The 72,089-nt window shown below is 45.4% G+C and overlaps 1 long non-coding RNA gene across 1 annotated transcript; it reads right to left on the reverse strand.

The window, feature by feature from the left end:
- Positions 1–12,417: 12,417 nt before the first annotated feature.
- On the reverse strand, positions 12,418–28,547 carry LOC141097038 (uncharacterized). The gene is made up of 3 exons (XR_012233837.1): positions 28,350–28,547; positions 15,635–15,784; positions 12,418–13,365 (listed from the first exon to the last, which is right to left on the reverse strand). It is a non-coding gene; the product is annotated as an uncharacterized lncRNA (long non-coding RNA).
- Between the last annotated feature and the right edge of the window lie 43,542 nt (positions 28,548–72,089).

Genomic DNA, 72,089 nt, shown 5'->3' on the forward strand with positions numbered 1-72,089 from the left:
CTGTGCAGGCTTCGGGGGTCTGTGCAGGCATCGTCCGATGGGACTACAAGTCCCATCGGGCGATGCCTGCTACCATGACAGTGATTGACACATTAGCCAATGATGGGACAGTAGTAGTCCCATCATCCGGCTAATGTGTTGAATGTAAAAAAAAAAAAAAAAAATTACATGCTACATACATGCTACATACATACAACATGCATACTACATACATGCTACATTCATACTACATACTACATACATGCTACATTCATACTACATAAATACTACATGCAACATACATACTACATATATACTACATACATACTACATGCATGCTACATACATACTGCATGCTACATACATACTACATGCTACATACATACCACATATATACTACATACATACTACATGCATGCTACATACATACCACATACATACTACATACATACTACATACATACTACATGCATGCTACATGCATGCTACATGCTACATACATAACACATATATACTACATGCATGCTACATACATACTACATGCTACATACATACCACATACATACTACATGCATGCTACATACATACTACATGCATGCTACATACATACTACATGCTACATACTACATATATACTACATGCATGCTACATACATACTACATGCTACATACATACTACATATATACTACATGCATGCTACATACATACTACATGCTACATACATACTACATATATACTACATGCATGCTACATACATACTACATGCTACATACATACTACATATATACTACATGCATGCTACATACATACTACATGCATGCTACATACATACTACATGCTACATACATACTACATATATACTACATGCATGCTACATACATACTACATGCTACATACATACTACATATATACTACATGCATGCTACATACATACTACATGCTACATACATACTACATATATACTACATGCATGCTACATACTACATGCTACATACATACTACATATATACTACATGCATGCTACATACATACTACATACATACTACATGCATGCTACATGCTACATACATACCACATACATACTACATATATACTACATGCATGCTACATGCATACTGCATGCTACATGCATGCTACATACATACTACATACATACTACATGCTACATACATACCACATATATACTACATACATACAATACATTCATACAATACATACATAGACATACAGTACATATAACATAGAGTAACATACTTACCAACACTTGTCACATTGTTCCCCGAAGCCATTGTCTTTTCCGGAATAAATATTAACATAACAAACCACAAAAATACTCACCCACGATCCGAAGCAGTCCACGAGTGTGTCCCACGACGATCTTGGGTAGAGAACTGCAGCATCAGCTGATGCTGCCGTTCTCTACGGGCTGTAGGAATCCAATGACGGAAGGTAGGTATCCTTCCGCACTGTATTCCTCCGCCACTTAAAAAAAAAAAAAGTCCCTAGTCTCACTTTATGCCATTGCTGTGTGGGAATTCAATGGCATAAAGTGAGACTAGGGACTTTTTTTTTTTAAGTGGCGGAGGAATACAGTGCGGAAGGATACCTACCTTCCGTCATTGGATTCCTGCAGCCCGTAGAGAACGGCAGCATCATCTGATGCTGCAGTTCTCTACCCAAGATCGTCGTGGGACACACTCGTGGACTGCTTCGGATCGTGGGTGAGTATTTTTGTGGTTTGTTATGTTAATATTTATTCCGGAAAAGACAATGGCTTCGGGGAACAATGTGACAAGTATTGGTAAGTATGTTACTCTATGTTATATGTACTGTATGTCTATGTATGTATTGTATGAATGTATTGTATGTATGTAGTATATATGTGGTATGTATGTAGCATGTAGTATGTATGTAGTATGTATGTAGCATGCATGTAGCATGCAGTATGTATGTAGCATGCATGTAGTATATATGTAGTATGTATGTAGCATGCATGTAGTATATATGTAGTATGTATGTAGCATGTAGCATGTATGTAGTATGTATGTAGTATGTATGTAGCATGTAGCATGTATGTAGTATATATGTGGTATGTATGTAGCATGTAGTATGTATGTAGTATGTATGTAGTATGCATGTAGCATGCAGTATGTATGTAGCATGCATGTAGTATATATGTAGTATGTATGTAGCATGCATGTAGTATATATGTAGTATGTATGTAGCATGTAGCATGTATGTAGTATATATGTAGTATGTATGTAGCATGTAGTATGTATGTAGCATGTATGTAGTATGTATGTAGCATGCATGTAGCATGCATGTAGTATGTATGTAGTATGTATGTAGTATGTATGTAGCATGCAGTATGTAGCATGTATGTAGCATGTATGTAGTATGTATGTAGTATATATGTAGTATGTATGTAGCATGTAGTATGTATGTAGCATGTAGTATGTATGTAGCATGTAGTATGTATGTAGCATGCATGTAGTATATATGTAGTATGTATGTAGCATGTAGTATGTATGTAGTATGCATGTAGTATGTATGTAGCATGTAGTATGTATGTAGCATGCATGTAGTATGTATGTAGTATGTATGTAGTATTTTTTTTTTTTTTTTTTAACATTTAACACATTAGCCGGATGATGGGACTACTACTGTCCCATCATTGGCTAATGTGTCAATCACTGTCATGGTAGCAGGCATCGCCAGATGGGACTTGTAGTCCCATCGGATGATGCTTGCACAGACCCCCGGACATCAGCACAGCCCCCCGGCAGGCCGGCACAGTCCCCCGGCAGGCCGGTACAGACCCCCAAAGGGTGCACAGACCACCGGCAGGCCGGCACAGCCCCCCGGCAGGCCGGTACAGACCCCGGGCAGTCCACACAGCCCCCGGCAGGCCGGCAGAGACCCCCGGAAGGCCCGAAATGACGGCGCATCATGATGCGCACACACCGCGCATCATGATGACGTCAGGCTGTCAATCAACTTTGAACTTCCGATTCCGATGCCGAATTCCGATATTGAAAAAATATCGGAAGTCGGTATCGGAATTCCGATACAGCAAGTATCGGCCGATACCCGATACTTGCGGTATCGGAATGCTCAACACTAATGATGATATAGGAGCATTTTTTAAGACCAGTCTCCCAGACCTCCTTAAAATCTTGATGAACCTTCCATGCCGGGAAGATTTGGACTCTCAGACCCCGTGGTATAAGACCCAGTCTCTTGTACTCCTCTAAGATTTTTAAATTCCACCACGTCTTGATCAACTTTCTAGGTAAATCTGTCAAGTCAGAGGTCAGAGTCTGAAAGCCCATGTCTGTGCTAGCATTAGAGATTGCACTCCCATTAGCTCCACCAAAAATCTCCTTAACCTGCTCCTGCCAAACCGCCTCCCTGGCATTTAAATCCATGGTAATCAAAACGGGATGGGCCGCCACACTAAGGAAACCTCATGAAAGATGAGAGAAAAAGACTTTGAAAAACAGAATGAGTGGGCACCATCCAAACTACTATAAGAAAAATATTACCGCGGGGATCACTACATGCAAGTGGAAAGAACCTAGAGACAATATGAGAAAAGACTATGCATATGTATAGGATCATCACGCAGGATACAACTTGATCAAAAAAAATATATATATAAGTTTATTGTTTGCACAAAAGCATCAAAAACACCACACAATAAGTTGAAAGCATTTAAAAACAGTAGTGGGGACAAAGAAAGGGTCACCACAAAATCACAAGCAAGGTGATAACTAAACATATAACCGCTGGCTGCATAACGTTTATTGCACTGAAATAGACCTTAATAAATCCTATAGTCAAGCTACTAATATAGCACAGTATAGTTTAATAAACACAGATAGAGTAGGGAGGCAACACAATAGAGTGGACTATGTTACTCAAGCCACTAATAATGATCAACAATGTATGGGATGTATGATGTTCAACAACAGGAGATGCTATTAGATGTCAGGCCCCAGTCCAGCAGTGAATCTGATGGTGGAGGGTTACGGATCATTAATCTGTCCACGCACAAATTATCTGAATTAGAGACTAAACTTTTAACAAAAGATTTGTCCTTTTCACCCATGAACTGTCTCGATAAATTTGAGTTGACAAAAGATTTATATCTCTTCTGCGCCAACTAACATTCAAAATGCTATATCAGCAGCTTATCGATCAGCTCCCGGAGCAGGACAGACAAGTGCTCCATGACCTTTTAAATCTGTTTACTGAAAATGAGACTGAACCCACGAGGAGAAGATTCACAGGTAGACTACCCTCTCAGGCCACCCCTAATTTCTCTCTATTTCCAATGATTCAAATTTTCTTTGACAAAACCTGCAGAGATATTAAGAGTCTCAATGTTGACAAACATCGCCAAAATAATTTGTGTTTGGGCTAGAGATTGGCTCTAAATAGTCTGAAAAATAATGACTCCTTTGAAATAAAGGAAGCTGACAAGGGCAGGAATATCGTTTTATGGCCAAAAAGCATGTACTCCCGGGAAGCCCAACGACAGCTTGGTAATGCCCAATATTATCAACTTCTACCTTCGGACACTACTACTATTTTTAAGGGACAAATAGACAGATTATTTTCCAGGGCTCACATGGGTGGCATCTTTAATAAGAAAGAACTTGATTTTTTAACCACCAGCCACCCGGTAACACCAACACTATATCTACTACCGAAGGTACATAAATTCATTATGGAGCCATCAGGCAGACCAATTGTCTCTGGGCTGGGGGGTCTGTATGAGAAACCGTGTACTTACTTGGATTTTTTCTTACAGCCTTTGGCTCAGCAGCTGGAGTCATATGTTCGGGACTCATCACATCTTATATTGCTGCTGAAAGATTTGGAGATACCGGATGGCGCCATCTTGGTCACCCTCGATGTAGAGGCACTGTACACCAACATTGGACACAACCTTGGTATGGAGGCAGTTTCTTATTTCTTGATTCGTCAGACCACGGGTGACAGGGGCCATGATGGCTTCGTTTTAGAATTGCTCAAATTCATCCTAGAAAAAAACTATTTTGTTTTTGATAGGTCCTATTATAAGCAAGTATCCGGGACCACTATGGGGGCCAAATGTGCGCCCTCCTACGCTAACCTATTTTTAGGGTGGTGGGAGGAGACGCACGTTTATCAACAAGCTAGTTTCTCCCAATATGTGCTCAAGTGGTACAGATACATCGACGACATTGTCATTATTTGGTCTGGGACCACTGCACAGCTGACAGAGTTTATCTTAGGACTAAATACAAACTGTTGGAATATTAAACTAACTTCTGCTTTTTCCTTTATTTCTGTGGATTTCCTGGATTTGAAATTAGGGATTTGCCAAAACCGTATGATTACGACATTGTTCCGGAAACAAACAGCAACCAATAATGTACTGCATTTTGACAGCTTTCACCCTGCACATCTGCAGAGGGGGATTCCTAAGGGACAGTTTATTCGACTCAGAAGAAACTGTAGTCGCACTGAAGACTTCATCAAGGAATCACGCCAACTTACTCACAGGTTCCATGAAAGAGGATACCCCAGGGGAACTATCTCAGGGGCTTTTGAATTCTCCAGGAATAAGTCCAGAGAGGAATTCCTGATGCCACGGGTAAGAAGGGCTCGGAATCGTGTTAGCCTAATTACGAGATTCCACAATCAGTGGAATGATGTTTTTCAAATCCTTAGTAACAACTGGGGCATTCTTTTGAGTGAACCAAAACTGCGACATGCTGTCGACGAACAACCCAGCATGGTGGCAAGGAGGGCAAAAAACCTAAAAGACGTTTTGTCTAACAGCCATTTTAGGCGCCCCGTCACCAAAATTCGTACGGGACATGATAACAGGGGAACTTTTCCTTGTGGGGAGTGTTCGATTCGTCCCCGCACTTTGTCTAACCAAGCTCTTTCTTTGCTTTGTCTGACCACACAGCTACAGCCGAAGGCGTACTTCAATTGCCCATCTCATAACCTGGTTTACACTCTGGTCTGTGGATGCAAGAAAATTTATGTGGGGCAGACAGCGCAGGAACGGCGACGCAGAACAAAGCAGCACCTTTCAACCATCATGACGGCTCAAACGGATGGGGTAAGGGCAAACCTATCACTTCAGTGGCCGCCCATTTCCTTGACCAACATGGTGGCTCTCCCGACTCCTTGCGAGTCTTGGGCTTGGAGGGGGTCCGTACCAACATTAGGGAGGGGAACGTCACAGATGAGCTTCTCCATCGAGAAGCCAGGTGGATTTATTCCTTGGATTGTCTATCACCCTTGGGTCTCAATGAGTTGCTGTACACGGGCTTCTACAGGAGGAAATAGCCTTTCGCTGTTGTCTGCTGTTGTTGCCGTCGTGCAGCACTCCCATTGGGCCACCCTTTTTGTCCTTTCTCTTTTCTTTTTATTATTCATTATTTATTTATTTTTCATTTTGTTTATACTTCTGGTTTATATACCTTGTTTAATTTTCAGATTATTAGTCCCAGCTTGTACTTCTTATTTGGTGGATGGACTCCTTCCCTCTCTGAATTATGGATGAATTCCTTCAGGATTAACTTCTTCCGGGTTTTTGATTTTGTGGACAACAGGATGAATGGACCTCCTTCGTCGTCTCATGCTACGCATACTACCTTGACAAACTCATTTTAGGCATTGACATTGAGGCTGGAAAAATGTTAGCATTCATTTGAGTGTATTTGATGCTCTCTAAGCCTTTAGTCTTGCTACTAATTTGGCTTGTTTTGTATTTATATTTGCCATCCTCTATTTGTTCTACCCAGTCAGGTTGCTATACAGAAGCCTATCACCCTTGGTGACTACTCGTCCCCCCAAAAAATCTCATAAAAATCCCAATTTTACCTGTTGTTAATATGTACGACAAATGCTTGTTTTATGATTTATCTGTTCTGTGTCATCTTGACTAGACCTAATTTGCCGTTATATTATGTGACCTTTGTATTCATGCTTCTATCCTAGTCCATTAAAATTCACTTGTGAAGTGGGACCTTATGGTAAATAGTCCCTTTTATTTAGACATATATTGTCTGACATTCTAAGGATTGCCTTACAATGAAATACAATTCTATAAGCCTTGACATTTGTTTTGGCTATATACCTGGACTAGTTTGGTCCATTTTTCATTTGTGTCAGGATGTTACAAGTTATTGTGTCATCTTGGGTGGACTATGGGGTGGTGGTGGGGCCTCTTTATGATGTGCCTCACATTACCATTAAATTACATATATTTGGTTATGTGATCTTAAGCTGGGTTTGCTCACTTTGCACCACTATATGTTGGTCAACAGTACTTGTGTATGGTGGAAGGGGGGTGTTTCTTACATTACCACTCAATTCTGTTTATTTTTCATCATATAGTGTTTTTTGTCATTTTGATGTAAAGTATGGTCATCGTATTCTGAAAGCCAGTGGAGGCGTATGAACCATCCAGGGTAGATTTCTGAATGGAGCAGGGGCCTCTTGTACTCTTTGCCTGAGAACATTGGCAGTTCACTTGGCCATGTGGAAGCGCTCTGATCTCTTGTTCTTGGACAAGGAATACTTAAATGGCAAATTATTATGTGCCCATCAGTCTATCTTATGGGATCTCTGAGGACAGTTGCCCGGATTTGACGCCTGTACTGCGTCTCATTATCACCTCACTTTGCCTATATGGTCTGCGCAGGCGCATTGCTTTTTCGATCTGGAGCAGCGTTTATAATACTCATGTTTATTTTTGCTCGCGTCATATAAATGGGCCGGCCATTTACACGCCAGCGCAATAAGTGAGCGACCGCCCTGTTGTGACGCATCTGGTTTATTCCTCTACTATGGATCATCATTTACTTTGATTGCGCATGCGCGACATTTGTAAATCTTGCGACACTCGTGTTATGCTTTTCTTTTCTGTAACGCCGCTCACTGTGACTGCTCTTGCGTTCTGCATGTTTGACCCGGCATAGGATTTACTTCCGTTTGGAATTCCCGGCGTCAACACCATGCACCTCGGTACCTGCATGCTGAAAAACCATCAGCTGGTAATGCATAGTCTTTTCTCATATTGTCTCTATTTTCAAGGGTGCCAACACTTTTGGCCATGACTAATTTTGAAGCTCATGCCACTGAGCAGCGCTCAATATTTTTTTCTATGGGAGGTCCAAAAATTGCAGAGAAATATGAACATGAACGCATCATTTTTTTCAAACATTTTATCTCATTGTTATGCAACAACAAATGTTTTACGGTAAATGTCCTGTTTAAATTTATGAGTGAAAATAGGACAATGCAGAGTTTCTAGCTCCAAGCACATTCATTGTGGCTGTATCATGCCGCTGATCTCAATAAAACATGCTCCATCTGTAGTTTATCAGCAGTTACCTTAATATTCCACACTATTCGGTTATCTCTGAAAACATTTTTCTTCTACAATTACTTTTCATACCCAATATGGAATGCTTTATCCAGTTAACTAGCAATTCTCTGTTAGCAGGGAAATTATAGATAAGCTACTGCAGCCTATTTTATGGTGTATAGTTCTCGAAGGATCGACATAAGTGAGTTCACATTTTAATCCGTCTTTACCAACAGATGGTTTGTATAAAATCTATTAGTTTCATTAGTGCAAATGTTTTTATACAGAGATGCCTGTTATTAACATATTGCCTAAGGGCCTGGAGTGAACAATTGCAAGAGTGTAGAATGTTTGCCAAACCTTTAAAACTTTAATCAGTATAATTGCGATCAAATAAAACATGGCATTGTAATGTAATTCAAATCTTCACAAACACAATTTATAGCACTCGCTTTAATTACTTAGTATTTATTTATTAAACAAGAAATGATCATTACTCTTTTACAATCCTCCTTGCCTTCTAAGCACCACATAAATAATGGGCTTCATACAGATAGACTTCTAAATGTGCACAATTCTTTTTTTTGCCTTGTTTTATCATTACATTCTTTCCTGTTTTCTTATTTTCTGCTACATAACACAAGTGGTAACAAGTACAATTTAGAACTTGTACAATTAATTTATTATTCTGAATGTATTAGATGATACAAAAAAATCTTTTTTTAAAACAGAATTTATTGCTCTATTTTTTTTTTAACCCATTACAGAAATGCTCGTTTGGATTTTTGTTTTTCCTCCTATTGTTCCAAGAATCATAACTTTTTTATTTTTTCGTCTACATCAAAGTATGAGAGCTTTCTTTTTTCAGGGTAAACTGGACATTTATAGGAATCTGTCACCCTATTTTTTGCCTATCAGCTACCGGTACCAACAACAGGGGCTTAGCTACAGCATTCCGTAATGCTGTAGATAAGCCCCCCGATGTAACCTGAAAGATAAGAAAAAGGAGTTAGCCCCGTTACACACTGCGATATCGCTAGCAATATCGCTGTAAAGTCACCGATTTTGTGACGTTGCAGCGATATTGCTAGCGATATCGCTGCATGTGATACTTACCTCCGACCGGCTCCCCCGCTGGTTATCGCTGATCGCGGGAGAAGCTGCTGGACCATTCCTCGTCGGTCACTTCCTGCGGCGCTTCCTGCTGTGACGATGAGCGATGTGTGGAGCCGGGCAGGAGGACACAGGATCGCCGCGTCTGACAGGTAAGTAGCGACCCCCGACCCCTGCGATGTCGGTGGTGAGATCTGCCTGTGTGGCAGCTCACTAGCGACCACCTAGCGATGCACCAGCGATCCTGACTGCGTCATATTGCTAGTCAGGATCGCTGGTGCATCGCTAGGTGTAATGGTACCCTTAGATTATACTCACCGGGGGGGCGGTCCAGTCTTGGTCCGATGGGTGTTGCCGTCCGGCACCTCCCTTCTTCTAACGGTGACGTCTTCTTCTTTGCTGCCTGTCGTGGCTCCTGCGCAGGTGCACTGCTCTGTCCTGTTGAGGGCAGAGCAGAATACGGCAGTGCACAGGTGCCAGACCTCTCCCTGCGCCTTCGCACTGCAGGACTCTGCTCTGCCCTCAACAGGGCAGAGAAGTGCGTCTGCGCAGGAGCCACGACAGGCAGAAAAGAAGTAGACATCACCATTAGAAGAAGGGAGGCGCTGGACTGCAACATCGATCGGACCAAGACTGGACTGCCCCCCATTGAGCATAATCTAACTCCTTTTTCTTATCTTTCAGGTTACATCGGGGGCTTATCTACAGCATTACTGAATGCTGTAGATAAGCCCCTGATGTCAGTGCCGGCAACTGATAGGCGAAAAATGAGGTGAAAGATTCCCTTTAAATGAATCCATCCATTTTACCATTCAATGTACTGGAAAATGGGAAAAAATTCCAAGTGCAGTGAAATTACACCCAAAAAGGCAATTATGCAATTATTTTTTGGACTTTGTTTTAATAGCATTCATTGGGTGGTAAAAAGTACACAGCAGTATGATTCTCCAAGTCAGTATAATTACAGCGATACCAAACTTGTATAGTTTTTTTTACATTTACATGGTGCAAAAAAAACACAGAAATTTCTAAAAAAAATTTTACTTGTGTTAACATTTTTTCAAGACCTGTAAAATTTTCATTTTTACATTGATGGAACATTGGGCTTTTTTTGTGTGTTCAAAACTAATGTTTGCATTTATACTATTTTGGAGTTGAAACGACGATGTGATTGCTTCTTATCATTTTTTGCTTTGTTGCAGTGATTAAAAAGACACAACACTAGCATTTCCATCACTGACTGATCAAGTTAATTATTTTTATACTTTGATAGATGGGATTTTCATCGACGCTGTGATACCAAATATTATTATTATTTAAAGGCCTTGGGCTCGATTTCAGGCCATGGTGACTTGATGGATGAATGATCTGTAGGAGGATCAATCTTGTGCAATCCTAGATAGGTCCAACAGGATGTTCTCCTCTGTTAACTTGATACTATGAAGCCATCAGGGTACTGGTCTTTCTTTTCACCTTGTTCATTCTATTCTCCCCACTATGATATCTTTCTCCAGTGATTGTTCTCTTCATATAATGTGTCCAAAGTAGGAAAGTCATAGCTTTCACCAGCCCACATACAATGAATGTCCTCACCCAAATCATAGAACACTGGCAGGTCATGTCAACTTTTGCTTTAGCTCATACACACACGTATCACACAGCTCACATACACATACAGCTCACACGTATCACACACGCTGTATCACAGCTCACACACACAAGTAGCTCACAAAGCTCACACACAAGCAACTCACACACACGTATCACACAGCTCACGATCACACACACACAGCTCACACGTATCACACACGCATGTATCACACAGCTCACACACAACTCACGATCACACACACAGCTCACACACATGTATCACACAACTCACACACTCAATTAGCTCACACAGCTCACGCTCACACACAGCTCACATACACACAGCTCACACATGCATGTATCACAGCTCACACACATAAGTAGCTCACACACGCATCTCACTCAGCTTACACGTATCACACACACGTATCACACAGCACACACACACGCGTGTATCACACACACACGTAGCTCACACACACACACAGCGCACGCTCACACACGCATGCATCACACAGCTCACACACACAGCTCATGTTCACACACACGCATGTATCACACAGCTCACATGTATCACACGTATCTCACACACACGTATCACACACGCACGTATCACACACGCACGTATCACACACGCATGTATCACACAGCTCACACACACGTATCACACAGCTCACGCTCACACACCGCTCACACACACAAGTAGCTCACACACAGCTCACGCACACATGCATGTATCACACACAGCTCACACACACAAAGTAACACACATGAATCACACACGTATCACACACGCATGTATCATACAGCTCACGATCACACACACAGCTCACACATGTATCACACACTCAAGTAGCTCACACAGCTCATGCTCACACACAGCTCACATACAGCTCACACACACATGTATCACAGCTCACACACACAAGTAGCTCACACTCAAACACAAGTAGCTCACACACGTATCTCACACAGCTCACACGTATCACACAGCACACACACGCCATGCATCACACACACATAGCTCACACATGCATGCATCACACAGCTCATGCTCACACACACAGCTCACATTCACACACGCATGTATCACACAGCTCACACATATCACACACGTATCACACATGCATGTATCACACAGCTCACACACGTATCACACAGCTCATGCTCACACACAGCTCACACACACAAGGAGCTCACATACAGCTCACGCACACACGCATGTATCACACACAGCTCACACACAGAAGTAGCTCACACACGTATTACACAGCTCACACACATAAGTAGCTCACACTCAGCTCACACACGTATATCACACATATGCATGCAAAGAGAAGATATGAGTAAATAGGTGAATATAATGAAAATACGTCTTTTACTAAGTAACATATGTATCACATAGTACAAAAATACAAAAGATAAAAATGGCACTACAGGATAGAAAAACAAAAACAAAAAAACCCGGGAAAAACACCCAGCCAAAAGATATCGAGTAACACAGCAGTGTATATCATATCTGTGTGAATAGACAGTATCTGCTGACTCCCCATCTCCCCATTGGGAGATCACTGCACCACATTATAGATCCATTAGGGTCACCTAGTGCGCACAAATAAATTTCACGTGGCCAGTTTGAGGAGATATCTTACCAGATATACATGAAGGCTGAGTGGACCCGGGACCAGGTGGGGAAAACGCCCGACGCGCGTTTCGCGTGACTGCAAGCACGCTTTCTCAAGGGAAGTATACCGGGAAGTGCGCACAGGACCTTCTTAAGCCCATGTGACTGGTCACGTGGTTCCCAATTGGCCAATCAGAGCGGTTTGACGCTGCGCATGCGCACTGTCCACCCGAAGGACCGGACAATGCAGGAGAGAGCGTCATACGTTGCCCCGGGCAGCAGGGGAGGAGAGATCCCCGGAAGCCCGGAGGAAGGAAAAAGACACTCCTCCGCATGTTGACCACAAACGGGGACAGTGGGCATGCGCACAACCGCTGACACCAATGAATGAAAATATACATCATATAATGCACAGGACATTGGGCAGAAATCAAAAAATGGACAAAAATACATAATCACATATAAAGGTAACTCCAAATAGAGGGTACTGAGAGATTCAAGATATAACATCACAATACATATTACTTTCTTCAGATAAAAGCGTCTCAAAGTCGTCCATAGACACCAATGTCCAGAGTTGATGAACATCCGATGTAGATATTGAGATTAAGGCCAATGGGACCACCAAATACAATTGCAACAATTAGATCCAGTTGATGGATGAAGAGAAGGTCCCGCATAAACTAAGAAAGGGAATGAGTGAGACGTATATCAAGGAAACACATACAATAACAAATGAAAAAATATGTAATAAAAGCACACCCCACAACCTGGGATATGGGGAAACAGTTGGGAAAAAAGGGGCATAAAATAAATAAATAAAAGGACCACATAAGAGCCCAATATACAACTTCCGTATTTCAGGATAGCCTACAGAAAAGAGGCAAACGACAAGGATTCATTAAGCCCTTTGGGGGCCATTGTATCAAGTGTAATAATCCATTTGGTCTCAATTTGGGCCAGCCTACGTTTATAATTCCCCCCCTTAGCCCTAGATGTACTTGATCAATCCCTCTAATTTTGAGGGAAGTTGGTTCGCCATTGTGATACTGTCGAAAATGACGGGGCAGGGTTTTAAGGAGGGACATGTCTGTCACTGTCTTGGATGCACAAATGTCCCGCACATGTTCACGCACCCTCATCTAAGCTCCCTTGATGTAAGTCCAATATAGATTTTAGGACAGTCACATGTGGCGTAATAAATCACATTCATACTGCCACAAGATATTCGATGACGTATGTTAAACTGTCTCCTTCCGTCTGAGGTATTGAAGGTGGTGCAGCGCAGCACATTTGTGCATGCAAGACAGTGACCGCAAGGTATAGAGCCAGGTATAGGGCCCCTTGAACCAAATGGATTAACCTGTACAGGTCGATAGTGACTCTGCACAAGGAGATCCTTAAGATTTTTTGATCTTCTTGGAGTCATTGAAGGATAAGATCCCAAAGCCGCTCCCAGGGAGGGTTCGGTACCCAAAACAGACCAGTGTTTCATGAGGATTTGTCTCATATCCTCCCATTGATGGTTAAAAGTAAATATAAATCTAATAGGTTCTTCCTTATTTAAATAGGGGTGCCTCTTCGAGGATTCCAGAAGACTGCCGCGTGGTGTTGCCCTTGCTCTTAGATAACCTTTTTTGATGCTTCTATTCGAGTATCCACGGTTCAGAAATCGCTCCCTTAAATCAACCGATTGGACCTCAAATTTGGCATCCGAGGAGCAGATCCGCCTTGCCCGTAGAGTCTGTCCGATCGGGACAGCCCCTATGGTGGAAGGGTTGTGGGCAGAGGACGCATGGACCAAAGAGTTAACGGATGTCGGTTTACGATAGACATCCGTCTGAATATAACCAGAGTGATCAACACTTATGGTAATATCCAGGAAACTAATTTTAGTGGTATCATAAGAATAAGTCAAATAGATATTAAATTCATTATGGTTCAGCGTCCTCATGAATTCCTCGAGCTGTTGCACCGATCCGTCCCACAAAAAGAAAATGTCATCTATATATCTGTGCCAACACAGCACATGGGAGGCGGCCTGCGCGCCTGCATCGCCAAAAATTAATCTCTCCCACGAACCGAGGAAGAGATTAGCATACGCAGGCGCACAGGCCGCGCCCATGGCCGTGCCGCGATTCTGTAGAAAAAACTTATCTTTAAAAGTAAAAAAATTGTGGGTAAGGATAAAGCGCAACAGCTCGAGGATAAGCCCACACAAGGGGCCACCCAGATCGGAAGCGCCAAGGAAAAGGCGGACCGCCTCCAAACCGTGAGAGTGTTCAATGCACGTATAGAGGCTTTCCACATCGGCAGTCACTAACAAAGTCCCTTGGTTCACAAAAACACCATCGACCCTAGCCAGGGCGTCCGGAGTGTCACGTATATATGATGGTAGAGTTTCCACCAAAGGTTTTAAGTAACAGTCAATAAATTGACAAATAGGATCACAAAGTCCATCAATACCCGACACTATAGGACGTCCTGGCGGGTCAAGGGCGTTCTTATGGACCTTGGGCAACAAGTAAAATGTTGGAATCCTCGGATACTTAGTCACAAGACCATCAAAAACCTGCCTTGAGATGACATTATTATCCAGTGCCTCCAGGAGGATGCGCTGGAGGTCGAGAGAGAAGGTCGCAAGTGGATTAGATGGTAAACGTGAGTAGGTATTAGAATCTCTTAATTGACGAAAAGCCTCACGCTCATATTTATCGTGAGGCCAGACGACAATATTCCCCCCCTTGTCCGCCGTTTTAAAGACCACATCAGTAAGCTTTTGTAGCTCTTGTATAGCAATACGCTGAGCATGCGTCAAATTATCATATCGACGCTTAGTCGATAGTTCTTTGAAGTCCTCATAAACCAGTTTAGTAAAGACCTCAATGGCCGGACATAGCGACAAGGGGGGGAATTTTGTCGACTTAGGAAGGATAGATGTTGGAAACCTACTTGTTGACGGAGGTGTTTGCTCATCCAATAACTCCTCCAGATTACGAAGAGCCTCTCTCTCGACCTCACTGATCATCTCCCTGGAGGTCCTCCTGGCATGTAATTTGCACAATAAAAGTTTGCGTGAAAATAAGTGCAGGTCCTTTATGGCTGTGAAGAAGTGAAAAGAGTTAGTTGGACAAAATGACAACCCTCTAGACAAAACTTCCAATTGTACTTTGGACAATACATGTGTAGATAGATTAAGTACCTGTACACCTCCCTGGGATTGGGACAACTTTCCTGTGTTAGACCTGTTCTTGGTAGTTTGTCTTGTCGTAATACGTTTAGTTGTAGAGACAAAACCTGAAGGGCCCGTATTGGAAGAATTTTTTGAACCATACTCATTCTCTCCAGAAGTATTTGACCTCATAGAAGCAGACCTTGATCGAGAATGTGAGAAACTCCTAAATTGCGTTCTAGAACGATCTTGAGGATTTCGCCATTTGTACATACGCTTTAATTTTTTATCCTCCACATCTCTCTGGAATTTTTTTGGCTTTGGTGGACTGAATTTCTTGAGCCCATTTCTGAGAAAGGTCATCCATCTCCTCATTAAATTTTTTTAACAGATCACTAGACATATCTCTACGAAGAATAACTTGTAGAGCTTCCATCTAAGTTTCAAGTGACACCAAGGAATCCTGATTCATTTGTTTCATATTATTTAAATAAGGAAGAACCTATTAGATTTATATCTACTTTTAACCATCAATGGGAGGATATGAGACAAATCCTCATGAAACACTGGTCGGTTTTGGGTACCGAACCCTCCCTGGGAGCGGCTTTGGGATCTTATCCTTCAATGACTCCAAGAAGATCAAAAAATCTTAAGGATCTCCTTGTGCAGAGTCACTATCGACCTGTACAGGTTAATCCATTTGGTTCGAGGGGCCCTATACCTGGCTCTATACCTTGCGGTCACTGTCTTGCATGCACAAATGTGCTGCGCTGCACCACCTTCAATACCTCAGACGGAAGGAGACAGTTTAACATACGTCATCGAATATCTTGTGGCAGTATGAATGTGATTTATTACGCCACATGTGACTGTCCTAAAATCTATATTGGAGTATATATACTCCTCATTAAATTTTTTTAACAGATCACTAGACATATCTCTCCGAAGAATAACATGTAGAGCTTCCATCTCAGTTTCAAGTGACACCAAGGAATCCTGATTCATTTGTTTCAGAAGTTCCATAAAGCCTCTGGAGCATGTATTAATCAGGGTTTCCCATTTATTCATAAAATCATCATCCTGAATAGGGAACGATGGGAAAACCTGTATACGTAGACCACGTGGTATTAAGTCTTTATGTAAGTATTTTTCTAAGAAAGCATGGTTCCACCAAATACGGGTTCGTCTACGAAGCAGATCCTTAAACTGTTTTGTGGTCTCCTGAATTGCCCCACTAGTCCCCCCTGAGCCCCCTTCTGTATCATCCTGTAATGTGTCATTAATAAGTGCACGCCATGTCTGTGTCATGTCGGACACTGTTCACACCAGGGTGTCCGGCAGACAGCGGTAATACCCTGTTGGGTATTCTGTTCCAGTCGGGATAGGGTTAACCAGGTTGTCATGCTGGCTGAGGGCTGGGCCACGCCCTTGGTCTTTAAATAGTTCGTCCTGACTATGGGCGTCGCCGACTATAGCTTTAGCCTAGTGCTAGCAATACCGGTCAGCAGTGGTGGTGTTGGAGCGTCTGATATCTGGTGCAGTATATCCCTCAGTGGTTCTTTCTCCAATCTGTTATATATATATTTGGTTGCCCTTGCACATTATTGTATTCCCTTGTGTATTAACTGTGTGGTGTTTCTTTTACCCCTGTCCATACGTATTTGTGGGGTCTGGTGTCTGGTCCCCTCACTGGGTGGAGGGTGGTGGGTTCAGCTTAGGGCTGGACAGGAGACAGGGACAGGGTGGAGGCTCAGGCAGGCACACCTTCAGTGTAAACCCTGGGTAGAGGGACAGACAGGGTTTTCCCTAGTCTGAGGGACATCGCAGGGGTCCCGGGGTTTTTGCCTAAAGTAACCTAGGCATACCATGACATTATAGTCGGCCTAAATAATAAAGTGAGAGAAAAAAAAAAAAAAAAAAGGTATAGATAGGGAATATAGTGGTTACTTACTATGGATCCTATACTTTCCCTAACCAAGCAGCTGGAGGCTCTATCCATACAGGTCACTGAACTCAGGGGGGCGGTCCAGCAACAAGGCCTGTCAGCTCCTGCAGTACCTGCTGAGGCAGCAGCCAGGGCAGCTGAGCCCAAGTTTCCCCTTCCTGAACGATTTGCTGGTGATCGTGGTAAGTTCACGGTGTTTCGTGAATCATGCAAATTGTATTTCCGTATGCGTCCACATTCCTCAGGTAATGAGGCTCAACGCGTGGGCTTGGTGATTTCTTTGCTGAGTGGTGACCCACAGGCCTGGGCCTTTTCACTCCCTTCAGACTCACAGGCATTTGAATCTGTAGATTTTTTTTTCTCTTCTCTGGGTTTGATCTATGATGATCCGGATAGATTAAACTTAGCAGAATCTAAGATACGCTCACTGCTACAGGGTGATCGAGCAGCTGAGGATTACTGCACGGAATTCCGGCGCTGGGCGGTGGACACGCAGTGGAATGACCCTGCGCTTAGAAGTCAATTTTTGCATGGGGTTTCTGGAAGGGTTAAACAGACTCTCCTAATGTACGAGACTCCCGCCTCTCTGGAGGCTGCGATGGCACTTGTAGTACGCATAGACCGACGTCTCCATCAGGGGGCGCTGGTTTCGTTGCCTCCAGGAGGTGGGGGAGTGGTCGGTGAGGTTGCCGCGGGTGAATCCGTGGAACCCATGCAGATCGCTGGTATAGCACAGTCTCCGAGTAACAAGCCTAAACGTCCTTGGCACAGAAGGCAGGGGCTCTGTTTTTTTTGTGGCAAAGGAGGACATTTTATTAACGCTTGCCCCCTGGTACCTAAGAAGGGCGCGCCGGCGGAAAACTGATAGGCTCAGAGGGTTTGGAGGAGTCTAGTCTGAGCCTTTGTGTATCCTCCGTCATGATTTCCCAGTGTATGCTCCCTGCTAGGGTGGTACTTGGGGGGCAAATGCTCTCTATTACAGTATTTATTGATAGTGGCTCAGCTGCCAATCTCATTGATGAGAGGTTCGCGCATACAGCGGGATTTCCGGTGGAGAAATTGCCGAACCCCATCCGGGTGGTTACCATCAATGCTTCCCCGTTGTCTCAAGGGGAGATCACAGAGTGTGTGTTGGATATACAACTCCACATCGGAGTATTACACTCAGAGCGGGTAACTTGTAAGGTGCTTAGTAACTTACCGGCTCAGATGGTTCTGGGCTTTCCATGGTTGTCAATGCATAATCCTGTTATTGATTGGAAGACCCAGGACATAATTCAGTGGAGCAGGGAGTGTCAGGAGAGGTGCCTGGCTACATGTATTTCCGCTTTGACCCCCAGTATCCCGGAGCCGTTGCTGGATTATGCGGATGTATTTTCTGAGAAGGGTTGTTCGGAACTACCACCGCATCGCCCCTATGACTGTGCTATTAGGTTGAAACCAGGGGCCAAGTTACCTAAAGCTAGAATGTTTAATATCTCAGGTCCCGAGAGGCTAGCTCTCAAGGAATACATTGCGGATAGCCTGAGCAAGGGTCATATTAGACCTTCCTCTTCTCCTCTGGCTGCTGGCTTCTTCTTTGTTAAAAAGAAGGATGGCGGTTTACGCCCGTGTCTGGATTTCAGAGAACTCAACCAGATTACGGTCCGTGATCCTTACCCTATGCCACTTATACCCGATTTATTCAACCAAGTGGTTGGTGCCAGGTGGTTCTCCAAACTGGACCTCAGGGGGGCGTACAATCTTATAAGAGTCCGTCAGGGGGATGAGTGGAAGACAGCGTTCAATACCCCTGAGGGTCACTTTGAGAGTTTGGTAATGCCGTTTGGGTTGACTATGGCACCGGCGGTCTTTCAACACTTCATTAATGATGTCTTCTCTCAGTTGTTGGGGAGGTTTGTTATAATTTATCTTGACGACATCCTCATTTTCTCTCGCGACCATGATACACATATAGAGCATGTTAGACAGGTTCTGCAGTTGCTCAGAGAGAACAGGCTCTATGTCAAGCTTGAAAAATGTGTGTTTTTCGTACAGGAGCTACCGTTCTTGGGTTATATAATCTCCGCCTCAGGTTTTAAGATGGACACCGCAAAGGTGCAGGCGGTACTACATTGGGATCGGCCTGATAATCTTAAGGCGCTTCAGCGATTTCTTGGCTTCTCCAATTACTATAGGAAATTTATTAAGAACTTCTCTATGATTGCCAAACCACTGACTGACATGACTAAGAAGGGTACCGACTTTTCTGACTGGTCTGAGCCTGCGGTACAGGCGTTTGAATTCCTCAAGAATAGTTTTGCCTCAGCGCCCATTCTGGTGCAGCCCGATGTCTCCTTACCGTTTGTCGTGGAGGTGGATGCGTCGGAGGTTGGAGTGGGGGCTGTACTGTCTCAGGGCCCTTCTTGGGCCAAGTTGCATCCGTGTGCCTTCTTCTCCAAGAAGCTGTCGCCTGCGGAGCGTAATTATGATATTGGCAACAGGGAACTATTGGCCATCAAATTGGCATTTGAGGAGTGGCGACACTTCTTGGAGGGGGCTGTTCATCAGATTACTGTGATAACCGACCATAAGAATTTGCTTTATTTAGAATCTGCTAAGCGCCTGTCCTCCAGACAGGCTCGCTGGGCATTATTCTTCACCCGGTTCAACTTCATTGTTACCTATCGACCTGGGTCGAAGAATGTTAAGGCAGACGCTTTATCCAGGTGTTTTCCTGGTGGAGAGTTATGTGAAGAGCCGGTGCCTATTCTCCAAAGGGGTGTGGTGGTATCTGCCATCACGACAGAGATTGAGGCAGAGATTGCGGAGGCTCAGGAGGTGGTACCGCCGGGGTTGCCTGCTAATAAATCTTTTGTGCCGCTACATCTACGCTCTAGAGTGTTGGGCGAACATCACGACACGGTACTGGCAGGTCATCCAGGGGTTAAGAGCACTCTGGAACTGGTATCGCGTCGTTTTTGGTGGCCTAAAATCCGGCAGGATGTGGCCTCATATGTGGCTGCCTGTACCACGTGCGCACGGGCCAAGACTCCTCGTTCCCGTCCCGCTGGTAGCTTGCAGCCTCTCGGGGTGCCCAGTAAGCCATGGACTGAGATTTCCATGGATTTTATTACTGACTTGCCCGCCTCGGCAGGGAACTCGGTCATTTTGGTAATTGTTGATAGGTTCTCCAAAATGTCACATTTCGTTGCTTTACCGTCTTTGCCCAATGCTAAGACTCTTGCTCAGATATTTATTCGCGAGGTGGTCAGACTTCATGGTGTCCCGTCTGACATTGTGTCTGATCGAGGTACGCAGTTTGTGGCAAAGTTTTGGAGAGCTTTTTGTTCTCGCCTTGGAATCAAATTATCTCATTCATCGGCTTTCCACCCTCAGTCGAATGGACAGACTGAGCGGATGAACCAAAACCTGGAGCAATACTTGCGCTGCTTTATTTCCGACAATCAGGAAGAGTGGTCAGCGTTTCTTCCTCTGGCAGAATTCGCAATAAACAACCATTGCCAGGAATCGTCTGGGGAATCTCCTTTTTTTTGTGTGTATGGTCAACATCCTCAATTTTGCACGTTGCGTCAGGGGTGCTCAGTTGGCGTCCCTGAAGAGGACCAGTTGGGAGCTCAATTGTCATCTGTGTGGAGGAGAGTCAAGCAGCGCTTGTTGAAGGTGGGTTCCAGGTACAAACGGGTGGCTGACTGCAGACGTGTGCCAGGTCCGGACCTGTGTGTGGGAGATTGGGTGTGGTTATCTACTAGGAACATTAAGCTCAAGATACCGTCACTTAAGTTGGGTCCCAGGTTCATTGGCCCATTTAGAATCTCCGCAGTGATCAACCCAGTGGCATTTCGTTTGGAGTTGCCGGCTGTGTATAAGATTCATAATGTATTTCACAAAGCATTGCTAAAGAAGGTCGTGGGTTTGGTGGATGGTTCCCCCGGGCCACCACCTCCCGTCTTGGTGGATGGCGCGTTGGAATTTGAGGTGTCCAAAGTGGTGGACTCTAGGGTTGTGCGTCGCACTCTACAGTACCTGGTCCACAGGCGTGGCTATGGTCCTGAGGAGAGGACATGGGTGCCGGCCTCTGACATTCATGCTGATCGACTGGTTACTATGTTCCATCGTCGCCATCCGGACAAGCCAGGTCCTCGACATGGTGAGGTTCCGGAGGTCCCTCGTAGAAGGCGGGGTACTGTCATGTCGGACACTGTTCACACCAGGGTGTCCGGCAGACAGCGGTAATACCCGTTGGGTATTCTGTTCCAGTCGGGATAGGGTTAACCAGGTTGTCATGCTGGCTGAGGGCTGGGCCACGCCCTTGGTCTTTAAATAGTTCGTCCTGACTATGGGCGTCGCCGACTATAGCTTTAGCCTAGTGCTAGCAATACCGGTCAGCAGTGGTGGTGTTGGAGCGTCTGATATCTGGTGCAGTATATCCCTCAGTGGTTCTTTCTCCAATCTGTTATATATATATTTGGTTGCCCTTGCACATTATTGTATTCCCTTGTGTATTAACTGTGTGGTGTTTCTTTTACCCCTGTCCATACGTATTTGTGGGGTCTGGTGTCTGGTCCCCTCACTGGGTGGAGGGTGGTGGGTTCAGCTTAGGGCTGGACAGGAGACAGGGACAGGGTGGAGGCTCAGGCAGGCACACCTTCAGTGTAAACCCTGGGTAGAGGGACAGACAGGGTTTTCCCTAGTCTGAGGGACATCGCAGGGGTCCCGGGGTTTTTGCCTAAAGTAACCTAGGCATACCATGACAGTCTGATCACGGGCACGAAAATCCATGTTAAGGCTGAGGTAGGCTGTGAAAAACACAGAAACAATTATTAAATGCAAAAACCTCAGTGACATTATCACTATGTCAAAAATCGGGTTATAGGCTATAAGTAGCCACCCTAATCAGGAAAACACCTGAAACACCCACTCCAATAGGTATGCATGCAAAGAGAAGATATGAGTAAATAGGTGAATATAATGAAAATACGTCTTTTATTAAGTAACATATGTATCACATAGTACAAAAATACAAAAGATAAAAATGGCACTACAGGATAGAAAAACAAAAACAAAAAAACCCGGGAAAAACACCCATCCAAAAGATATCGAGTAACACAGCAGTGTATATCATATCTGCTGACTCCCCATCTCCCCATTGGGAGATCACTGCACCACATTATAGATCCATTAGGGTCACCTAGTGCGCACAAATAAATTTCACGTGGCCAGTTTGAGGAGATATCTTACCAGATATACATGAAGGCTGAGTGGACCCGGGACAAGGTGGGGAAAACGCCCGACGCGCGTTTCGCGTGACTGCAAGCACGCTTTCTCAAGGGAAGTATACCGGGAAGTGCGCACAGGACCTTCTTAAGCCCATGTGACTGGTCACGTGGTTCCCAATTGGCCAATCAGAGCGGTTTGACACGGCGCATGCGCACTGTCCACCCGAAGGACCGGACAATGCAGGAGAGAGCGTCATACGTTGCCCCGGGCAGCAGGGGAGGAGAGATCCCCGGAAGCCCGGAGGAAGGAAAAAGACACTCCTCCGCATGTTGACCACAAACGGGGACAGTGGGCATGCGCACAACCGCTGACACCAATGAATGAAAATATACATCATATAATGCACAGGACATTGGGCAGAAATCAAAAAATGGACAAAAATACATAATCACATATAAAGGTAACTCCAAATAGAGGGTACTGAGAGATTCAAGATATAACATCACAATACATATTACTTTCTTCAGATAAAAGCGTCTCAAAGTCGTCCATAGACACCAATGTCCAGAGTTGATGAACATCCGATGTAGATATTGAGATTAAGGCCAATGGGACCACCAAATACAATTGCAACAATTAGATCCAGTTGATGGATGAAGAGAAGGTCCCGCATAAACTAAGAAAGGGAATGAGTGAGACGTATATCAAGGAAACACATACAATAACAAATGAAAAAATATGTAATAAAAGCACACCCCACAACCTGGGATATGGGGAAACAGTTGGGAAAAAAGGGGCATAAAATAAATAAATAAAAGGACCACATAAGAGCCCAATATACAACTTCCGTATTTCAGGATAGCCTACAGAAAAGAGGCAAACGACAAGGATTCATTAAGCCCTTTGGGGGCCATTGTATCAAGCGTAATAATCCATTTGGTCTCAATTTGGGCCAGCCTACGTTTATAATTCCCCCCCCTTAGCCCTAGATGTACTTGATCAATCCCTCTAATTTTGAGGGAAGTTGGTTCGCCATTGTGATACTGTCGAAAATGACGGGGCAGGGTTTTAAGGAGGGACATGTCGGTCACTGTCTTGGATGCACAAATGTCCCGCACATGTTCACGCACCCTCATCCTAAGCTCCCTTGATGTAAGTCCAATATAGATTTTAGGACAGTCACATGTGGCGTAATAAATCACATTCATACTGCCACAAGATATTCGATGACGTATGTTAAACTGTCTCCTTCCGTCTGAGGTATTGAAGGTGGTGCAGCGCAGCACATTTGTGCATGCAAGACAGTGACCGCAAGGTATAGAGCCAGGTATAGGGCCCCTCGAACCAAATGGATTAACCTGTACAGGTCGATAGTGACTCTGCACAAGGAGATCCTTAAGATTTTTTGATCTTCTTGGAGTCATTGAAGGATAAGATCCCAAAGCCGCTCCCAGGGAGGGTTCGGTACCCAAAACCGACCAGTGTTTCATGAGGATTTGTCTCATATCCTCCCATTGATGGTTAAAAGTAGATATAAATCTAATAGGTTCTTCCTTATTTAAATAATATGAAACAAATGAATCAGGATTCCTTGGTGTCACTTGAAACTTAGATGGAAGCTCTACAAGTTATTCTTCGTAGAGATATGTCTAGTGATCTGTTAAAAAAATTTAATGAGGAGATGGATGACCTTTCTCAGAAATGGGCTCAAGAAATTCAGTCCACCAAAGCCAAAAAAATTCCAGAGAGATGTGGAGGATAAAAAATTAAAGCGTATGTACAAATGGCGAAATCCTCAAGATCGTTCTAGAACGCAATTTAGGAGTTTCTCACATTCTCGATCAAGGTCTGCTTCTATGAGGTCAAATACTTCTGGAGAGAATGAGTATGGTTCAAAAAATTCTTCCAATACGGGCCCTTCAGGTTTTGTCTCTACAACTAAACGTATTACGACAAGACAAACTACCAAGAACAGGTCTAACACAGGAAAGTTGTCCCAATCCCAGGGAGGTGTACAGGTACTTAATCTATCTACACATGTATTGTCCAAAGTACAATTGGAAGTTTTGTCTAGAGGGTTGTCATTTTGTCCAACTAACTCTTTTCACTTCTTCACAGCCATAAAGGACCTGCACTTATTTTCACGCAAACTTTTATTGTGCAAATTACATGCCAGGAGGACCTCCAGGGAGATGATCAGTGAGGTCGAGAGAGAGGCTCTTCGTAATCTTCGTAATCTGGAGGAGTTATTGGATGAGCAAACACCTCCGTCAACAAGTAGGTTTCCAACATCTATCCTTCCTAAGTCGACAAAATTCCCCCCCTTGTCGCTATGTCCGGCCATTGAGGTCTTTACTAAACTGGTTTATGAGGACTTCAAAGAACTATCGACTAAGCGTCGATATGATAATTTGACGCATGCTCAGCGTATTGCTATACAAGTGCTACAAAAGCTTACTGATGTGGTCTTTAAACCGGCGGACAAGAGTCACTATCGACCTGTACAGGTTAATCCATTTGGTTCGAGGGGCCCTATACCTGGCTCTATACCTTGCGGTCACTGTCTTGCATGCACAAATGTGCTGCGCTGCACCACCTTCAATACCTCAGACGGAAGGAGACAGTTTAACATACGTCATCGAATATCTTGTGGCAGTATGAATGTGATTTATTACGCCACATGTGACTGTCCTAAAATCTATATTGGACTTACATCAAGGGAGCTTAGGATGAGGGTGCGTGAACATGTGCGGGACATTTGTGCATCCAAGACAGTGACCGACATGTCCCTCCTTAAAACCCTGCCCCGTCATTTTCGACAGTATCACAATGGCGAACCAACTTCCCTCAAAATTAGAGGGATTGATCAAGTACATCTAGGGCTAAGGGGGGGGAATTATAAACGTAGGCTGGCCCAAATTGAGACCAAATGGATTATTACACTTGATACAATGGCCCCCAAAGGGCTTAATGAATCCTTGTCGTTTGCCTCTTTTCTGTAGGCTATCCTGAAATACGGAAGTTGTATATTGGGCTCTTATGTGGTCCTTTTATTTATTTATTTTATGCCCCTTTTTTCCCAACTGTTTCCCCATATCCCAGGTTGTGGGGTGTGCTTTTATTACATATTTTTTCATTTGTTATTGTATGTGTTTCCTTGATATACGTCTCACTCATTCCCTTTCTTAGTTTATGCGGGACCTTCTCTTCATCCATCAACTGGATCTAATTGTTGCAATTGTATTTGGTGGTCCCATTGGCCTTAATCTCAATATCTACATCGGATGTTCATCAACTCTGGACATTGGTGTCTATGGACGACTTTGAGACGCTTTTATCTGAAGAAAGTAATATGTATTGTGATGTTATATCTTGAATCTCTCAGTACCCTCTATTTGGAGTTACCTTTATATGTGATTATGTATTTTTGTCCATTTTTTGATTTCTGCCCAATGTCCTGTGCATTATATGATGTATATTTTCATTCATTGGTGTCAGCGGTTGTGCGCATGCCCACTGTCCCCGTTTGTGGCCAACATGCGGAGGAGTGTCTTTTTCCTTCCTCCGGGCTTCCGGGGATCTCTCCTCCCCTGCTGCCCGGGGCAACGTATGACGCTCTCTCCTGCATTGTCCGGTCCTTCGGGTGGACAGTGCGCATGCGCCGCGTCAAACCGCTCTGATTGGCCAATTGGGAACCACGTGACCAGTCACATGGGCTTAAGAAGGTCCTGTGCGCACTTCCCGGTATACTTCCCTTGAGAAAGCGTGCTTGCAGTCACGCGAAACGCTCGTCGGGCATTTTCCCCACCTGGTCCCAGGTCCACTCAGCCTTCATGTATATCTGGTAAGATATCTCCTCAAACTGGCCACGTGAAATTTATTTGTGCGCACTAGGTGACCCTAATGGATCTATAATGTGGTGCAGTGATCTCCCAATGGGGAGATGGGGAGTCAGCAGATACTGTCTATTCACACAGATATGATATACACTGCTGTGTTACTCGATATCTTTTGGATGGGTGTTTTTCCCGGGTTTTTTTGTTTTTGTTTTTCTATCCTGTAGTGCCATTTTTATCTTTTGTATTTTTGTACTATGTGATACATATGTTACTTAATAAAAGACGTATTTTCATTATATTCACCTATTTACTCATATCTTCTCTTTGCATGCATACCTATTGGAGTGGGTGTTTCAGGTGTTTTCCTGATTAGGGTGGCTACTTATAGCCTATAACCCGATTTTTGACATAGTGATAATGTCACTGAGGTTTTTGCATTTAGTATATCACACATAGATGTATCACATGCGTATCTCACACACACATATCACACAGCTCACATACGTATGTATCACACAGCTCTCACACACACACAGCTCACACACACAAGTAGCTCACACAAGTAGCTCACATTCATGTATCACACAGCTCATGCTCACACGTATCACACAGGTCACACACGTATCACATATACACACAGCCCCACACAAAGGCTGGCGTCACACTAACCAGCGCAAAATACGGTCAGTATTTTACATGCGTAATACGGATGACAGACCCCTAAATAGTGCTCCGTATGTCATCCGTAATCAAGGTGTGGTCGCGTATTTTGCGCATGTCAGCATCCGTATGCAATCCGTATGGCATCCGTATGGCGAGATTTTCTTGCAGGCTTGCAAAATGGACATATAATGGAGCCCTATGACAGGGTTTCTAAAAGACACCGGGTGCGTATTTCTCGCAAGTCACATGTGTGGTCCGTGTGTAATCCGTATTTTTTGTGCACCCATAGACTTGCATTGGCGTACTACGGCCGTAGTACGCTGACAATCGCAGCATGCTGCGAGTGGCACAGAGCGTAGGATACTGAGGAGAAATATACGCCTGGTGCGAGTGACTCCATAGAAAATCATTTGTCCGTGTCTAATGCGTGCTTTTTGCGCCTCTCTCCCGTATTCCTCGCCAGTGTGACTCCGGCCATACACACAGCCTCACACATACACACAGCCACACACAGCCTCACACATACACATACACACAGCCTCACACATACACACACAGCCTCACACATGCACACACAGCCACACACATACACACAGCCTCACACACAGCCACACACATACACACACAGCCTCACACACTCTCCTCTGTGGTGCAGGGGAGGCTGGTGTTCACGTGCAGCTCTTCAGCTTCTCCTGCTCACAGCAGCACTGTCCGACACATCCCCCGGTCTCTCCTCTCTACCGGGATAGCAGATGAGAGCAGGGGGAGCTGTCACCTGCTGACAGGAGCTTATCTCTCCCTGGGAGCAGCCACCTATGCATTGCTGACCTTATGCTGATGTTCCATCTTGATTGCTGCACTGCCTGTCTCCCTCAGAGCTGCACAGGAGGACAACAGCCCCGGAGCTTTCATAGCGACGCCCCTGGAGGAGAGCAGAGAGGCATCCTGTGCGCGCCAAGGTGGCCTTTTCAAATTTCTGACCTTTGCCCTGTGTGCGCACACTCCCCTGCTTGCCGGCACTGACAAGGGCCACGGCCGCACTCACAGACTGATGCAGGTCGCTGCGGCCCTTATCAGTGCGTGCACCAACAGGAGCGCGAGCGCACACAGAGCCTAGTCAGGAGTTTTAAAGGGCCAGCGGCCCATTTTGTAGTTTAGAGCCGCCGGCCCACCGGGAATCTGCCCGGTTCGCCAGATTATCAATTCGGGCCTGGCTTGGGGATCCATGCTTTGAGTGACATGTCTGGCTTGATTTGTTCTAAAATTAATTCATCCACAATATTGATATTATCTCCAGCACCAAAGGTATTGATTCTTCTTCTGATACCAAATATGTTTTGATTATTACTTATTTATTCAATTTTAATGTGGGAAAAGGGGTGATTCCAAGTTTTATATTTTTTATATTTTTAAAAAGTGTAAGGTGGCTGTAGGAGGCCATAGGGCACCGAGTGGATGGGAAATAAACCTGGAGTAATACTTTAGCACACATAGGACTAAAAGGAGTTAATCGGCCATGACAGTTTGATTGTAAGCAGCTGAAGAGTTGGGAGATCCATCTGTTCACCATATCTCCACCCCTGGGTGTGGTTCACTTTGTAAATTGAGATGTTTTTGTCTAACACATGTCTGTGGGTATGGAGATGTGAAGATCTCCTGGACTGAGTGCCTGTGCTACAGGACAAAGGGTACCGTTACACATAGCGATGCTCCAGTGATCCCGACAAGATACGACCTGGTAAGGTTCGCTGGTACATCGCTACATGGTCGCTAGTAAGCTGTCAAACAGGCAGATCTAATCAACGATGCAGCAACGATACAGCGATTCGTATAACGACCTCGGCGGTCGTTGGGATCTTATCACACAGCAGCTATTCTGATGACTGCTTGCTGGTCAGAGGGACACCAATGAACAAAAAATGGCCTAGGACATTCGAGCATGATCAGCGATATCCAGCGGGAGGGCCGGCCGCCGCTAAGTCTCAAACGTAGCGAGATTGCTGGCGAGGTCGCTGTTGCATCACAAAACCTGTGACGTTTCAGCGATCTCGCTAACGATCTCGCTATGTGTAACGGGGCCTTAAGAAGCTAGACTTTAAGTCAAGCGGGCTAACCAGCACAATTGTATGGACTTGTTTCTTTATGTTTTACTTTGTGCCGGACCAAGGCTGTATTTGAGTTTCCTGTGAGGTGGTTTATGAGGACTAAAATAAACTAGCCAGACTTTAAATAGAGGCGGTTACTGTGATATCTCAAATTTCTTACAAATGAGTAGCATTGTTACAAAAGTTTTCTTTTTTAACTTTATTTTTGTAGTTCCTTATGGGACACTTGAGCTCCCATCTGCCATGGCAACCTATTGTTCCTCATGATTGTGTCCTAGAGAAAGAGTGGAAGCCGGTAACTACATGAACAGGCAATCTCCCCATTTAAATGCTGCTGTCTGAGATCAGCAGAATGTCAGTGGGTAAACTACAGTGATTGAAGTACTTAAGGCAGATACCAGCATCTGAGCCCACGCCATACTCAGGAACTCAAAATATTACGTCTTATGGAATTTATAGAAAGTATATACAGTTGCCTATTCTTTTTAAATTGCTTTTATTATATATATTTTTCGTATTGTCTGTACAGCCATCTTGCCTGAACTGCTCCAGAGATTCCTGAACATAAATAACTAAGACAGGTCCATTGAGTGGAGATGCATGGGCATGGTCTGTTAAATGTGCAGAGGTCACTGCTCAAGAAGTGTAATGGCCCCGTTACACGCTTCAATGTCCCAGCGATCCCACCAATGATCCGACGTGGATGGTATCGCTGGGACATAATTAGCTGATCGCTGGTGAGCTGTCACATAGGCAGACTCACCAGCGATCAGGACCAGCAAGCACGTGGCACTTAGTTACCCACTGTTTACCCTGGATACCAGCTCCCAGCGTCTGCTGTATGGCGCTGGGAGCCCGCTGATCGTTGGTCTCTCGCTGTCACACGCATAGAGTCATTACAGAGTGTTCTATTTCAACTGTTTATTTCTGTTAATGTTGATGATTATGGCTTACAGCCAATTAAAACCCAAAAGTCATTATCTCAATAAATTAGAATACTTTATAACAGCAATGAAAAATTATTTTAAAATCCGAAATGTTGGCCTACTGAAATGTATTTTCAGTAAATGCACTCAATGATTGGTCGGGGCTTCTTTTGCATCAATTACTGTATCAATGCGGCATGGCATGGAGGCGATCAGCCTGTGGCACTGCTGAGGTGTTATGGAAGCCCAGGTTGCTTTGATAACAGCCTTCAGCTCATATGCATTGTTGGGTCTGGTGTCTCTCTTCTACCTCTTGACAATACCTCAAGCACAGTGATACTGTTGTTTTTAAACCAGGTATGGATACTTTTGGCAGTGTGGACAGGTGTCAAGTCCTCCTGGGGAAAGACATTTCCATCTCTAAAAAGCTTGTCGGTAGAGGGAAGCATGAAAGTGCTCTAAAATTTCCTAGTAGACGGCTGCACTGACGTTTGTCTTGATAAAACACAGTGGACCTACACCAGCAGATGATATGTCTCCCCAAACCATCACTGATTGTGGAAACTTTGCACTAGACCTCAAGCAGCTTGGATTGTGTGCCTCTCCACTCTTCCTCCAGACTCTGGGACCTAGATTTCCAAATGAAATTCAAAATTTACTTTCATCTGAAGACAACACCTTGGACCACTGAGCAACAGTCCAATTGTTTTTTTCCTTGGCTTGACACAAGGAATGCAACACTTGTAGCCTGTGTCCTCGATGCATCTGTATTTGGTGGCTCTTGAAGCAATGACTCCAGCACCAGTCCACTCCTTGTGAATCTCCCCCAAATTTTTGAATGGCCTTTTCTTAACAATCCTTTCAAGGCTGCAGTTATCCTGGTTGCTTGTGCACTTTTTTCTACCACACTTTGTCCTTCCACTCAACTTTCCATTAATATGCTTGGATACAGCACTTTGAACAGCCAGCTTCTATAGCAATAATCTTTTGTGGCTTACTCTCCTTGTGGAGTGTGTCAATGACAGCCTTCTGGACATTTATCAAGTTAGCAGTCTTCCCCATGATTGTAGAGCCTACTGAAACAGACTAAGGCTAAGTGCACATGTACTTTTTTGCCCTGCGGATATTTCCGCGCAGAATTGACGAAATCTGCAGGTCAAATGACCGGCATTTTTCCTGCGGATTTCTTCCTTTTTTCTTGCGGTTTTCTTGCGGTTTTCCCCTGCGGATTTGGAGAATGGAGCAGGTGGAAATTGCACAAAAGAAGTGACATGCTGCATATTTTGAACCACAAGAAAAGCGTCTGCACAGCATTTTTTTCCTATTGATTAACATGCTACTGTACATCACAATGCGGATATGCAGCGTTTCTGCATGGTAAAATCCGCTGCGGGTCCGCTGGATATCTGCATCGTGTGCACATGGCCTAAGGGACCTTTTTAAATGCTTAAGAAGCCTTTTCATGTGTTTTTGTTAATCATTCTAATTTACTGAGATAATGACTTTTGGGTTTTCATTGGCTGTAAGCCAAAATCATCAACATTAACAGAAATAAACACTTGAAATAGATCACTCTGTTTGTGATGACTATATAATATATGAGTTTCACTTTTTGTCTTGAAGAACTGAAATAAAATAACTGTTTGATGATATTCTAATTTATTGAGAAGTACCTGTATGTAAAATACTGACCAAATACTGAAAATCAGTATTTGTAAGCCAAAACTAGGAGTGTATGAAAAACGCAAAAGTGGTGACGTATTTATAATATACTTTCCTCTGATTGTTCCACTCCTGGTTTTGGCTTACAAATTCTGAGGTAAAAAAAAATCACCAAATACTCAATGTGTTCACAAGGCCTTAGAAGCAATGTTCCATAGAGTGCCTGAAGGAAACCTGTTTAACACAGGGAGAACATGCAAACCCCATGCAAATGGTGTTACGAATCAAAATAATATTCATCAAAATAATTTAAAGCATTAATAAAATGTTAAGCAGAGGTTTTATTTTAATATATTTTTTATATAAGGCTGTGTGCCGACGTAGCGTTTTTTAAGCGTTTCTGCGGTGATTTTAAACACGTGATTCTGCCGCAGAAATGCTTAAAAAAGGCATTCCATACATTCTGAATGGAAAACGCACATATAGTGCCAATGGTGCGATTTTTACCGCTGCGGAATCGCTAAGGCTGGTTTCACATTTGCGTTTTTTTGTGCTGCGTTTTTGCGCATACGTGCGCATGCGTTTTTTTCCCCTATATGTAACATGGGTGCGCATACGTGCGCATTGGCATGCGCACGTATGTGTTTTTCGTGTGCTGCGTTTTTTTGTGGTGTGCATTTTTATATTCCAGACGCTACATGTTGCATTTTTTGGTCCGTCCAACTGCTTTAAAAAAACGCATGCGCACGTATGCGCACGTTTTGCGCAAAAAATGACCATTATGGTCTATGGGTGCGCATACGTGTGCAGTGGCATGCGCATGTATGCGTTTTTTTGCGCATGCGTTTTTTTGGTGTCCACTGGTTAGATAAGTTATAAAATTCCCAACCCCCAAAAAAATCATGTCTATATAAAGGAGGTGTCTGCCAGCACTGTACCACAACTATAGAGACAGACTGGAGAGCAGAAATTCAGCAGAAAACGAACCCATCTTCAATCCCAGCTTTAGCGTCAAGAATGTGAGTATTATTAAAACTAAAAATGTATGCCTGTCCTTTTAAATTGTATATGTACTAATGCTTTGTATTATTTTTACATGCAGTATGTCTTCGGAATCGGAATATTCCCCATCTCGGCAGGAACTGGCGCAAGCAGACCATGAGGTGATTATTTTCGTGCGTTTGGTAAGTATATCTGCTGCTTCTCCAAATCTCTTACGTTTGTTTTTTTTCAGACATCGTCATCTTCTGCGGACGTGACTAGTGAGGACGAACAGCAGGAGCAGCCAAGCCAAGTGGTGATACGGAATGTAAGTAACAAATGATTTGTAATGTTCTTTATATTTTATCTTCCATATTTCCTCTTTTCTGGATCTTTTTTGTAACTTTTTATTCACACAAAATTCGAATATTCTAAGGTTCCACAACGGGATGAAGACGTATACCAGGATAATGAGCACCTTATCCGCTTGGTCCAGAAGCGTGCCCCGTTGTGGGACAGCAGTGACCGGCTGTACAAGGACAATGTGGTGACCCGGCGGCTATGGAATGAGGTGGCCGCAGCATTGATGGATGGCTGGGACAGCGCCACTGCATCCTCCAAAAAGGCGTTTAGTAAGTATTTCCCTGCTCTGTTATGCCGCAGTGACTAATGTCCTTGATGGCACTGTTGGGTTTTGTACTAGATATATTCTAGCAGGAAACCCAACAGTGTCATCTGGCTCAACAGTGACTGCTTTGGGTATTGTATTGCTGTATTGTGCCGCAGTGACTATTGCCCTTGATGGCACTGTTGGGTTTCGTGCTAGATATATTCTAGCAGGAAACCCAACAGTGTCATCTGGCTCAACAGTGACTGCTTTGGGTATTGTATTGCTGTATTGTGCCGCAGTGACTATTGTCCTTGATGGCACTGTTGGGTTTCGTTCTAGATATATTCTAGCAGGAAACCCAACAGTGTCATCTGGCTCAACAGTGACTGCTTTGGGTATTGTATTGCTGTATTGTGCCGCAGTGACTAATGTCCTTGATGGCACTGTTGGGTTTCGTGCTAGATATATTCTAGCAGGAAACCCAACAGTGTCATCTGGCTCAACAGTGACTGCTTTGGGTATTGTATTGCTGTATTGTGCCGCAGTGACTATTGTCCTTGATGGCACTGTTGGGTTTAGTGATAGCATATGTCGTGCATCAAACACAATTGTTACATGTTGTTTGTTTTTCAACAGTGGACAAAGTCCGAACACGTTGGCACTCGATCAAGGATCGCTTCAACAGTGATATTCGTGCTGAGGGCCAGGTTCGCAGTGGTTCTGCGTCAAGGACAAGAACAAGATACCGATACTATCACGCGTTGCAGTTCCTAAGACGGGTCCTTGCCACCAGATTGTAAGTATTATAATTTTTTGGTTTTTATTTTTATTAATCTGTGTTTTTCCAATCCACAGCTGATGCTTCTTGTAAAGGCATGATAGTAATGATTTTCCTTTCTTCCACAGCACCTGGAGCAGCACCCTGCAACCTGGCCCTGGAGCGGTCCTTCATCGGACGTCCTCTGACTCGTCCCAGCCATCCGACAGCCAGGAAGCACCTTGCAGGTCAGCCACACAGACAGCTGGTGACCAGGAAACTGGTCCATCAGGTGTTCCCCTGTCCCAGGTCTCTGCCACTGGTTATACGGGCACTACCCGCCAGCGGCTGAGGGCCTTGGACAGGAATGTCTTTCCCGAGTTTATGCACTTGAGCGAGGCCTTTAATGCCAGCCTCAAGTCGCTGTCAGACAGAGTGGAAAGCGGTTTTTCACTCATGGAACGTGGTTTTAACCACATGGAACACCGCTTCCATTCTGTCGAACAGCGCCTTGACCGTCTGGAGGCCAACCTCAACAGACCAGCGCACCTTTTTTTAGTAACATTGAAAAGGGCATGGCGGAACACCTTAGTCCTGAGCAACAGCTGAATGTGCTGCAGGCCTGCAACAATGCTTTCTTGCAGGCTATGCAGCATAATTGGTACGGGCAGCAGTCAGTGGTGTTATTTCCACCTGTGCCACATTCACTCGCTTCACCTCACTACCGACTTGTGCTGCATACCACTGCATGGACACCTCTATTCAAAGCCAGGACATCCACCGTTACACCACCACAAGTCTGAGTGCTGCTGGTCACTTCACCGACACCACCATGGCAAACGCTGCTCCTGTCTGGAGCACCACCGCCACCCCCATGCATGCTTGGAGCACAGCCACCACTCCGCAAAGGTGGAACAGCCCTGCCGCAAACACTACAATATGTAGTAGCCCTGCCACCACCACTCCGCAAACCTGTACCATCACTGCCGCCACCAGTCCACCTGCAAGGACGAGCACTGCCACCAACACCACAGAGCATCAGCAGCAGCTGCAGCAGCAGCCACAGCAGCAGCAGGCACAGCAGCAGCCAGGGGACCCACATTCGTTATTTGCCCCAAGTTCAATGCGCCAACAATCAAGGCGGGCATTGGGCCCAAGTAGGTCCAGGCAGACAAGTTTACGGAGACAAGCACTTAGGACCAATGTACCTGAACCTCTTTCCTCTCCTCCTAGTGTTTCTAGTTCAATTCCCACAACTGGACTCCTTTTCCCCACAAGTTTTGTTGCCCCTTCCCCTAGAACACCTTCTTCAACTGTAATGTTATGATTGAGTCACCGCAGGAGGCAAAAACAGAAATGCAAGCTAAGTCCAGAAAACCAGAGAGGTTGGCAGCTATCGGATTGCAGACCCCTGAACCTATCAACACAACTAGCAGTAGCCGTGGGGGGTTCCTACGATGCCCTAGACCCCTCGATCACAGCTGGAGGACTAGATAGCCTAAAGACAGAAAGGGAAATCTAAACTGCCCCAGAGCAGACCCCAAAGCAAAAGGCAGCCCCCCACATATAATGACGGTGAAGCAAGAAGAAAGAACACAACACAGACAGAAAGATAGACTGAGCAAAGACGAGGCCCAAGCTAAATAGATAGGAAAGGACAGGAAGGCTGCTGTCTGCAATCCGTGAAAAACCCTATGAAAATAAGAGCCAACAGACTGACAGTGAAAAAGGCCCTGAAGACGCTAGGCTTCAAAAAGACTATGTCAGTACTCAGGAATATTCTGAAGACAGAGCAACAGGCAAAAGGAGATTCAGCTCACCCCAGCAGGGAATGGCAGAATCCAAAAAAGCAAGGCAAAAAACAAAACACAAATGCAAAAAGGCAAAACAGCAAACTTAGCTTTAGAGGAGCAGGAATCAGACTGGTGTCCTAGAAGTCCACAGAGAAATCACCCGCAGGGCAGAAGGGCGTCAGCAGCCTTATATCCAGTCAGTGACTCCACTCAGCCAGTCATCATCATTAAGCTCAGGTGCCTGATAATCAGGCTCACTACCTTCCCTCACCAGAATAGGGAGTTCACCAGACCTCAGTGACGAAGGGGCAAATAAAGTCACAACAGTACCTCCCCCTTGAGGAGGGGTCACCGAACCCTCAACCACGCCACCAGGGCGATCAGGGTGAGCCCGATGAAAGGCACGCACCAATCTTTTGGCATGAATATCAGAGGCCGAGACCCAGGAATTGTCCTCCTGACCATAACCCTTCCACTTAACCAAATACTGGAGTCTCCGTCTAGCCAGACGGGAATCCAGTATTTTCTCTACCTCATATTCCATGTTACCTTCAACCAATACAGGGTCCGGAGGTGCCACCCCAGGAGCAACTGGTTCAACAAACCTCTTCAACAAGGACTTATGGAACACATTATGGATTTTAAATGTGACAGGAAGAGCCAAACGAAAAGAGACCGGATTAATAATCTCCAAAATCTTGTAAGGTCCAATAAATCTAGGCTTAAACTTAGGAGAAGCCACCTTCATAGCAATATTTTTTGATGATAACCACACCATATCACCAATCTTAAACTGGGGACCAATGGTCCTATGTCGATTGGAAAACCGCTGGGCCTTTTCCTGGGAGAGAGATAACTTATCCACCACTTGGTCCCAGATCTGGTGCATTCTCTCCACCACAGTGTCAACACCTGGGCAGGCAGAAGGCTCCACCTGCCCTGAAGAAAATCGAGAATGAAACCCAAAGTTACAAAAAAAAGGTGACATCAAAGTGGCAGAACTAGCTCTATTATTTAAAGCAAATTCGGCCAAGGGCAAAAATGAAACCCAATCATCCTGATCAGCGGAAATAAAACATCTCAAATACGACTCCAAGGTCTGGTTTGTTCTCTCTGTCTGCCCATTGGTCTGAGGGTGAAAAGCAGAGGAGAAGGACAACTGAATTCCCAGCTTGGAACAGAAAGTCCTCCAAAATCTAGACACAAACTGAACTCCTCTGTCAGATACAATGTTCTCAGGAATCCCATGCAAGCGAACCACCTGTTGCAAAAACAGGGGCACCAACTCAGAGGAAGACGGCAACTTAGGGAGTGGTACAAGATGAACCATCTTAGAGAACCTATCACAAATCACCCAAAAAACAGTCATTCTTTGAGAGACCGGCATATCAGAGATGAAATCCATTGAAATATGGGTCCATGGCCTCCTGGGGACCGGCAAAGGCATCAACAACCCACTAGAGCGAGAACAAGATTTAGACCGGGAGCAAGTCCCACAGGACAGCACAAACTTCCTGACATCATGAGACAAGGTGGGCCACCAAAAAGAGCGACTCACCAGATCTCTAGTACCAAAAATACCTGGATGACCAGCCAATGCAGAGCAATGAACTTCAGACATCACTCTCTTCTTCCACTGGTTAGGAACATACAACTTTCCACTGGGACAACGCTCAGGTTTGTCCTCCTGGAACTCTTGCAGAGCAAGTCTCAAATCGGGCGAGATGGCAGAAAGAACTACCCCTTCGCCTAAGATGGTAGCAGGCTTGGTCACCACAGGAGAATCAGCAAAGAAGCTCCTAGAGAGGGCATCTGCCTTGACATTCTTAGTTCCAGGAAGAAAAGAGACCACAAAATCAAAATGTGTAAAAAACAAGGCCCACCTAGCCTGTCTAGGGTTCAAGCGTTTAGCTGACTCTAGGTAAATCAAATTCTTGTGGTCAGTGAGGACCACAACTTGATGTTTAGCTCCCTCCAACCAATGTCTCCACTCCTCAAATGCCCATTTCATGGCCAACAGTTCCCGATTCCCCACATCATAGTTACGTTCAGGTGGAGAGAACTTTCGGGAAAAGAAAGCACAGGGATTCATTTTAGATGCTACAGGATCCTTTTGGGACAAAACAGCTCCTGCACCAATCTCAGAAGCATCCACCTCTACCTGGAATGGGAGTGAGACATCAGGTTGCAGCAAAACCGGGGCGGAGGTAAATCTCCGCTTCAGCTCCTGAAAGGAAGCAACAGCCTCCGGAGACCAATTCAACACATCAGCACCCTTCTTAGTCAGATCAGTCAATGGCTTGGCAATACTAGAAAATTTTGCTATAAATTTCCGATAAAAATTAGCAAAACCCAAAAACTTCTGGAGGGCCTTCAAAGAAGTGGGCTGAACCCAATCATAAATGGCCTGTACCTTAGCCGGGTCCATTTCAATAGTTGACGGAGACAAAATAAATCCCAAAAATGAAATCCTCTGTACTCCAAAAAGGCATTTCGATCCTTTGACATACAGGGAATTCTCCCTCAAGATCCGGAACACAGTCCGAATATGTTCCACATGAGAATCCCAATCCTTGGAGAAGATCAAAATATCATCCAGATAGATAATCAAAAATTTATCGACAAAGTCTCGGAAAATATCGTTCATGAAGCACTGGAAGACAGAAGGGGCATTAGTGAGGCCAAAAGGCATCACCAGGTACTCAAAATGTCCCTCCGGAGTATTAAACGCCGTCTTCCATTCATCTCCCTGCTTAATGCGGATAAGATTATACGCCCCCCTGAGGTCAAGCTTGGTAAACCAGCAAGCACCTCTAACTCTAGAGAATAGATCCGAAATCAGGGGTAATGGATACTGATATTTAATAGTAATTTTGTTGAGGGCACGATAATCAATACAAGGCCTTAAAGAACCATCCTTTTTGGCCACAAAAAAAAACCCGGCACCTAAGGGTGAAGAAGATGGTCTAATATGACCCTTCTCCAACACCTCCTTAATATAGGACCGCATAGCCTCGTGCTCGGGTACAGATAAATTGAAGAGCCGACCCTTGGGAAATTTACACCCCGGGCTCAGTTCAATTGCACAGTCATAACTCCTATGAGGAGGCAAGGAGGCAGACTCATTCTCACTAAATACATCATAAAAGTCCGCCAAATAGTCAAGAACATCATGCGACTGAGGAGAGGTGGAAAAAAACGGAGCCTCACTAAAGGCACACCGACAACCCCAACTCACCACAGACACAGATTTCCAATCCAAAACTGGATTATGAATTTGCAACCAGGGAAACCCCAGAACAACGGCATCATGCAGACCATGCAACACCAAAAATCTGCAATTTTCTTGATGGTCTGGGGCGACCCGCATGACCACCTGGGTCCAAAACTGAGGTTTATTTTTCGCCAAAGGAGTAGCATCAATCCCCCTCAAAGGGATAGGCGTCTGCAGAGGTGTCATCGGAAATCCACAACGTTTAGCAAAATCCAAGTCCATTAGGTTTAGCGCTGCTCCCGAATCCACAAAAGCCTTGGCGGAAAATGTGGACAGGGAGCAGATCAGAGTAATTGCCAGAAGAAACTTAGGTTGAACACCACCAACAGAAAACGTGTGTGCAAAGTGTTTCTCTCGTTTAGGACAAACAGAAATAATATGCGAGTCATCTCCACAGAAAAAACACAGCTTATTACGCCTTCTGAACTCCTGACGTTGCGCCTTAGACAAAACTCTATCACATTGCATAGGTTCAGACGTTTGTTCAACCAGTGGCAACACCTCTCGTGCAATCCTGCGTTCACATAAACGCCGATCAACCTGAATGGCTAATGACATAGAATCGTCCAGACCAGAGGGAACAGAAAATCCCACCATAGTATCTTTTACAACTTCTGACAAACCCTTCCAAAAGAGAGCAGCCAAGGCATTATCATTCCAGGTAGTAAGGACCGCCCACTTTCGGAACTTTTGACAGTACAACTCTGCAGAATCTCGACCATGGTTCAATGCCAACAGGGTCTTTTCAGCCTGATCAATAGCGTTAGGTTCGTCATACAATAACCCCAAGGCTTGAAAGAATGCGCTCACATTAGTCAGAATAGGATCATCTGGTTTCAAAGAAAACGCCCAATCCTGGGGATCGCCACGCAGCAAAGAGATGACAATTTTAACCTGCTGTGCGGAGCTCCCTGACGAGTTAGGCTTCAAGGAAAAAAATAATTTACAATTATTTTTGAAACTCAAAAATTTAGATCGATCCCCAAAAAATACATCAGGTATAGGGATCTTTGGTTCAACAGCATGCGAACGAGCAAGATAGGCAGAAATTCCCCGCACTTCCGCAGCGAGCTGCTCCACATGATCAGATAATTGCTTTATCTCCATTGAGAGAAAAAAAAAATTCCCCCTGCGGCCTCTGAGATATAGAGGAAAGAATATACACTTTTTTTTTTTTTTTTAAACACAATTCTTTCCTGCAATTGAGTACCCTAGGATCTGCGGTATGGCGGGTGATTCTGTTATGATTGAGTCACCGCAGGAGGCAAAAACAGAAATGCAAGCTAAGTCCAGAAAACCAGAGAGGTTGGCAGCTATCGGATTGCAGACCCCTGAACCTATCAACACAACTAGCAGTAGCCGTGGGGGGTTCCTACGATGCCCTAGACCCCTCGATCACAGCTGGAGGACTAGATAGCCTAAAGACAGAAAGGGAAATCTAAACTGCCCCAGAGCAGACCCCAAAGCAAAAGGCAGCCCCCCACATATAATGACGGTGAAGCAAGAAGAAAGAACACAACACAGACAGAAAGATAGACTGAGCAAAGACGGGGCCCAAGCTAAATAGATAGGAAAGGACAGGAAGGCTGCTGTCTGCAATCCGTGAAAAACCCTATGAAAATAAGAGCCAACAGACTGACAGTGAAAAAGGCCCTGAAGACGCTAGGCTTCAAAAAGACTATGTCAGTACTCAGGAATATTCTGAAGACAGAGCAACAGGCAAAAGGAGATTCAGCTCACCCCAGCAGGGAATGGCAGAATCCAAAAAAGCAAGGCAAAAAACAAAACACAAATGCAAAAAGGCAAAACAGCAAACTTAGCTTTAGAGGAGCAGGAATCAGACTGGTGTCCTAGAAGTCCACAGAGAAATCACCCGCAGGGCAGAAGGGTGTCGGCAGCCTTATATCCAGTCAGTGACTCCACTCAGCCAGTCATCATCATTAAGCTCAGGTGCCTGATAATCAGGCTCACTACCTTCCCTCACCAGAATAGGGAGTTCACCAGACCTCAGTGACGATGTGGAAAATGAACTCACAACATGTAAGTTCTGCATCTACACTGCACACCCCCAACTTGCAACCATCTGCCCCCAAATGCAGAAAAAAATAATGTTTTTTTTGTGGTTAAAAATAAATTTAAATTTCTGGTTCACCATAACAAAGTTTGATTAATGTTTTTGGCGCCGCCTACACACACTGCGCCGTACACACAATGCGACTTAAACTTTGCAAGGTGTCATAAAAAGTGTTTGGAGGATTGGCTGTTTTTACCATCCTCATTTCACTTATTGTGATACTAGGCAAGGGGGATTATTGATATACCTGATAATTAACAACATACTCTTGCGTGTTGAATCCACTGATGGGTAAAATACACGTCATATGTAAAATACCAAGGCCTAGTATAATAACTAGAGTTTAACGACTAGGAACTGGTTTCATGTAACACAAACTGGTGAAACTTGGGGGAAAAAAAGGTGAGTTTCGTTCGAAACACTACCACAATGTTAGTTAATGGGAAATAAAAGTCGGAATTGAGCTGATTACTACTTGCATAGGGGTTTGGTTTTGAACGAATCTCCGACTTTGTTTCATTTGAAACAAATTTGGTTTCATGAAACCCGATCCTACCAAAGTCGCTCAAATGTCACAATCATAACTATTTATCAATCATGACCTGGTTAAAACACATATCATATTTAACCTGCAGCTTTGCTTACGTACCAATATATTTCACGCAGACTAGCGATGCTGCAGTTTAACTCATATGTGTATTTACCTGCCCAGGTGTGAGACATCATGAATTCACAGGTATACATGGGAAGTTTTTTATTTTATTAGAGTGTAAAAAACATAGTGCACTCGATACTGGTATCAAATCAGGTGTTTTATTAACGTACACAAGCGAAAACATTCTTACACCATTTCATCTTGCCAGTGCACCCGTCCTACATCAGAGATAAAGTAGGCTGCAAATTGGTCCCTCATTTGGCCAACTTCAACGGATGACTTGAGAGGGTGCTGAGTGAATTCAGGCAATGGGTTAGGAGCAGCATCATCGAGTTCAAAAGTCGGGTGCTCTTTAGCCATCACAAAATTATGTAGAACCACACACGCCTTCACCACCTGATCGACTGTTTCAAGTTTAAGATTAATGGCTGTGCCGAGAATTCGCCATCGGGAGACAAGAATCCCAAAAGCACACTCGACAGTTCTTCTGGCCCTGGTCAGCCTGTAATTAAATATTTTTTTGGTGTGGTCCAAGTCCCGGCTGGAGTAGGGTTTCAGTAGGTTTGCGCACATTTGAAAAGTCTCATCCCCAACAATTTCAAAGTGCAGTGGCGGAGCTTTGGTGTGGGGAAGAGGCCGTGGCATAGGGAAATTAAATTGGTTGCATACAACCTCCAGCCCATGTCTGAGTTTTTAAAAGCCTGTGAGTCATTACCATGGCCAAATGCTCCAATGTCCACTGCTACAAACATACATCCGGCATCCGCAATGGCCATGAGTATTATTGAAAAGTACTTTTTGTAATTATAGTACTCAGATCCAGTTCTTTTGGGTTTGATGATCCGTATGTGTTTACCATCAACAGCTGCCAAACAGTTGGGGAAATTGCAGACTGTCCAGAATTTGTCAGCAATTTCCATCCACTTTTCAGCAGTGGGCAGGGGCATAAATTCTGGACAAAGAACGTTCCAGAGAGCCCGGCAGGTGTCTGCAACAATTCCAGACAAGGTAGAGATTCTAATATGGTACTGGAAGTGTAGTGAAGATAGGGTTTCTCCAGTCTTCAGGAATCTGCGAAACAGAGAAAGAAGTAACATTAATATTTCTGTATATGGTTTTTTAAAACTATAAAATAAAAAATTAGTGCATTCACGAAAAATAATTATCCCAGGTTTTGAATAGTAGATGTAAAAAAAAACCCATCAGACCCCACCCCTTGGTTTTTAAATATTACGTACCGTAATGTCACCAGGAGCCGTTCCTCAGGAGGAATCACACGACGGAGCTGTGTGTCTTGTCTCCGGATGGATTCTTGGACACGAGCAAGCAAATCCCTGAAGCTTTCTTGGGACATCCGGATATAATCTGTAAATTTCTCCGGGTTTTCCTGTAGCTCACTGTAGAGGGTGTGGTACGCCCCACGGCTCTCCCGGAGTTCAACAATCGGATGTATCCACATACGCCGCCGCTGCCGTCTTCGCTGTCTCTCTCTCTTCCTTTGTTCATGACAAGCAACTGCATATGCCCTAGCCATAGCGATGTCCAAATCCAAGTTGAAGTGAAAACTCTTCCAGCGCAGATCCATGTTGACGCGAGAAAAATCAAGGAAATGTGAAGAATACTGTAGACAGGGTCTATATATTAACATACCACACCACCACTGACGTCCCATTGGTCGTGTGTGTAGCCAGATTGTTATCTAGATTTTTTTGGGTGAGGACAAACAATGTGTAAAAAAACGCAAACGCCCTAAAAATGCACTAAAAACGCATACAAACACTGCGTTTTTTTCCTGCATGCGCATAAAAATGCTTGAAAAAAAGCAGCGTTTGCATGCGTTTTTTTCATGCGTTTTTGTGCGCAAAAAACACGCTGCAAAAAAATGCAAGTGTGAAAGTAGCCTAAGCGGTAAAAATCGCAGCATGTTAATTAATTTGCGGAATGGCATGCGATTCTGCCTACATAGACTTGTATTGAAATGCTTGAAAATCGCAAATGTAACAAACATTTGTGGTTTTTCAAGAGTCTCAAAATGCGCACAAAAGGAAGTGACCATCAGGCCATCCCATAATGCCATCCCATGAGCATCCCATAGTCCAGGAAGATGAGAAAAAATCCCATAATTCCTTTCTTCCTGGATCATGGCTGCCGGCATGGAATGGTACCGCAGGATGGACCTGGATGTGGGCCTCCTCATCAGTGTGGTAAGTGTCTGTGTGTGTGTGTGTCGAGGTGTGTGTCGAGGTGTGCGGTGTATATGTGGTGTGTGTGCGGTGTCTGTGTGGTGTGTGTGCTTCATCTGTGTGCTGTGTGGCATAGGCCAATAGGACTACTCCTCCCATTGGCCTATGTCTGTTCCCCCTTCACTAGTGGCAGCAGGCTCGGCACGATGGAAGCAGTATTTCCCATCGAGCTGTTCCTGTTGTTAAAAAAACACTTTTTTTTTGTCCAGCCCCCCATCCATCCATAAAAAAAACCTTATATCTCTAAATAAATAAATATATATATATATATATATATTTATTTATTTATTAGGGCCCCTGATTTCAATTTTTTTTTCTAACTTTTTTTTTCTAAAATTATAAAATTTGTCCAATAATTTTTTTACATTAGTGGCCAGTGGAAAAAAATTATAAATACCTGTCCCCGATGTCACCATCTAAAAAAAAATAAAATAAAAAATCCCTACTCACCTACACAGCTAATTCCCCGAAGACCATGTTCCACCTAAAAATAAATATAAAATAGCAAACCACAAAAATACCTACCCTCCGCAGAATCCCCAAAAAACGAGTGTCCCACGAAGATCTACAGTTTAGAGTGGCCACATAAAGCGCCGTTTTTTTCCTGCATGCGCATAAAAATGCTTGAAAAAAAGCAGCGTTTGCATGCGTTTTTTTCATGCGTTTTTGTGCGCAAAAAACACGCTGCAAAAAAATGCAAGTGTGAAAGTAGCCTAAGCGGTAAAAATCGCAGCATGTTAATTAATTTGCGGAATGGCATGCGATTCTGCCTACATAGACTTGTATTGAAATGCTTGAAAATCGCAAATGTAACAAACATTTGTGGTTTTTCAAGAGTCTCAAAATGCGCACAAAAGGAAGTGACCATCAGGCCATCCCATAATGCCATCCCATGAGCATCCCATAGTCCAGGAAGATGAGAAAAAATCCCATAATTCCTTTCTTCCTGGATCATGGCTGCCGGCATGGAATGGTACCGCAGGATGGACCTGGATGTGGGCCTCCTCATCAGTGTGGTAAGTGTCTGTGTGTGTGTGTGTCTCGGTGTGTGTCGAGGTGTGCGGTGTATATGTGGTGTGTGTGCGGTGTCTGTGTGGTGTGTGTGCTTCATCTGTGTGCTGTGTGGCATAGGCCAATAGGACTACTCCTCCCATTGGCCTATGTCTGTTCCCCCTTCACTAGTGGCAGCAGGCTCGGCACGATGGAAGCAGTATTTCCCATCGAGCTGTTCCTGTTGTTAAAAAAACACTTTTTTTTTGTCCAGCCCCCCATCCATCCATAAAAAAAACCTTATATCTCTAAATAAATAAATATATATATATATATATATATATATATATATATTTATTTATTAGGGCCCCTGATTTCAATTTTTTTTTCTAACTTTTTTTTTTCTAAAATTATAAAATTTGTCCAATAATTTTTTTACATTAGTGGCCAGTGGAAAAAAATTATAAATACCTGTCCCCGATGTCACCATCTAAAAAAAAATAAAATAAAAAATCCCTACTCACCTACACAGCTAATTCCCCGAAGACCATGTTCCACCTAAAAATAAATATATAATAGCAAACCACAAAAATACCTACCCTCCGCAGAATCCCCAAAAAACGAGTGTCCCACGAAGATCTACAGTTTAGAGTGGCCACATAAAGCGCCCCGGTTCATTGTATACCGACTTCACCCGAAGGCAGCTCGCTCTGCTCGGGTGAATTCGGGCGGTGCAGTCTGCGCATGTGCGGACTCCCAGGCTGACCTGAGGTGAGCAAAGGAGCGTGGGAATATTTCCCACACCAATTAGTTCATCTCAGGTGAGCCAGGGCGCCTGCGCAGAGCAGAATTATGTCTTTTTTTATTGTCTAAAAAATAAAAATTTTGTCAAAAACTCGTCATTATTTAATTAAAAAATGTTTAATTAAAGTGTGTGGGTTTTTTTTAACCCCCTCTCTCCCAAACAAAAAATATGTACATAAATATATATATGTGTATATATTTTTTTGTGAGGGGGGTTAAAACTGGGGTATATATATTTTTTGTGAGGGGGTTAAAACTGGGGTATATATACGAGGGGCGCCTGAAAACTTCGAGGCCCACCCATGAAATCTTTTTTGCATGGTCTTGTTTTGCAATGCAATATGTTATTAGTCTGAGGGAGCCAAATCAGGGGAATAGGGTGGGTGCTGAAGCAGTTGGAAACCACAGGAGTGAATTGCAACAGCCGATGTGTGAACTTTGCCAACTTCTTCATTTCCATATTTTAGCCTTGCGACCCAACTTTAAAATGCTGTAACGGAAACAAAAAAATCAAAATAAATCCAGATTGCTCATGAGACCATTCAACTAACTAAATAACATATTGCATTGCACATAAAAAATATAAATATACCCCAGTTTTAGCCCCCCACCAAAAATTTTTCATACTATATATATATATACATATATATATATACATCCCATTTTTAACCTCCCACCTCTGAAAAAATATATATATTTGTTTGTGGGAGGGGGGGAATGGTGTATATGTGTGCATATATATATGTATATATTTTTTATTTTGGGCAGGGGGTGTTACAAATGGGGTATATATATATACCCCATTTTTAACCCCCTCTACCAAAATAAATTACCATACACCAAATCCCAACTATATGGAAATCATTAACCATAATCCCATCCCTAATCCTAATTTGAATTAAAATAACCATTATGGTTTGGTTTGGGATTAGTGTTGGATTTGGGATTAGGGTTAAGGATGGGATTAGGGTTGGGATTAGGGTTAGGGATGGGATTAGGGATAAGGTTGGGATTAGGGTTAGGGATGGGATTAGGGTTAGGGATGGGATTAGGGTTAGGGTTGGTATTAGGGTTAGGGTTAGGGTTGGGATTAGGGTTAGGGTTGGGATTAGGGTTATGGTTAGGGATTAGGGTTAGGGATGGGATTAGGGTTGGGATTAGGGTTAGGGTTGGGATTAGGGATAGGGTTAGGGATGGGATTAGCTATAATGATGGGGATTCTTAATATTTTTAATCCCCAAAGTGGTCCTCCACCACCACCAGCAGCAGCTGCATCGCAGCATTTTGGGCAGGCGGCAGCCTACAGGCCTGACGCTGCCGAATCATTTGCTTATGGCTGACCACCAGCACCACCTACCTCAGGCCATCATATTTCCCCCAACTCCTCAATGTCATCCCAAGACTTATATCCCAACTATGGATATGATCCAGACTATCATAGTTTCTCATAAATTTTCTTGTCTCACCACCAACCAGTCTGGACGTCCCCCCTACTCTGTCCTGTTGACAGGGTGCTATTTTTTGTAATTGCATGTTTTTTGCTATTTTTTTAAAAACATTAATTAATGTTTAGTAAAATAAAATTTCGAAAGAAACTCAGTGTGTATTTTAATTTCTTTAAAAAAAAATATACATTAAACACCCATGACTAGGGAGGATGATGTAAAAGGAACTGACCCAGGATGGGAGGGGGCATTATTACAGGAAGAAGACAGTGAATAGGGATATTTTAGCAAAAAGGTTCAGAAGGTGTGACATTTTATCACAATGGGGGTCATTAGACAAGGAAGGTGCCCAAGATGGGAGACATTATAACTGGAAGGGGCTTAGGATGAGGGCTGGGAGCATTCCACCATCTCGAAGAATTGGCTGGCAGTAGTATGGGGCCAGTGGCTGCCAGTAGTATGGGGGCAGTGGCTGGCAGCAGTATGGGGGCAGTGGCTGGCAGCAGTATGGGGTTACTAGCTTGTAGTAGTATGGCGGCAGTGGCTGGCAGCAGTATGGGGGCATTAGCTTGAAGCAGAATGGGGCAGTGGCTGGCAGCAGTATGGCGGCAGTGGCTGGCAGCAGTGTGGGTGCACTAGCTTGCAGCAGTATGGCGGCAGTGGTTGGCATCAGTATAGGGACAGTGGCTGGCAGCAGTATGGCGGCACTGGCTGGCAGCAGTATGGGAGCACTGGCTGGCAGCAGTATGGGGGCAGTAGCAGACTCAGTAATAAAGTCAGCAGCAAAATCCGCAAGTTTTCTTCGCTGCTGCTGCACTTGAGGCACTTTGAAAACAGCCAGAAAACAAAATGGAGAAAAGGGGATGGAAAAGGAAATGACCTCATAGTAGCCTTTTTTTTATAAACAACTTTATTTGGGCTCAAAAAGGCTTAAAAAACGCATGGAAAAAAGCATACAAAGTGCATGAAAAAATCATCAAAATCGCATCAAAAACTGCACAAAAAAAACGCATGTGTTTTTCCTGGCAAGGTTATGCGTTTCTGCTCAGGAAAAAACTGCTTGAAAAGCGCAACGTGGGCACATAGCCTAAAATTTCCAGGAGGCCACTCTTTGACATCTCCCTGGTGTCATGTGACATTGTTATGTCATGCCATCCCTGCAGACAATCAGCGCTGGCTGTGCTTTCCTCTCCTATGGACATAATTGATATCTGGAGGAAGTGAAAGGGCAGCCTCAGCTCTCACTTCCACTATATGTCTGATTTGTCGGCTGGAGAGGAGAACACAGCCAGCGCTGATTGTCCGCAGGGATTATGTGACATAACAATGTCTCGTGATACCCGGGAGATCCAGTGCAGACATTGGACGTGACTATAGGTGATATTATTTATTATTATACTGGTGGAAACATAGGGATTCAGAAGGGGTTACACCTGTATAGGAAATATGTCATGTCACAATTGCCATTAACCTGCAGATATGGGTGCAATAGTATTGTAAAGGTGTCCTGCTGCCTGGAGGAAATTAACTTTATTTCTCTCATTTTCCGTTATAGAGATGCGCCTTCAGTCACTGCTCAGTTCATGGTGAGGGGCGGATTTAACCGTGCACTATCAATGACTGACAGCCGGCTCAGTACATAGTGAGTGGTAGCTGTAACCGTGCACCATCACTGACTGATAGCCTGCTCTGTACTGATGCACTGCTGAACCGATTGTCAGTCAATGTCAGGGGCTATGTCTTGATTGGGGGCTAAGTATTGAGTGGTCACTAAAGGCGCACCAGTTGCTCCTGTATAACTGAAAAGTGGAGGCCTCTGAGATGAATAAAGTTCAAATTAACCCCATATCTATACGATTAATAGCATTTTGGGATGTGACTGATTCACTTTAAAGTGGTTGTGACCCCAATGTGTTGACTAAAATACAAGCGTACATAAGGTCCCGCTACATTTAGCGATGCACCAGCGATCCCGACAACGATACTACCCGGTCAGGATCGCTGGTGAATCGCTAAATGGTCGCTAGTGAGCTGCCAAACAGGCAGATCTTACCAGCGACACAGCGATGCTTGGCGGTCGTTACTTACCTGTCAGATGGCAGCTATGATGACGTCTTCCGCCTGCGTCCATGTGTCACTCATCGGCGCCAGCGGGACTCCAGCGAGAAGAAAACAGCCCAGGACATTCTCGCGCGATCAGCGATATCCAGCGGGGGGGCGGTCGGAGGTAAGTGTCACATGTAGTGAGATCGCTAGCGATATCGCTATTGCGTCACAAAATCGGTGACGCTTTAGCGATATCACTAGCGATATCACTATGTGTAAAAGGCCCTTTACTTAAAGGATCGGCGCAGATGCCATGACAATGTTTATGGCACAAGAGCAGCCTATTATCATCAAACTGTACTATGAAGGCTGCAGATCATCAATATCCTCAGATAGTCTGCAGCGCTTATGTCACATAAACAATGTCATGAAAATGCTGGGAGACACAGCGCTCGGAGCAGAGGAGTTATCAGACTAGGAGCATTCAAAAGGAGTTGTTTTCTAGTGAACAATCCCTATCATGTGGATACAAAACATTTTGATTGATCAGTGCTGCATTTTTTAGTACAGTCTGCAGTGTGATAAAAGTCTGATGGTCATCTGTATTGAACTGATGTCTATTCACGTTATGGCCACTGCAGGATTACATGTTTCAAGTAGATTGATGTAACAAGTAAAGCAAAAGTTGCCACAACCTGCCAGTGTTTTACGATTTGGGTGAAGACATTCATTGTATGTGGGCTGTTGATAATTTTTTTGTGCCAGGGCTGCTTTTTGGTCCCAGTCTGGCCCTGCTCAGCACTCCTGGTATCTCTATTGTTAGTTCACATAGACAGGGAGAACAGCGGTGTGAGCAGCCTCTTCCTACCTCAGCACTCAAGGTATTGTATATCTAGTATTAGATCAAATAGGCAGTGAGGACAGCATTGTAAGTGGCATCTTTTTTACCTCGGCACTCCTGATCTCTCAAGTATTAGATCAGATAGATAGGTTAGACAACAGTGTAAGCAGCCTCTTCTTACCTCAGCCCTCCGGTTATCTCTAGTATTAGATTAAATAGGCAGGATGGACAACACTGTAAGCAGCCTTTTCTTACCTCATCACTCCTGGTATCTCCATTATTAGATCAGGAAGACAGTATGCACAAAAGTTTGTTTGGCCTAATGTTACCTCTTCACTCCTGGTATCTCCAGTATTTGATTAGGAAGACACGGTGGAGAGCACTGTGATAAGCCGCTTCATACCTCAGCACCCCAGGTATTTCTAGTATTAGATCAGATAGAGAGAAGACAGAAGTTTGATTGGCCTTTTTTATTTCAGCATCACTGGTATATCCAGTAATATTAGGGGAGCAAATCTTCCTATATATGAAGGAAGGGGGAAGCATTCAACTGCAGAATGGGGGGGACTTCCTACCGCACATGCTCACTGACCCGTTATAACATCCTAGGACAGGTTTTTGTCAGTGTAACAAGAAAGAGGCCATATTAATTCTATAGTAATTACCTCTGTAGACAAAGCAATTGTGATTTGCTAGTTAAATATATTTAAGAATTTATTTAGAATTTCATTTCCTATAGTTTTAGTTTCTATTTACGGAGAACCCCTTTAATTGGTTTTAAGTCAGTTATGAGTCACCCGTAAGAGTGCCAGCACCAGCACCCTTCACAATAGCTTCACACCAGATCTACACTGCACTCATACTTGTGTAACAGAATATGTACAGCATGAATAACCAACTTTGTAAAAAATAAAACAGAAATTAAAAAGAGCACCTTCCACCCTTTCTGTGTTTCAGACTATTTCCTGGTTTACAAACATTTCTGGAAAATACTTACCCGTATAAACGCGAGTATAAGCTGACCCGAGTATAAGCCGAGGCCCCTAATTTTGCCACAAAAAACTGGGAAAACTTATTGACTAGAGTATAAGCCTAGGGTGGGAAATGCAGTAACTACTGGTAAATTTCAAAAATAAAAATAGTTATGAATAAATGTAAAATTAATTAAGACATCAGTAGGGCCCATATAATGCTCCAAAAAGTTCATGATGGGCCCCATAAGATGCTCCATACCAAAATATGCCCCATATAATGCTGCACAAAGGTTAATGGTGGCCCCATAACATGCTCCATAATAAAATATGCCCCATATAATGCTGCACAGTAGTTAATGGTGGCCCCATAACATGCTCTATAATAAAACATGCCCCATATAATGCTGCACAGTAGTTAATGGTGGCCCTATAACATGCTCATATATTGCATGAGTGATAGGATTAAATCCTATCATGCTGCTGCTGCCACTGCTGCAATTAAAAAAGAAAATGACATACCTCCATCACTGACAGCTGCTCCTCAGCATCGCCGGCTCTCTGCAGTGATTATTCAGGCAGAGGGCGTGTCATTGCACCCTCTGACCTGAACGTCACAGTCAGAGGACCCGGAATACAGAGGGCGGCGGTGGAACAGGTGAATATTGCAAGTGCCGGGGGCCTTAGCTAGCGGCAACACCAGCACCTGGCCCCCATAGCGCGCCAGTGTCCCCGCCTGTTCAGGACCCCGGCACTTGTCCGACTGCAATGCCGACCGCCGGCCCTGTCAGCAGCCACCGGAACACTGACAGAGGCTGCAGGGGAGGGCGGACATGTTCCGAAGACGCCGAGGACCTCCACCCTGCATCGGTGAACAGGTAAGTGGCAAGTGTAAGTGACCGTGACTTGTGTATAAGCAGAGGGGGGTCTTTTTCAGCCCAAAAAAGGGGCTGAAAAACTCGGCTTATACACGGGTATATAGGGTAAATGTAAGTTTGGAAATGGATTCATAATTTACCAAGCTTCAAGGTGAATTGAAAAAGACTAATGATCCTAAAGGTACAGATCAAAATGAAGGTGGATTCATCTATTCATTAAGAGACACTGTCATTATCTCACTCAAGACTATAGAATTTCACCAATATTACCTCCTTTTCACATTAATTCAGCTAAATTTGAGCTACTTGTCTACCTTCAGTACTCAGGGGCCACTAGCAGGTCCAGTATCTGGATAACATCTAGAAGGAGTGCAGTCCTGCCACTGCAATAACCAATGTGAAAATTTTGGACGATATGGGGTTTCAGAAGAATGGTCAGTCAATCAAGGAGATGGTAAGAGATCATAATAATAATAAATAAATAATAATAAATTTTATTTCTATAGCACCGACATATTCCGCAGCACTTTACATTTCAGAGGGGATTTGTACAGACAATAAACATTACAGCATAACTATAACCACATAGACTATAACAAATACCAAGAGGAATGAGGGCCCTGCTCGCAAGCTTACAGTCTATGAGGAAAAAAGACATGAAAGGTGGGTGGTAACAATTGCCCTGATTGTTTGGACCAGCCATAATGTTAAGTGTGTAACATTACAGACACAGAGGGCTAATGGATGCATAAAGCATGCGGGAACATGATGGGGGGAATTTGGTTATGGTAAAACGTTTGACTGTGCCACCTAGGGATAGATTAGGTTAATGTGTTGAGGCGGTAGGCCAGTCTGAATAAATGCGTTTTCAGGGAATGCTTAAAATTGTGGGGATCTGGGACTAATCGTATTGACCTGGGAAGTGCATTCCAAAGAATTGGCACAGCACGTGTAAAGTCTTGGAGACAGGTGTGGGAGGTTCTGATTATTGAGGATGATAACCTCAGGTCATCAGCAGAATGGAGGGCACAGGTAGGGTGGTAGGCTGAGATAAGGGAAATGTAGGGTGCTGCTGAGCCATGGAGGACTTTGTGGGTGAGGGTAATAAGTTTGTACTGGATTCTGGAGTGGATGGGTAGCCAGTGTAATGACTGGCACAAGGTAGAGGCATCGGTGTAACGATTGGTGAGGAATATGATCCTGGCTGCAGCATTCAAGACAGATTGGAGAGGGGAGAGTTTGGTAAGAGGGAGACCGATTAGAAGAGAGTTACAATAGTCGAGACGAGAATGAATAAGAGAAACAGTACGAGTTTTTGCGGAGTCAAAAGTAAGAAAAGGTCGAATTCTAGAAATGTTTTTGAGGTGCAGATAACAAGAGCGAGCCAGTGATCGTATGTGGGGGGCAAAGGAAAGCTCGGAGTCAAGTATGACCCCAAGACAGCGGGCATGTTGCTAGGGAGTAATAGTGGAACCACACACAGAAATGGCAATGTCAGGTATAGGTACATTAGTAGAGGGAGGAAACACAAGGAGTTCAGTCTTTGACAGGTTCAGTTTCAGATATAGTGAGGACATGATGTTAGACACAGCATTTAGACAATCGCCGGTGTTTTCTAGAAAGGCTGGCGTGATGTCAGGAGAAGAAGCGTATAATTGGGTGTCATCAGCATAGAGATGGTACTGGAAACCAAATCTACTGACTGTTTGACCAATAGGGGCAGTGTACAAGGAGAAGAGGAGGGGGCCTAGGACTGATCCTTGAGGAACCCCAACAGTAAGGGGAAGGTGAGAGGAGGAGGAACCGGCAAAAGATACAGTAAAGGAGCAGTCAGAGAGATAGGAGGAGAACCAGGAGAGAACGGTGTCCTTGAGGCCAATGGAATGGAGCATAGTGAGGAGGAGCTGATGATCCACAGTGTCGAATGCTGCAGAGAGATCCAAGAGAATTAGCATGGAGTAGTGATCATTTGATTTAGCTGTTAGTAGATCATTAGAGACTTTAGTGAGGGCAGTTTCAGTAGAGTGTAAAGAGCGGAAACCAGATTGGAGAGGGTCGAGAAGAGCGTTATCAAAGAGATAGTGGATAAGATGGGAGTGGACCAGGCGTTCCAGGTGTTTAGAGATGAAGGGAAGATTAGAGACAGGTCTATAGTTATCGGCACAGTTTTGGTCAAGGGATGTTTTTTAAGTAGAGGATGTATGATGGCATGCTTAAATGAGGAGGGAAAGATACCAGAAGATAGAGAGAGGTTAAATATTTTAGTTAGGTGAGGGGTGACAGCAGGGGAAAGGGACTGGAGGAGATGTGATGGAAATGGGTCACTGGTGCAAGTTGTTGGGCGAGAAGATGCAAGGAGCCTGCTTACTTCTTCTTCTGTGACTGGTTCAAAATCAGAGATTGAGCTAGATGCAGTGGGGGTGGGAGGACAGTTCATGGAATGAGGTGATTGGGAGATAATTTCATGTCGGATCTGGTCAATTTTTTCGTTGAAGTAATTGGCCAGATCGTCAGCTCTGTTGGGGCCTGTACTCTTGGGTTGAGTAGAGAATGAAAAGTGTCAAAGAGACGTTTAGGGTTACTGGACAGTGAGGTGATGAGGGTGTTGAAATAGGTTTGTTTGGAGAGGTGAAGGGCAGTGTTGTATGTTCTAAGCATAAACTTATAATGGATGAAATCTTTGTGTAGATTGGATTTTCTCCACAGACGTTCGGCGCACCTGGAGCACCACTGTAGGAAACGTGTTTGCAGGGTGTGCCAGGGTTGTCGCCATCTGTGTTGTGGTGTTCTATTTATAGGGGGTGCAAATTCATCGAGGGCACTTTGAAGTGTTTCATTGTAATGCTTCAATGCAGAATCAGGACATGAGAGGGAGGAGATAGGGGCCAATGAAGACTGCAAGTTCTTCATGAGTTTCTGGGTGTTAATGGCCTGTAGGTTTCTATAAGTATGGACAGTGGGGGTGACCTGAGCAGCCTGACAGTGCTTGATAGAGAATGAAAGAAGATTGTGGTCAGAGAGCAGGAGAGGGGAGTTTGCAAAATCATCCACTGCACAAAGCCGAGAGAAGACCAAGTCGAGGGAGTTTCCGTCTTCATGCGTTGAAGAATTAGTAAGCTGCGAAATGCCAAACGAGGAGGTTAAAGATAAAAGGCGAGTAGCAGATGCGGAGAGGGGAAGAGCAATGGGGATGTTGAAATCTCCCATGATGAGGGTAGAATTATAGAATGGTAGAGTTGGAAGAGACCTCCTGGGTCATCTGGTCCAACCCCCTGCTCAATGCAGGATTCACTAAACCATCAGACAGATGTCTGTCCAGCCTATGTTTGAAGACTTCCATTGAAGGAGAACTCACCACCTCTCGTGGCAGCCTGTTCCACTCATTGATCACCCTAACTGTCAAAAAAAATATTCTCATATCTAATCCGTACCTCCTCCCATTCAGGTTCATCCCATTGCTTCTGGTCTTTCCTTGCGCAAATGAGAATAAGGATGATCCTTCTATAATGTGACAGCCCTTGAGATATTTGTAGACAGCTATTAAGTCTCCTCTTAGCCGTCTTCTTTGCAAGCCAAACATTCCCAAATTCTCTAACCTCGTAGGTCGCTCTTCTCTTAACTCGTTCCAGTTTTTCAATGTCTTTTTCAAAATGTGGGGCCAAGAACACAGTATTCCAGATGAGGTCTGACCAAGGAGGTGTAGAGGGGGATAATGACTTCACGTGGAAAGGTAGATACAAGTATTCAGTTAAAGGAATATTCCCATCTCCAAGATTGTATCCCATTATAATAATAATACTTAATAATACTAGCAAATACCTCCAATTTAAAATGTAATATAGTTCTTCTGATTCACTATGTCGCTTACCCGGTGTGCAGGGCATTGTAGTAGCTTTGGTATCTATGGTTAAGACCAATCATACAGTGACAGCTAATGAGTTAGCTGTTAGTGGTCGTAACCATGTATATCTGAACTACTGCAATGCCCTGAACATGGGGTAAGTGACATGGCAAATCAGAAAAATTATACTACATTTTTAATATTATTATTATTATACCTGCTACATATTGGGATATGATCTTAAAAGTAAAACTCTTGAGTCAAAGATCTAATTATGCAGATAAAGAAGAGACGGGCATGTGGTTCTGGGTCGCCCTCCCAGGGCTGTGGGGTACTCGGTACCGGGCCGGTGTCAGGGGGATGTGTCACGGCAGCTGTGACCCGGTCTGTGGCCCTGGGCGCCCAAGTTAATGATGGTTTTTAATGTAGTTTATAGGAATATTTCGTGACGCCATCTGTGGTGTTTGGCAAGCAAGATGTTAAGCCAATGCTGCGTGCAGATCCTCTGGGGCTGATGGTGTGTTGCAGCATAGATGGTGTAGCTCCCCACAGGTGAAGCTGTAACCCCAGGGCAGTGTAATTGCAATAGATGAGAATAGGCGCAGGCGGTGTGAGGAATGCTGGTACCCAGATGTAGCGGTGCTGATGGTGTTAGCGCACAAATGAATGGAAGACACCAGAGCTTGCAGTTCCAAAGCTTTACTCACAGTCCGTGGTACACACTGGTGCCTGCCTCCGTGCCGTGTCCTCCGGGACAGAGACTCAATCAACCTCCCGGGCAAGTCAGGATTCTCCTCTCCAACACTCCGCCAACATGTACCTTTCCTGAACGACTCTATTGCACCTTAAGGTGGGAAGAGCTCCAGTACCATGGTACTCTGAAGTTCCTCCTGTCAGATGTTCCCAACAACTCTACTCGTATGGCAGACAGCTGTAGCCTCTCTCGGGGACTCCCTTCTCTGGAGTCCTGGCTCTCTATTCAGTTGCTGTTGTGCCCCAAGTCTTAGATGGGAGTAGTGCATTTACAACCAACTACTCCACCGGTGTCTGTTGCAGAACCATAAGCGTCCATACCACCTCGGGGACCGGGCCCCGGCCTTGCGCTGAGAACCTATAGCCAGGGTTCCTCTTCCAACCAACGTCTCCTCTCTGTTCTCTCTACTCCTCTTTCCTAGGGAAGCTTAGGTTGCAGTTCTATGTCCTTCTCCTTCTGTTCCTTTCCCGTGCCAGCTGGCTCAGATCACTGAGGCAGCTGCAGCACTCCTTCCTCCATCCCTTCTTCCAGAGATCCATCCTCAGACTCTCCTGACTGACTGACCTCTAGACTGACCTGTAATTCTAAACCTTCCCAAACTTTTATATGGATCTCAACTCCACCCACCTCCCAGAACATCCAGTGTTCCATGCAGGGAACCACCAAGGCACTCCTAATGTCTAGGAGGAGAGAGACACCTCAATGTGGTTGTGCAGAACTACCCTGTTGTGTGGGGTGCGAGTGTTGGAGTGTGGAAAGGAGTTCCCAACTTACCTAGGTGGTGGGGCACTACACCTAAGGAGAAGGTGCAGTACCTCTGTGGCGACTGAGCCTCAGGGGCACCACATCCCCCCGTTAAACACAGCACGTCCGCGGGCTGCAAGACAACAAAGTTGACAGTACAGAAACATATAAAAAATTTTATAATGCTGCATAAACAATTCTTATACTAAACTTCCTAGTATAGGAGGTACTTGTTCTTGAACGTTACAAACAATTCTTATTTAGCTATCTAAATTTCAAGTCAAAAAGTGCAATTTTTCATTTTAAGTGCCATTATCTGTGACTCACTTTCATTTCAGTATTATTCAGCTTTTCCTTCTCTATTACACATTTTCTTCATCATTTTTCCTACTTTCACTGTCTCATCTCGACGCAAAACGCTGACCGCAAGTACCTGGTCCGTCACCTGTCTACTCTCAACTCTTTATTCTGCATTCTGTATCAAAACATTTCTCACTCTATCTAAAAGCCATTTCTCAGTTACTAATACTCTTATAAAACGCATTATCAAATACTTTACAGTAAAACATTCAACAATTATTCTTGTAAGTGCTGGACACCGCTCCCAGCCGGGATTTCTTGCAGTGTCCTTTGAGGTAGACATCATCTTCGAAAAGTGTCCATGCAAAACATCATCTTTGCAAAGTGCCTTTATGTAAAACATCATCTTATCAAAGTGTCTTTTATGTAAAACCAAGAGAAAGCACCTAAAGATGCACAACTATTTACAAGTAAGAGTTTTTGGATCATTCCAAGTTCATGATCGCTAGTTCAAATTGGAAAAAGCTGCCAACAACACAGGGCAACTGTTACGCGGGGCTTAGATCAAAGAAGGCTGAAATACCCGGGGCCCCTGCGGAGTCCCTCCAACTAGGGAAAACCCTGTCTGACCCTCAACCCAGGGTTTTTGCTAATGGTGCAAATGCCTGAGCCTCCAACCTTTCCTTATCTCCTGCTCAGCCCTAAGCTGAACCCCCCACCCTCCACCCAGTGAGTTGTCAAACCACCAAAGCCCACACAGTAATGGCAGACAGGGAGAACTTAAACCGCACCGCGCCGCATACACACAGGACAATACCGTAATGTGAACAGGGCAGAAACAAAACACAAATATAGGAAGGCGAAAAGGTAACAATGAATCATACGCCACCAGCTAGGAACTTCTCTCTCCAACACCTCCTCTCCAGACCGGAACCACTTGGCATAAAACACAAGCTATAATCGGCGACGCCCATAGGCCAGCACGACTATTTAAAGACCGTGGGCTTGACCAAACATCCCACCTGATTTCCAGCTAGAATAACCCCCAATAACCTGAGTAAAATCAAGCCGGCGCCACTGAGGCTATAGTGGACGGAGATGGAACTACCGCTGCCTGCCGGACGCTGTGGTGTGAATAGCGTCCGACATGACAGCAACTCTGGGAAAAACAAAACAAAATTAAACCATGATGAGCAACAAAAAGGCACAACTCGTGCAAACAAACCCTTCTGGGTAACGAGAGTTAATGTAAATTTTCTTATTGCTGATCCCCTCCTGGGGTTCTGGAAGCTTGGGTACCGCTACCAGATGCAGTATCTTCTTCTTGATTCTGGTTCCTCACTTAAGGACCTTGAAGCTGTGGCAAATGGAACCCATGATGTATCTCAATGCTCATCAACTGCTCTTCCTCTATAGGTGGTTCCGCTATCCTGGTACAAGGTCTAGCTCCTAGGGCTTCTGCAGCTTGTCGGTGCTGATAACCAACTACCTGGGGACTTGGAAGTGAAGGGACCCCGAGATCACCATCCCAAAATGATCCAGACCCCCCTATTCCCTGAAGATGTCGGATCGGACGTGCCGGCTCCAACCATACCCCTAGCAGCAGGGACCTCCTCCGCCTCCCCTTCAACCCATTAGGAAGGCCGGGATATATACCTGGAAGTTCCCGGCGGTGCGGTCTCTGCTCCGGAGTAGGCGTGGTGACAATAGGCGCTGCCCGGTGAGACACCGGGGACGGCGGTGGAGCCATTAGCAGCTCCGGTTCAGCGGGAGTCGCTGGCGGGACCTGCGCAGCCGCGCCAGGTCCGGGCAGGAGCTTCTCTTCCTCCGCTGCAGCTCCCTGAGCTGTGTACAACTCCTCCAATATCAGCGGCAAAGAAGGGACAGAGTACACTGCTGGTGGCATGGCAGCGGCTCCAAGCTCCACAGGGTCTGCCGGGAAAAGGTCCGGTGCAGCAGCGGCGGGTACCGGTGTTGCAGGTACCGCAGGTGTAGGCCCCTCCTGGGCGCGCCGCAGGTTCCATGTCCATAGCGCCTCTCGCCTCAGTCGCAGGCGGCGCGTCAACTGGATAATCTCGTCCTCCAGCTGTTGGTGATTCGTCCCTGAGATCGGGTCGGAGTCTTCAGCCATGGCACCAGGGAGATCCGTTTCCCTGCACTCTGCAGGCCTCCTTCCCTCACTCTCCAAAATGGAGTTCTGGCGTTCTTCCTGCCTCGGCCCTTCCCTTCACTGGCTTCTTCTGCCACTCCTTCTGGGGGCTGCGTCTTCTTCCAGCGCCTCCATACCAAGCCAGTATACGAACCCCTTGGGGGGTGGGCCATGTCGCTGTCACATAGTAATTCAGGTAGAGAAGGCCCAATACTCTTCGCGGTCTTTTCCTAGGATCTCCCATCTCTTCACGCCCTTCTTCTCCGCGCCAGCAGCCATTTCTAATGTCCATTTTACAGTCTATTAAATCAGGTCTTCTGCACATTTTCAAAAGTATAAAGTCTCACAAATTTCAGGCGCACAGAACCCGATGGTATCGGGTCTCGTCATCCTGTTCATGATGCCAAATTGGGTCACCCTCACAGGGCTGTGGGCTACTCGGTATCGGGCCGGTGTCAGGGGGATGTGTCACGGCAGCTGTGACCCGGTCCGTGGCCCTGGGAGCCCAAATCAATGGTGGCTTTTAATGTAGTTTAGAGGAATAGTTTGTGACGCCACCTGTGGTGTTTGGCAAGCAAGATGTTAAGCCAATGCTGCGTGCAGATCCTCTGGGGCTGATGGTGTGTTGCAGCATAGATGGTGTAGCTCCCCACAGGTGAAGCTGTAAGCCCAGGGCAGTGTAATTGCAATAGATGAGAATAGGCACAGGCGGTGTGAGGAATGCTGGTACCCAGATGTAGCGGTGCTGATGGTGTTAGCGCACAAATGAATGGAAGACACCAGAGCTTGCAGTTCTAAAGCTTTACTCACAGTCCGTGGTACACACTGGTGCCTGCCTCCGTGCCGTGTCCTCCGGGACAGAGACTCAATCAACCTCCCGGGCAAGTCAGGATTCTCCTCTCCAACACTCTGCCAACATATACCTTTCCTGAACGACTCCTCTATTGCGCCTTAAGGTGGGAAGAGCTCCAGTACCGTAGTACTCTGAAGTTCCTCCTGTCAGATGTTCCCAACAACTCTACTCGTATGGCAGACAGCTGTAGCCTCTCTCGGGGACTCCCTTCTCTGGAGTCCTGGCTCTCTATTCAGTTGCTGTTGTGCCCCAAGTCTTAGATGGGAGTAGTGCATTTACAGCCAACTACTCCACCGGTGTCTGCTGCAAAACCATAAGCATCCATACCACCTCGGGGACCGGGCCCCGGCCTTGCGCTGAGAACCTATAGACAGGGCTCCTCTTCCAAACCACGTCTCCTCTCTGTTCTCTCTACTCCTTTTTCCTAGGGAAGCTTAGGTTTCAGTTCTACGTCCTTCTCCTTCTGTTCCTTTCCCGTGCCAACTGGCTCAGATCACTGAGGCAGCTGCAGCACTCCTTCCTCCATCCCTTCTTCCAGGGATCCGTCCTCAGACTCTCCTGACTGACCTCTAAACTGACCTATATGTGTAGACTATAGGAAAGAAAGAGCGCAATAGGGTCTTATCCGGGTAGATATTGGAAGAAATAAAAGAAATTTACTCACCCTTTCCATGAGAGATTAAGGTATATCAGATCAGTTGTCAGCTTGCTGCACGTCCAAAGGTCCACTCCGTGACCGCCAATATCAATCTTTTATGGAATAAAATTCTTGGACTTATGTGCGCTGCTAGACAAAGTATCACATCCAGGTTATGTAGAAAGATTAACCATTTATTTCCCAATGCGTTTCGAAGTACATCACACTTCTTCCTCAGGGGATGACATGTCTAGCAGTGCACATAAGTCCAAGAATTTTATTCCATAAAAGATCTCTAAACTGATCTGTAATTCAAAACCTTCCCAACCTTTTATATGGATCTCAACTCCAACCACCTCATCCAGTGTTCCATGCAGGGATCCACCTAGGAACTCCTAATGTCTAGGAGGAGAGAGACTGTTAGGCGTCGGGTTCCTGACTCTGCACAACAGGAATCCAGAGCCAGACATCCGGCGGTCTCCCATTTTCCTCCGACCGCTCCGGGTGTTGCTCAGCAATCACAGCGAACCAGGTCTGCTGCTCAGTCTCATACTGACAGCCTGGATGTTGCTGCCACCTCTGGTGCAGCAATGGTGGTGCAACCTGCTTTGCAGGGAACCACTCTAGAGGCTAAGTCCTCATGCCGTGCTACTGGGCATGCCCGCAAGGTGACCTCTCACTGGAGAGCAGGGGTCACATGTTCAGGTCCTGTGTCGGATCTGATTGGTTCTTTCCAGGGCACTGGAAGGTCCCGGAAGCGCATGGCTATAAAAATCCCGCATGGCGGCTCGGCCATGCGCTAGTGTAGCATATTATGCTGTGTGTGTATGGTGATGGATGCATGGACTGGTGACTGACTCATTTGAAACCCCTTCCCTCGGTTAATACAAATGGTGACAGATTGTTGGGTAGTCAGCTCCAGATTGTGGCAAGCTACACGCCACTGTGCCTCCTGCACTGCACACTAGTGTCCGACGGTGCTCGGTCATTCCGGCGCCGTCGTTTAGCGGCCATAGTTATTGCCGCGCTGCGGTAGCAGCCTCCTTGGTGTCTGCGGTTGCAACGCCACTCGCTGGGTATCCTGTGAAGTGAACAGGGCCAGCGTCCTCATACGTCTCTGTTGTTTAAGCGACTCTGTGTGGGAACAGAGCCGCTCTTAGCGTTCGGGTGACGTTAACCCGAGCGCAGTACTTCACCTTTTGGTGCATCCGCCATTACTCAGCAGCGGTCTTGTCACCTACCGCACGGTGGACCCCGGGCTGCGAACGCACCTCCTATTATTTATATCTGGTGCGTTCCGTCGACCCTAACATTACACTAGCGCCAGGGTCTGGCTAGTAATGGTGGATGAACAGCGACTGCTGCAGTACATCCGGCAGCTGCAGGGCAGGTTGGCGGCTCTCGAGCGTTCAGCCTCAGCTACGGATGTTACTGCAGTCGCTGTTCAGGCAGCCACAGAGGCTGTCTCCCGTGTGACCACAGCCATCCCTGCCCCGACTTTGTCCCACCTCCCGCTGCCCGAAAAGTTCTCGGGTGATAGTGCTGCTTGTAGGGGTTTCGTAAGCCAGTGCTCTATACAGCTGGAGCTGCTGGCCGCCCGATTCCCCTCTGAGCGGGCTAAAGTGGGATTTATTATTTCCCTTCTGTCGGGCAGGGCTTTGGAGTGGGCCACACTGCTGTGGGAGCGTGGTGATCATGTGGTGCAGTGTGTCTCGCGGTTCTTAGACACTCTGAAACAGGTCTCCCTGGGACCACGAGTCACCCATGACACCGCGCTCCGGCTGCTGGCATTGTCACAGGGCTCTTCCATGGTCAGTCACTTCACCATCCAGTTCCGGACGCTGGCCTCAGAATTAGAGTGGCCAGATAAGGTCCCCATTCCGGCATTCTGGAGAGGTTTGGCTGGCCATGTGAAGGACGCTCTGGCCACCAGGGAGATTCCCGCTACACTGGAGGAGCTTATCACTGTCTCCACCCGAATAGATCTTCGCTTCACCGAGCGAAGGTTGGAGCGGGACCAGTGTAGGCAGAGGTTTAGGTTGGCACCTTGTTTTTCTAAACCTCTGGAATCTTCCGATCGGGCGTCCGAGCGTCAGGGGGCTTCCCGTGAGGGATCCAGGCTCCGGTCCGCTCGAGCTCCTGTGAGCTGTCATATTTGTCGGCAGTCCGGTCACCTTGCCAACCGGTGCCCACAGCAGCAGGGAGAACGCTCGCGCCTGGTGGCCGTAGGAGGCGGCGCACTAGAGTCAGCGACGTTTTCCTCCAAGCTGTCCTTTAAGGGGACTCTTGGGTTTGATTCTTCCACTCTGGCGGTGGAGGTTTGCGTGGATTCCAGGGCGGAGGGCAATTTTATGTTGTCAGCCTTCGCCCAACGGCACGCTATACCCCTGGTTATGATGTCCACACCAGTCACTGTCAGAGTGGTGAACGGCGCCACTCTACCCTCACAGATAACTCACCAGACCGTCCCCTTGGTACTCTCAGTGGCTCCGTCTCATCAGGAGATGATATCCCTCCTCGTCATGCCCGAGGGTATTGACCAGGTACTTCTAGGGGTTCCCTGGCTGCGGTATCACTCCCCCCATATAGAGTGGTCCTCAGGGAGGATTAAATCATGTGAGGGTAGATGTCTGAGGGAGTGCGTTCAGGTTGCCTCCACCGAGGTTCCCACTGATCTCTCCTCGCTCCCCAAACACTATCGACAGTATGCAGACGTGTTCTCCAAAAAGGCGGCGGAGACCCTTCCACCGCATCGCCCCTATGACTGTCCTACTGACCTCTTGCCTGGTGCCGAGCCCCCCCGGGGTCGAGTCTATCCCCTATCTCTCCCGGAGACTGAGGCCATGTCTCAATACATCAGGGAGAATCTGGCAAGAGGATTCATTAGGAAGTCAGTGTCACCAGCGGGGGCGGGATTCTTCTTCGTCCAGAAGAAGAGTGGGGAACTACGTCCTTGCATTGATTACAGGGGTCTTAACGCCATCACCGTTAAGAATAAGTATCCTCTGCCCCTGATATCAGAACTGTTTGATAGGCTACGAGGAGCAAGGGTATTTTCCAAACTTGATCTGCGGGGGGCTTACAACCTGATTCGCATCCGTGATGGGGATGAATGGAAGACGGCATTTAACACCAGAGACGGGCACTATGAATACCTGGTGATGCCCTTCGGCCTCTGTAATGCCCCGGCCGTCTTCCAAGACTTTGTGAACGATATCTTCCGGGATATGCTTACCACCTCGGTTGTAGTCTATCTGGATGATATTCTCATCTACTCTCCAGATATTGACTCCCACCGGAGAGAGGTTTGCAAAGTTTTCGATCGCCTGCAGGCGAACTCCCTCTATGCCAAGTTGGAGAAGTGTGTGTTTGAGCAGGAGTCCTTGCCTTTCTTGGGCTATATCATCTCCGCCCAGGGATTGGCCATGGATCCTGCCAAGCTACAGGCAGTGATGGATTGGCAGGAACCTCATTCTCTCAAAGCGGTGCAGCGCTTTATGGGTTTCATAAATTATTATCGCCAATTCATTCCCCACTTCTCGACTTTGGTAGCACCCTTGGTAGCCCTCACCAAGAAGGGTGCAAATCCCAAGTTGTGGTCGGAACCGGTTTCCAAGGCCTTCTCCACCATTAAGTCCCATTTCGCTAGCGCTCCCCTTCTACATCGCCCCGATGTAGACAAGCCCTTCATTCTGGAAGTGGATGCCTCTTCCGTCGGTGCTGGAGAGGTCCTGTTCCAGAAGGACACGCAAGGTCGGAAGCATCCATGCTTCTTTTTCTCCAAGACCTTCACACCGGCGGAGAGGAATTATACCATCGGGTACAGGGAGTTGCTAGCGATGAAGTTGGCCTTCTCGGAGTGGAGACACCTCCTGGAGGGGGCTCGCCACCCTTTCCAGGTGTTCACCGACCACAAAAACTTGGTGTATTTACAAACAGCCCAGCGGCTAAACTCTCGCCAGGCCAGATGGTCTTTGTTCTTTTCCCGGTTCCATTTCACCCTCCACTTTCTCTCCGGGGAGAAGAACGTCCGGGCCGATGCTCTCTCCCGCTCCGTGGTGTCATCGGAGGAGGAGGAGGAGCCTCGGCTGATCGTCCCATCCGAGAGCCTGAGGACTGTGGCTCCGGTTGCCCTTGAGTCAGTACCTCCGGGCAAGACATTTGTCCCTGCCCGTCTGCGACCGGAGGTCCTCTCTTGGGCTCACTCGTCCAGAGTGGGCGGACATTTTGGGACTAAACGGACCTCTGAGCTTTTGGCGAGGACGTTCTGGTGGCCACATATGGCCCGTGACGTCAAGGACTATATTGAGGCGTGCGTCTCTTGCGCCCAGAATAGGTCCTCTCGGCAGCGGCCCACTGGGCTTCTTTTTCCTCTGCCGATAGCAGACAGGCCCTGGGAGATGGTCGGTATGGACTTTGAGGTGGGGCTACCCAAGTCCAGCGGCAGCACGGTCATTTGGGTTGTCACCGACCATTTCTCTAAGATGGTGCACTTGGTACCTCTCTCCCGGTTACCTTCAGCACAGGGCCTGGCAGTTTTGTTCATCAAGCACGTTTTCCGCCTGCACGGCATGCTGGACAAGATTGTCAGTGACCGAGGCCCTCAGTTTGCGTCCCGGTTTTGGAGAGAGCTCTGTTCTCTACTCAGCATTGAGCTGAATCTCTCCTCGGCCTATCATCCCGAGACGAATGGGTTGGTAGAGAGAGCCAACCAGACCTTGATAACATATCTTCGACATTTTGTCTCGGCCAGGCAGGACGACTGGGCATACTTGCTGCCGTGGGCAGAGTTCACTTTGAACAATGCTGTGGCCGACTCCACCGGTCAAACCCCATTCCTCTTAAATTACGGCCAGCATCCGCGCGTCCCTGTGCCCATGCCCGTGTCTTCCACTGACTCCAGGGTGGCAGACTGGGCTGTGGAGGCACGTGACATTTGGGATCGCACCCAGGATGCTATCCGAGCTTCCAAGGAGAGAATGAGGATCTCCGCTGATGCACACCGGCGTCCTGCTCCAAGCTTCTCCCCTGGCGACATGGTATGGCTCTCCACCCGAAACATTAAACTGCGGGTCGAGTCTCCCAAGCTCGCGCCGCGATACATTGGACCATTCAAGGTCCTTGAGCGACTTAGCTCGGTGGTCTACCGCCTGGCTCTTCCTCCACATTTGGCCATCTCGGACGTGTTCCATGTGTCCCTCCTCAAACCAGTTCACATGGCCCGGTTTTCCGAGCCATCTGCTGGGTCATCAGACTTATCCTCTGACGAGTTTGAGGTTAACGCCATCATGGGGAGCAGGTTTGTCCGTGGCAAAAAATTTTATTTGGTGGACTGGAAGGGTCATGGTCCCGAGGCTCGGACCTGGGAGCCGGTGGAAAACATTCACGTACCGCTCCTGATCGCGGCTTTTGAGCTCAGTGGGGAGGGGGCAATGTTAGGCGTCGGGTTCCTGACTCTGCACAACAGGAATTCAGAGCCAGACATCCGGCGGTCTCCCATTTTCCTCCGACCGCTCCAGGTGTTGCTCAGCAATCACGGCGAGCCAGGTCTGCTGCTCAGTCTCGTTCTGACAGCCTGGATGTTGCTGCCACCTCTGGTGCAGCAATGGTGGTGCAACCTGCTTTGCAGGGAACCACTCTAGAGGCTAAGTCCCCATGCCGTGCTACTGGGCATGCCCGAAAGGTGACCTCTCACTGGAGAGCAGGGGTCACATGTTCAGGTCCTGTGTCGGATCTGATTGGTTCTTTCCAGGGCACTGGAAGGTCCCGGAAGCGCATGGCTATAAAAATCCCGCATGGCGGCTCGGCCATGCGCTAGTGTAGCATATTATGCTGTGTGTGTATGGTGATGGATGCATGGACTGGTGACTGACTCATTTGAAACCCCTTCCCTCGGTTAATACGAATGGTGACAGATTGTTGAGTAGTCAGCTCCAGATTGTGGCAAGCTACACGCCACTGTGCCTCCTGCACTGCACACTAGTGTCTGACGGTGCTCGGTCATTCCGGCGCCGTCGTTTAGCGGCCATAGTTATTGCCGCGCTGCGGTAGCAGCCTCCTTGGCGTCTGCGGTTGCAACACCACTCGCTGGGTATCCTGTGAAGTGAACCGGGCCAGCGTCCTCATACGTCTCTGTTGGTTAAGCGACTCTGTGTGGGAACAGAGCCGCTCTTAGCGTTCGGGTGACGTTAACCCGAGTGCAGTACTTCACCTTTTGGTGCATCCGCCATTACTCAGCAGCGGTCTTGTCACCTACCGCACGGTGGACCCAGGGCGGCGAACGCACCTCCTATTATTTATATCTGGTGCGTTCCGTCGACCCTAACAGAGACACCTCAATGTGGTTGTGCAGAACTACCCTGTTGTGTGGGGTGCGAGTGTTGGAGTGTGGAAAGGAGTTCCCAACTTACCTAGGTGGTGGGGCACTACACCTTAGGAGAAGGTGCAGTACCTCTGTGGCGACTGAGCCTCAGGGGCACCACAGTTCTGTAGAAGCAATACAGATGTCTGAAATCCAAGGTTTAAGCAATGGTGGCAAAGAAAAAATGGGTATCCTGGAGCATAGCAAGGTATGCCAGGTCATAACTGCAAGTCAGGGTACAAGCGCAGAGGAATCACAACAAGCTACCAAATCACCTAGAATGGGACTGGGGCCCGAGTACTGATGATTTTTATATGATACGGAATCTGGAGCACAGTGAGATGAGTGGATCACTATTACTCAGTTTGGAAAAAGTGTCATAAAGACTAATGGTAGCAATAACATAAAAATACAAAGCTAGAAACATTTTAAATGTCTCAGATTATACCCGGACTTATATGATGAAAATTTTGTTCTGCACCTCTGTGTCCCAAAGCTGTAAATTTAGGAGCATGCCTTCAGTTCTCAGCTTGCCTATTCTGTCACAGATGTCACCTTTGCAGTGTAGAATTTACTGCATCTTTACTGTATATTTGCGCTAAAATCCGCAGTAAAAAATACATCAGTTCTAACCCCCAAAGTGTGAGCTGGGACCTAAACATTTTATTAAGAGTTGTGTGCTCTAGTTTATATGTAAACTGTATTTGCCCCCTGTAGAAAAGCTGTATTATCTCTACACTTCTAGGTACATTTTTATAGTGTGTAATGGAAACATCTGCTTTTCATCAGCCACACGTTTTTTTACTTTGTTATCAAGCTGGGGTGTTAAATTACTCACCACGTCTCCCTTATGCTGTTGCTAGAAAGAAAATCTTGCCATGAACATTTGATTAATATTTGATTGTGATGCAGTACGCGCTGTAACAGGTTTGCCTTTAACAAGGTTTGAAATAATGTAGTTTTAAGGGTATATGCTCATCTTCTGTTTTCAGGAGCCCTCCGCTCCTCTACCTCCTGGCTTCCTACTCACTGGAGGCGGTGTGCTCCTGAACATTGTCCGTTCAGTCCAGCAGCATGAATTTATTATTGGTTGGAACTATACAGATCGGATCCTCTTGGAGGTGACCAGGAGCCTTTGGCTAAAAGCAATAAATGTTTTTGAGAAATTTTTTAAAAGGAGTAAATTGAAGATTGCATGTTTTTACAAGCATTTTTCAATTTTAACTACTAATGAACATGGGCAACATGGTGGCTCAGTGGTTAGCACTTTATTCTTCCAGCGCTGGGGACCCAAGTTCAAATCCCACCAAGGAAACATCTGCAATGAGTTTGTATGTTCTCCCCGTGTTTGCGTGGGATTCCTCCCACATTCCAAAGACGTCCTGATAGGGAATTTAGATTGTGAGTCCCAATGGGTACAGTGATGATGTCTGTAAATGTGGCATAATTAGTGACTCTATATAAGTAAATAATAGTTGATACCATGTGGATGGCTCCACACATATGGCCTCATTTCTACCTATCTGGTTAACTGGCTTTTTTTTTTTTCTTTTTTTTTTAAATGTCAAAGGAATTTGATGTAAGAACTTTGTTTTTTATGTGATGGATTGCATTCATCGAGTATATTAGCTGTTGCGCCTGACCCTTCAATGAGCTGGAAGAGAAAGCGCTGTATGTCGAGTTTTTACACCCAACTCACCAGCTTAGAGGTGGAAATCGGTGAAAATCTGATGACAAATGATGCTGATTTGACATTGGCTATGAACAGTTGAGGCTCCAAAAGACTGTTCCTGATGACAAGGATAATTGGAAACCCAGCGATAAAGCACTAACAAGGTTTACCACCTACAGAAGGCTATCATTATATAACCCAGTAATATGGTCACCAATCAGATATTACACTCACGTGCCATGTGCTGCCATATGGTGCTCAATGAGGCACCATGTTATGGATTTATTCTTACTCTAGAAGAAATGCTTCTGGGAGAGAATTGCTACATACTGTAGTATCCAGTCTCCTATGTGCTCCATACCTTTGTACAGAAGCTGTGAAAGATACAGTACGACACATTGAATCTTAGAAAAACTACAAGACAGAAAACTGTCAGAATGGTAAAGAATAATACAACCATGTGCATGAGCTATAGTAATGGCTGAGAGGGACTAAATAACACGGATCGTCTTGCAATTCTCCTCCTTTGGGTGGGGTCAGACTTGTGAGTACAATGCAAGAAACTCATGCTAGTCTCTCACATCATTACCAGGTACTGCCGCCGGCACTCAGAACCAGAGTGTGGTTCTCAGTCCTGAGTGCACGCGGCAGTGCCGGGTATTGATGCAAGAGACTCGCACGAGTTTCTCGCATTACACTCGCAATTGTGACCCTGGCCTTTAACCCCTTAACATCCATTGAAGTGCACAGTCCGTCATGGCCGGGCGTAAGTTACCGCACCATAATGGGCTGTGTACGTCATGCATTAAAACTGTCACTGCGTGTAGACAGCTGACAGGCACGACAAGAGGTGAGGGGACCCTTGCAGTCGGTCCCTGCACCCAGAGCGCTGTGACTGGTCGGTCAATATGACAGACCGATCACAGCTTGTGCGGGCAGGAGATGCTGAAATTTCAGCATCTCCTGCCTGGTTAGTGCAGGAGCTCAGTGCTGCCAGTGGCTGAGCTTCCTGCACTTACAGCCAGGAACGGCTTTCGTGCCGCCCCTGGCTGTCAACCCTGGAGCATTGCAATGTATTATACCTGCAATAAAAATGAAAGTGAAAGTCCTATAAAGGGACAAGGTAAAAAAACAAAACCTTTTTTTTTTTAAAATGTAAAAAAATTAAAAAATACAAAAAAATTCCCCTAAAAAAATACATATTTTTATGTAAAAAAATAAACAAAAAAATACACATATTTGGTATCGCCGCATCAGAAAAGATCCCATCTATAAAAGTGTCACCCTAGTTAACCCCTTCAGTAAATGCCATACAACAAAAACACAAAAATGTAGCAAATTATACTTTTTCCAAGCGGTATCATCATACCGCTTGGAAAATGTGTAATAAAACGCAATCAAAATACGAATGGTAATAAATATAGTTTCACTGAAAGCGCCATCTTGTCCCGCAAAAAACAAGCTGCCATATAGCTCCATCAGCGGAAAAATAAAAAAGTTATAGCTCTCAGAATAAAGTGATGCAAAAATAATTATTTTTTCTATAAAAGTTTTTAAAAAATGCCAAAACATAAAAAAAGATATAAATGAGGTATCGCTATAATCGTACTGACCCGAAGAATAAAGCTACCTTATCGAATTTACCACACGTGGAACGGTGAAAATAAACAACAATTCCTGAATTGCTGATTTTTGTTCATTCTGCCTCCACAAAAATCGGAATAGAAAGCGATCAAAAAAGTCAAGTGCCCGAAAATGGTACCAATAAAAATGTCAGCTCGTCCCATAAAAATCAAGCCCACACATGACTCTGGCGGCCGAGATATGGATAAACTATACCTATCAAAATACGGCGTTGCAAACTTTCTTACAAAAAAAAACGTCTTTTAGTGTGTGTGTCAGAAGCTAAACATGAAAAAAGGGTATAAATCTGGTATTGCTGTAATCGAACCGACCCGAAGAATAAAGTCTCCTAACCACTAATACTGCACGAGGAACGGCGTGAAAAATAAAACCAATTCTTCACCTTTTATGGATTTGTTCATTCTGCCTTGCAAAGATCGTAGTAAGGCGATCACAGTGGTATCAGTGGGGTATCATCGTACTCGGGACAAATTGCACAACAACTTTGGGGGTCTAATTTCTCCTGTTTCCCTTGTAAAAATAAAAATTTGAGGGCACAAAGATCATTTTTGTGGAAAA

Source organism: Dendrobates tinctorius, unplaced genomic scaffold (assembly GCF_039654945.1).
Source record: "Dendrobates tinctorius isolate UK_male_01 unplaced genomic scaffold, ASM3965494v1 ptg000082l, whole genome shotgun sequence".
In the NCBI taxonomy this organism is placed as follows: Eukaryota; Metazoa; Chordata; class Amphibia; order Anura; family Dendrobatidae; genus Dendrobates; species Dendrobates tinctorius.